General features: G+C 44.1%; 1 protein-coding gene and 1 long non-coding RNA gene across 5 annotated transcripts; both read left to right on the top strand.

Annotated features, from left to right (window-relative positions):
* Positions 1 to 14,897: 14,897 nt before the first annotated feature.
* UBE2D1 (ubiquitin conjugating enzyme E2 D1) lies at positions 14,898 to 57,822 on the top strand. Of its 4 annotated transcripts, none has more exons than XM_075935025.1 (9): positions 14,898 to 15,089; positions 20,439 to 20,524; positions 28,184 to 28,247; positions 28,344 to 28,375; positions 31,745 to 31,862; positions 32,860 to 32,937; positions 33,268 to 33,373; positions 37,891 to 37,984; positions 56,924 to 57,822. In XM_075935025.1, the coding sequence occupies exons 5-9, from the start codon at positions 31,812 to 31,814 to the stop codon at positions 56,967 to 56,969; spliced, it is 375 nt and encodes a 124-aa protein (XP_075791140.1). In that variant the 5' UTR covers positions 14,898 to 15,089; positions 20,439 to 20,524; positions 28,184 to 28,247; positions 28,344 to 28,375; positions 31,745 to 31,811; the 3' UTR covers positions 56,970 to 57,822. The 4 variants fall into 4 exon arrangements, 3 of the variants coding, with proteins under 3 accessions (XP_075791140.1, XP_075791139.1, XP_075791141.1); XM_075935026.1 differs by lacking the exon at positions 14,898 to 15,089 and adding an exon at positions 19,316 to 19,606; XR_012905609.1 differs by lacking the exons at positions 20,439 to 20,524; positions 31,745 to 31,862 and adding an exon at positions 39,289 to 39,397 and having other exon boundaries at positions 14,901 to 15,089.
* LOC106732622 (uncharacterized) lies at positions 39,404 to 46,692 on the top strand. Its single transcript, XR_012905610.1, has 2 exons — positions 39,404 to 45,481; positions 45,752 to 46,692. It is a non-coding gene; the product is annotated as an uncharacterized LOC106732622 (long non-coding RNA).
* Positions 57,823 to 58,182: the final 360 nt, after the last annotated feature.

Raw genomic sequence — 58,182 nt, 5'->3', positions numbered from 1 at the left:
CAAAAGACCTCTTTTGTGCAAGAGGACCAGTGTAGACAACACGGTATTGTTTTGCACAAAAAAGCCCCGATCGCGAAAATGGCGATCGGGGCTTTCTTGTGCAAAACCGCATCTAGATTGGCACGGACGCTTTTCCGCAAAAAGTGCTTTTGCGGAAAAGCGTCCGTGCCAATCTAGACGCTCTTTTCCACAAATGCTTTTAATAGAAAAACTTTTCTGTTCATTTGCGGAAAATCATGCCAGTCTAGACGTAGCCCCTGAGTTTAGAGATTCATTAAAGATTTTTGCTAATGGATCTGCAATTTCATGTGCCAGTTCCTTTAATATTATTGGATGAAGATTATTTGGGCCCCTCGATATACTCCCATTAAGCTGTTCGAATTTGGCTTTTATCTCGGATATGCTAATATCTACCTCCATATCCTTAGTCCCATTTGTTATGTTGCCATTATCCCTAAGCTTCTCATTAGCCTCATTAAAGACTGAAGCAAAGTATTTGTTTAAATATTGGGCCATGCCTAGATTATCCTTAACTTCCACTCCATCCTCAGTGATTAGCAGTCTCACTTCTTCATTTTTTGTTTTTTTCCTATTTATATGTCTATTAAACCTTTTTACTATTTGTTTTAACTCCCTTTGCAAGGTCCAACTCTACATGACTTTTAGCGTTTCTCACTTTGTCCCTACATGCTCTAACCTCAATAAGGTAGCTTTCTTTGCTGGTCCCTCCCATCTTCCACTCCTTATATGCTTTCTTCTTTTTCTTAATCACCTCTCTGACATGCTTGCTCATCCAGCTTGGTCTAAAACATCTGCCTATAATTTTTTCCCCTTTCTTGGGATACAGGCTTCTGATAGCTTCTGCAACTTTAACTTAAAATAATCCCAGGCCTCCTCCACCTTTAGATCCATAAATTCTTTAGTGCAATCCACTTCCCTAGGTAATTTCCTTAATTTATTAAAGTTAGCCCTTTTGTAATCAAAAACCCAGTCTCAGATTTATTTTTGTTTATCCTTCCATTTAGTTTGAAAGAGAATCCATCTTACTCTTACTGAAAAAATGAGGAAGAACGACTCTTGCGCAAACCAAGCTCCACAGCTCCTTTTTGCGCAAAAGCCTCTTGTGCAAAAAGGCCCCTAATTAATTACGCAAATGAAGCATGGCAATATGCTAATACATGCTTCATTTGCATATACTTTTGCGCAAGAAGCAAGCAAGCAGTATAGACGTAGCCTAGGTATGTGGGTTACATACTTCCCCTAGCTGAGGAAGCGCATCCAGAGCTTCACGGTAAGTCTACACTGCAGAACTATTTTAGGTTATCGGAAGTATCCTGATATAGCTAATCACATCTATTGAAGCAGCCCATTGTTTCGAAATAAAATTTGAAACAACGGGCAGCTTTTTCTGACGTCCTGGTAACCCTCATTCCAAGAGGATGAAGGGGCATTTTGGAATAGTGAGTTGTTTTGAATTATGAAATAAGCTACGCAATTTGTGCAGTGCAAATTGTTTAGCTTATTTTAAGCTAAAAGTGCAATGTAGATACACCCTCAGAGACCAAGTTGAGATCCCTGATGAGCCCTGTCTTGTTACCATCACCCGGCAGATTTGAATCTCAGACCTAAGAGCTTAGTGTAACAGCCTCTACCACTTAAGCTAAAAGCCAACTGGCTCTAAGCTTAGGTTACAGAACTCCCTTGTTCTTATCTCTTGCTGTAAATCAGGGCTACTCAACTTTGGAAGCCCTAGGGGCCACAGTGATACTCATAGCACATGGTGAGGGCCGCAACTTAAGTGTGGTTACATATACATGTATATGTATATGCAAATAGCTTCTTTCACACTGATGGGTATGAATACAAAGATTAAGGCAAGACTACACAACCCGCAGGCCCTATTTAAGTCAGTTCAGCTGATATTAATAAAAAATGCAATATTTACCCCATTTCCACCCATATGACAGAACTTTTAATGAGCAATGAGAGTCCAGGAATTTAACTACTAAAACGCATATCAACAGAAGACCATTATATTGACTACTTTTTTGTTTTGGCTCTCACCTGCGGGCTACGTGTTGAGCCCCACATAAACCCAAACTGCACCACAGGCTGCAAACAAACGGGCTGCAGGCCACATGCAGCCCACAGGCCACGTGTTGAGTAGCCCTGCTGTAAATGGTCTAAGTGCCACTACATGGGACAATGAAACACACTAGGGCTATGTCTACACTCGCAGCTTCTTGTGCCAGAAATGTGCAAATGAGGCTAAGCGTGGAATATCGCCGAGCCTTATTTGCATGCCTACTGAGCCGCCATTTTTGCAGAAGAGGCTCTTGCGCCAGAAAGAGCTGTCTGCACTGACCCTTCTTGCGCAACAAAAACCCTCTTGAGCAATGCCGTTCTTCCTGAAAAATTATCAGCGTAGCAGCATTGTGCAAGAAGGTTTTTGTTGCACAAGAAGGGGCAGTATAGACAGATCCTTCTGGCGCAAGAGCCTCTTCTGCAAAAATGGCAGCTTATTACGTATGCAAATGAGGCTCGGTGATATTCCACGCTTAGTCTCATTTGCATATTTCTGGCGCAAGAAGCCATGAGTGTAGACATAGCCTAGGTGTGTGGATTACACAAACATAAGTCCTGTTTCTTTTCCTTTTTCCCTTGGTAGTTCCCCTGTTTTTCCCACTCATTTCCTGTTTGTCCCTAATATATAGAGCGGTATTTTCAGGTATACCTTAACCCCGTGGTCACCAACCAGTAGATCGCGATCTACCGGTAGATCTCGGGCTCTAAGAGTAGCTCTTGAGCCCTCTCTGAACTGCGCACCTGCGCAGTACATTTACATTAGATTTCCTCATGTAATGTAGGCGGGGCTTCAAGGAAGGGGCGGGGCAGTAGATCTTCGCCTGTTCTGAGACTTAAAAAGTGATCTTGGGTGTAAAAAGGTTGGAGACCACTGCCTTAACCAATCATTTTACTGAAATTTAACTAACCAAGCCTAGCATATTATAACATGATCATTTAACCAATTATATCCCACCACCTTAATTAGTTTACACCTGGCAAAATTAATTATACAGGAGACAGAGACAATTGAAGATACACTAGTGAGAGTACTGTGTGTGTGAGTACTTACCATGCAGCAAGCTATCAACCTTAGTTTCAGTGACTGGTTGGAATATTTTGAATGTATCTCCTAGCTTCAGAACAAGGCCTCAGACAGAGCTTGTTCTTATATAGGTCTTCACAGGCATCTCTATGTCCTAACACAGATTACCAAGCAAACTGACTTTCCAGAATCTTCTCCAAACTGTGGCAAACTGTTTATGTATCTTCTGATATATAAACTTGTAGAGAAATGAGGCTTACTATCTCTACGATTCCCAGATGTCAACATCAGCAAGTATTTGAGTGGTATAGTTGTAATAATGATTTTAAGGCTATATACCCAGAGATCTTCAAGTGAACAGTATTCTAAAAGTTACTATGCAATTGTCTTGTGTGATTAATGTTCATGTATACAATCTGAGTAGATTTACAAAAAGTTCATTACATGCTATGGCTCAGCTACTACTTGGAATAAATGTGATCAGTATATTAAATTGTTGTATTTGTGATATAACCTTACTTTTCCCATTACTTAGTGATTCTGAGAGATTTATAGAATGTAAAATGCATGTGACCTGAACTGTCATTGAGGTACAAGTGACCATTCACAGAAGCATCTACAGTATTATTCTTTTATTCAGCCTTGTCTGAAGAGCATATGACATGCAGAAAACTTCCCCTAGGAAGGGATTACTTAGGGTATGTCTACACTGGGAAATGTTGGTGACAAAAGTATTGTCAACATGCAAAACTCACCAGAAAGAAAGTCAACAAATCACATTTACACTGTCAGGAAGCTTGAAATCTTACATGGAGCACCTGGACAGAAGTTAAGATTGTTTTAATTTATTTAAATTAATTAAATATATAACTTTCCATCTGAAATTTCTAGTCTTATAATGTTTGATTCTGGAATAATTATAAACATCTGTGTAATTTTTGTTATCTTAAATTACTGATACCAACCAAACTGATGCAACCCATAACTGCATCTCAATGCTTTTGATGTTGTTGTTGTTTGTCTCATAATGCTAAGAAAATCCTTCTAGCAAGAAAGTGCTTCTTCCTGTGATTCCTTTACTACAGTCACATGAAATGTCCAGTTGTGGGTAGGTCTGAGTTCATTAAACATTTTTCCAATTTTTGTGTTCAAGAGAGTGAAATTCATTTGAAAAAAGGTGAACTTCTGCCTTGCTTGCACTAGATCTGAACAATCTCACCCAAGAACAAGGGGAATAAATCAAGCAATTGCTGCCTTTGTCTGAGGCTGCAAGCATTATAGAATAAATTTGACTGCATATAACCCAAAACTGTTCTACTGACTTTCTTTACCCTGATGACAGAAGGTGACAATTGAAGGTTTCCAGTACTGCATATGGATAGGCTTCTATGTATGTATCCTCAGCAGAGAACAGAGCTAGACTATGACTATCGCTTCAGGCTCCTCCTGCCAAAGATAGGTTCTCATGAGGTTTATGAGTAAACCAATGTGCATGCACTTTGAGTGAAACCAGTGAGTGACTAGCTAGGTCTTGAATTGCCACTGGTGATGGAGAGCAGATATATGCTGTGCAAACTTATTGGATGATGGACAAATATAGAAAAAGAAATGTCTATGTTTTTGTTGCAATTGATGTGAGTATAGAGCCTTCTTGGGCAGAGCCTCATAAGATTTTGCAGTATAGGAATATAGAGTCTAATGTAAATGGAGCATACTTTAAAATATAATCTTACTGGGCAAATAAAGTGTGGTCCCAAATAATAAAGACTGCAGTGTCTTGTGAGAAATCTGCTTGACAAATTATGACAAATGATGCCAGATGATAATTATATACTAATTCTTGTGAATATGTGTATATCTAACTCTTATGATCATACATACAATTAAAATAATCACAGGCACAAAATCTGGAATATTCTATTAAAATAAATGTATATCTGGACGAGCACTCTTTGGCTACGTCTAGACTGCAAGCCTCTTTTGAAAGATACTTTCAAAAAAGAGAGTCTAGACTACAACCAGAGTCTAGACTACAAAAAGCAAGCCACTTTTTCGAAAGAGAGCACCCAGGCAGTCTGGTTGTTCTTTTTCGAAAAAGCACAGTTTGCATTACATAGCGCCTTTTTTCAAAAGAGTGCTTTCAAAAAAAAGTGTTATTCCTCATAAAACGAGGTTTTCCACGGTCGAAAAAACTGCCACGTTCTTTCGATTTACTTTCGAAAGAACGCGTCAGCAGTTTAGACGCAGGGGAAGTTTTTTTCGAAAAAACTGCCACGTTCTTTCGATTTACTTTCGAAAGAACGCGGCAGCAGTTTAGACGCAGGGGAAGTTTTTTTTGAAAAAAGGCAACTTTTTTTGAAAAAACCCTGTAGTCTAGACACACCCTTTTAGTATTTGTTGTTAACCTTTTAGGAAGATCAAAGTTGAGTGTAAACAGTGTCAGGAATCATTAGCACATTGCAAATCATGTGAGACCTGACTTTCTCAAGGACAGTGCAGATGGTCTAATATTGGTGTAAAAACACTTGTAACTACTTCCCAGGATGATTTATACTTTGAACTTTACTAAAATAACTTGTTTCCAAAACTAGTTTGTGTAACTTGGCCAAGTTTTTAAGGTGACATTCAAAGGAAGATAATATTGTCTGAGCTCAATTTTATTTCCTTATTATGCATACAAATCTGTTAAAATTTAAAGTATTATTTTCTGCGGGGGGGGAGGGGGAGAGGGTACATTAGAATTTAAGATCTAGCCTACCGTGTTTCTCCTGGGATAATCTATTCATAGAATCATAGAATCATAGAATAATAGGACTGGAAGGGACCTCGAGAGGTCATCGAGTCCAGCCCCCCGCCCTCAAGGCAGGACCAAGCTCCACCTACACCATCCCTGACAGATGTCTATCTAACCTGTTCTTAAATATCTCCAGAGAGGGAGATTCCACCACCTCCCTTGGCAATTTATTCCAATATTTGACCACCCTGACAGTTAGGAATTTTTTCCTAATGTCCAATCTAAACCTCCCCTGCTGCACTTTAAGCCCATTACTCCTTGTCCTGTCCTCAGAAACCAAGAGGAACACCTTTTCTCCTTCCTCCTTGTGACATCCTTTTAGATATTTGAAAACCGCTATCATGTCCCCCCTTAATCTTCTTTTTTCCAAACTAAACAAGCCCAGTTCATGAAACCTGGCTTCATAGGTCATGTTCTCTAAACCTTTAATCATTCTTGTCGCTCTTCTCTGTACCCTTTCCAATTTCTCCACATCTTTCTTGAAATGTGGCACCCAGAACTGGACACAGTACAGGCAGTCCCCGGGTTACATACAAGATAGGGACTGTAGGTTTGTTCTTAAGTTGAATCTGTATGTAAGTCGGAACTGGCGTCCAGATTCAGACACTGCTGAAACTGACCGCCAGTTCTGACTTACATACAGAATCAACTTAAGAACCCCAGGCGTCCCCAAGTCAGCTGCTGCTGAAACTGATCAGCAGCTGATTCCAGAAAACCCGGGACAGAGCAACTCTGCCTGGGGCTTCCTGTAGTCAGCGCTGGTCAGTTTCAGCAAAAGCTGACTTGGGGACGCCTGGGGCAGAGCAGCTGGGGTGCTACTGGACCAACCCAGCAGCACCCCATCTGCTCTGCCCCAGACGTCCTGATTCAGCCGCTGCTGAAACTGACCAGCAGCGGCTGAATCAGGACCTGGGGCAGAGCAGCTGGGGTGCTGCCGGGTTGGTCCAGTAGTGCCCACGGGCGCTGCAGGACAAATCGGCAGCGCCCCAGCTGCTCTGCCCCAGAGTCCAAAACAAAAGCCTGGTCTGCTGGGGGGGGGGGGGAAGCACACTAGCTGCGCCCCCCCCCCCCAGCAGACCAGGGACACGGGTAGCAGAGCCGCAGCGGCAGCGGGGTGCCGTGCCTCTGAGGCTTTGCTCTGGCAAAGCCTCAGAGGCGAGGGACCCTGCCACGGCTGCGGCTTCAGTCTGGGTGCCTGTGGTCTGCTGGGGACGGTCCCCAGCAGACCACAGGCACCCGGACTGAAGCCGCAGCCGCGCGGGGTCCCGCGCCTCTGAGGCTTTGCCAGAGCAAAGCCTCAGAGGCGCGGGGAACCGCCGCTGCTGCCGCTCCAGTCTGGGTGCCTGTGGTCTGCTGGGGACGGTCCCCAGCAGACCACAGGCACCCTGACTGAAGCCGCAGCCGCGGGGGGGTCCCGCGCCTCTGAGGCTTTGCCAGAGCAAAGCCTCAGAGGCGCGGGGAACCGCCGCTGCTGCCACTTCAGTCAAAGCCTCAGAGGCGCGGGACCCCCCCGCGGCTGCGGCTTCAGTCCGGGTGCCTGTGGTCTGCTGGGGACCGTCCCCAGCAGACCACAGGCACCCAGACTGGAGCGGCAGCAGCGGCGGTTCCCCGCGCCTCTGAGGCTTTGCTCTGGCAAAGCCTCAGAGGCGCGGGACCCCCCCGCGGCTGCGGCTTCAGTCAGGGTGCCTGTGGTCTGCTGGGGACCGTCCCCAGCAGACCACAGGCACCGGATCTCAAGGGGCAGCAGCAGCGGTTCCCGCGCTTCTGAGGCTTTGCTCTGGCAAAGCCTCAGAAGCGCGGGAACCCGCCCGGTGCCCCTGGTCTGCTGGAGACGGTCTCCAGCAGACCAGGGGCACTGGAGCAGCTTACGAACGGGGCTTTCTCGCCCCGACTTCCGGGGCGAGAAAGCTCCGTTCGTAAGTGCGGATCCGACGTAAGTCGGATCCGCGTAAGTCGGGGACTGCCTGTACTCCAGCTGAGGCCTAACTAGTGCAGAGTAGAGCGGCAGAATGACTTCACGAGTTTTGCTTACAACACACCTGTTGATACAACCTAGAATCATATTTGCTTTTTTTGCAACAGCATCACACTGTTGACTCGTATTCAACTTGTGGTCCACTATGACCCCTAGGTCTCTTTCCGCCATGCTCCTTCCTAGACAGTCGCTTCCCATCTTGTATGTATGGAACTGATTGTTCCTTCCTAAGTGGAGCACTTTGCATTTCTCTTTATTAAACCTCATCCTGTTTACCTCTGACCATTTCTCTAACTTGTTAAGGTCATTTTGAATTATGTCCCTATCCTCCAAAGAAGTTGCAACCCCACTCAATTTGGTATCATCTGCAAACTTAATAAGTGTATTCTCTATCCCAATATCTACATCATTGATGAAGATATTGAACAGTACGGGTCCCAAAACAGACCCTTGCGGAACTCCACTTGTTATCCCTTTCCAGCAGGATTTAGCACCATTAACAACAACTCTCTGACTACGGTTATCCAGCCAATTATGCACCCACCTTATCGTGGCCCTATCTAAGTTATATTTGCCTAGTTTATCAATAAGAATATCATGCGAGACCATATCAAATGCCTTACTAAAGTCTAGGTATATGACATCCACCGCTTCTCCCTTATCCACAAGGCTCGTTATCCTATCAAAGAAAGCTATCACATTAGTTTGGCATGACTTGTTCTTCACAAACCCATGCTGGCTATTCCCTATCACTTTATTACCTTCCAAGTGTTTGCATATGATTTCCTTAATTACCCGCTCCATTATCTTCCCTGGGACAGACGTTAAACTGACCGGTCTGTAGTTTCCTGGGTTGTTCTTATTCCCCTTTTTATAGATGGGCACAATATTTGCCCTTTTCCAGTCTTCTGGAATCTCCCGTCTGCCATGATTTTTCAAAAATCATAGCTAAAGGCTCAGATACCTCCTCTATCAGCTCCTTGAGTATCCTGGGATGCATTTCATCAGGACCTGGTGACTTGCTGACATCTAACTTTCCTAAGTGATTTTTAACTTGTTCTTTGTGTATCCTATCTTCTAAACTTACCCTCTCTCTGCTTGTATTCACTACGTTAGGCACACCTCCAGACTTCTCGGTGAAGACCGAAACAAAGAAGTCATTGAGCATCTCTGCCATTTCTAAGTTTCCTGTTACTGCTTCTCCCTCCTCACTAAGCAGTGGGCCTACCCTGTCCTTGGTCTTCCTCTTGCTTTTAATGTATTTATAAAAGGTCTTCTTGTTTCCCTTTATGCCTGTAGCTAGTTTGATCTCATTTTGTGCCTTTGCCTTTCTAATCTCGCCCCTGCATTCCCGTGTTGCTTGCCTATATTCATCCTTTGTTAGTTGTCCTAGTTTCCATTTTTTATATGACTCCTTTTTTATTTTGAGATCATGCAAGATCTCCTTGTTAAGCCAAGCTGGTCTTTTGCCATATTTTCTATCTTTCCTGCACAGTGGAATTGTTTGCTTTTGGGCCCTTAACAACGTCCCTTTGAAATACTTCCAACTCTCCTCAGTTGTTTTCCCTTCAGTCTTGCTTCCCATGGGACCTTACCTACAAGTTCTCTGAGCTTATCAAAATCTGCCTTCCTGAAATCCATTACCACAATTGGGCTAGGTCTAGACTGCAACATTTTTGCAGAAAATCTACTCAAAATGCTCTTTGCATTTTGCATAGCTTTTTCTGCTTTTTTTTTCTGAAGAGGCTTTTCTGCCATTTGGCCCCGTTTAGACAGGGCCAAATGGTGAAAAAGCCTCTTATTTCAGTGGAGCCCTTATGACTCGTGAAATGAGTTATACAGGGCTCCCCAAAAGAGCGTGTTTGGTCTTCCACAAAGAAAAGAGGAAGAGCAAACGTGTTGCTTGGATATGGTGGATTTTTGTGGCCCCGTAGTCTCTAAGTAGCCCTGCAGAATACAAAGGATTTTTACCTCACAGTCACATGAATTAAAAGTATGGCTAGGTGAGAGAGGTTTAACTGAAGTATTTAAAACACTTTGATTTTGTTAATATTTACTTATTTAATTCCGATAACAGTCAAAAGATGGGAGAAAAGATTTCCTTGTGAAATGCATGCCTCTGTGTGTTTTCATAGATTTCAAGGCCAGAAGAGACCATTATGATCATCTATGTCATATAACACAGGACATAGAACTTCCCTAAAGTAATTTTGGGGCATATCTCTTTGAAAAATATCCAGTCTTGATTTAATAATTGTCAGTGACACAGTAGCCACCACAATCTTTGGTAAATTTTTCCAATGGTTAATTACTAGACGGTTTTCTTAAATTCAGGGTCGGACGGCGGCATGGGCGAGCTGGGCAGCTGCCCAGGATGCCAACCGATGAGGGGCGCCTCATGGCAGCTGTAAGTAGCGCGCGGCATCCCTTACAGCTGCCATCAGGAGCCACGCGCCCGGCTCCCGTAGCGCCGGCCTGCCCGCATCCCTGTGGCGCTGGCCAGCAGCGCCCTTCCCTCCACGCTGCGGGGCCCTGCACGGCCCGGCGCGCACGCCAGCAGCGCTGGCCAGGCCAGGCTGGGCAGCGCATGCGCCGTGCGCCCTGGGGGCGGGCCCCGGGCTGCGCACCAGCAGCTGTGACCGGCCCGCGCATGCACCGAATGTCCCATGGGTGGGCCCGCTCATGCACCCTGTGCCTGGGGGCAGCGCCGCGCTCCCGGGCCTAGGGTGCCAAAAGGGCTCGGGCCGGTCCTGCTTAAATTATATATTCATATGTGTATAGGTGCTACTGGAATATAAATAATAATTATACCCTTAAACACCAAAACATCCTAATCCTATAACTGTTTCTGAAAGAATAGCAGTATGCTTGCATTGCTACTTTGGTAGGTTCATATTGTGGCAGTGTTAAAATCAATGCAGCTTGGTCGTTGCATGGCTATAGTCTTGTTTAGTTATGTCTACAAAAAGGACACTTCTGAAATATTGCCACTGGAACATCTGGGAGGTCCATTTGGAATTTTTGAGTAAAGTTCCATAATTAAGAAGACAGGGAAAAAATGCAACTTAAGTACCCAATATGTTTGGTGGGAGCATGATAAGGTTTAAGGCAGTGGTCACCAACCTTTCTACACCCAAGATAACTTTTTAAATGTCAGGACAAGCCAAGATCTACCCCGTCCCTTCCCCAAACCCCTCCCCTTTCCTTGAGGCCCAGCCCTCTCTGTTCCCCTTCTCTCCATCACTTGCTATCCATGACCCTTTTACACTCCCAGGTTACGGCTACACTGTCGCTTTTTTTCGGCAGTAAAAAAAAGAAAGAAGAAATTTTTCCAACATTTGACCTATCTAGACTGGGCCAAATGTCGGAAAACCCCCTTCTTTTGGAAACCCCCTCATTCTTTGTGGAACGAGGAATACAGGGGCTGCCAAAAGAGCGTGTTTTCCGGAAAAACTCCTGCAGTCTAGCCATACCCTCACTGTGTTGAGACAGGAAGTGCAGGTTCTAGGGTGTGCATGAGGGATTTAGGTATGGGAAAGAGTGAGAGGTGCAAGCTTTGGGACGGAATTTGGATGCAGGAGGATGTGGAGAAGGGGATGTTGGCTCAGAAAGGGGGCTCCAGGCTGGGGAGTGCTGGCTCAGGTGGAGAGTTGGGGTGCTGAGCAAGCCACAAGCTTGTGGATGTGAGGGTGCAGGAGTTAGGGTTGAGGACTCAGGGCAGAGAGGCTAGGAGTATGATGGGCTCAGGACACAGATTTGCAGTGTGTGTATGGTGCAAGAGTGTTGTGGCAGAAGATTGAGGATGTGGAGGTGCAGGAGTTTGGGAATGTGAGGCGCTCAGGACAGGAGGTTCCAGTGTATGATAGGCTCAGATTTGGAGTCGGGTGGGGGGTACAGGAGTGTTATGATGCTGTGGCCAAATGAGGACTTGGCCCCAACTGGGGGCTTGTTGGCCAGGCTTCATTTTTAAATAAAATATTATGTCAAACACAAAAGGTTTCAGCATTGTCTTTATTTATGAGAAGGGTGGGTAACCTGTTTTGAGTCAGGGGTCACTGGCCCACAGAAAAGTCAGTCAGGACCATACAATGAGATACAAAAACACAACCCCTCCAAACCCCTCAAACCTCACTAATGTGGCCCCAACTGTATTTGTGGGTACCGGGACAGCGTTCTGGGGCAGGGTGCTTGTGGGTGCTGGGACAGGGTGCCAGGGCAGGATGTTAATGGGTGCTGGGGCAGGGGACAGGGTTCCAGTGGGTTCTGGGGCAGGATGCCAATGGGTGCTGGGGTAGAGGACAGGGTGCTTGTGGGTGCTGGGACAGGGTTCTGGGGAAGGGTACCAATGGGTACTGGTGCAGGGGACAGGGTGCTTGTGGGTGCTGGGGCAGGGTATTCGTGCGGGTCTGGGTGAGAAGGAGGGGACAGGGACCGATACCTGAGGATCCTGCAGCTGCATGCCAAGGCCCAGAAAGTGCGCAGGTTGTTCCCCCATCTCCCAAACAGCGGTGCGGTACCTGACACGCTGGTCCATTGCACACCTGATGACTTTCTTCATGGGGAGAGGGGGAGTCCCAGACTGCGCCAGCCCCAACTCCTTGGGCAGCACACACCTTGCTCCCCTGCTCTGCACAGCAGCGCACACCGCCTGAGCAGCCGGAGCCAGCGCAGTCCTGGATTCCCACCCCCTCCCCCATGCGCAGGAAGGCACCAGGGGAACAAAGTCCCCAGCGCACGATGGACTTGTATTTTAGGTACCACGTCGGCTGTTGGGGCAGTGGGGAGAGCAGCACTTCCAGGACCTGGTGCGCAACTGAAGAACTGCCCCCCAACCCCGCAGGAAGCCCGCGCTACCTCCATGGTCCCTGGAAGTAGCATCAGTGTGGCCTGCATCTTGGGGGTAGGGTGATAGCGAGGGGGGACCCCAAAGCCTCGCGATCAACAGGTCAAGCCTCCGGGATCAACCAGTTGATTGCGATTGACGGGTTGGTGACCATGGGTTTAAGGTTATATGCCCTTTGCATCCTTTCACATATCTATTTATGGTGGAGAAATGATCATGGAGTAGAGGTATCTCTACTTTTGAATTTACCCCTTGCTTTAATCCCAGGCAGAGGTAGTTAAGATGATGCATTTCTATGCCCTGCTCCGTTATGAAGGAGATGGTGGGCTGGGGCACTTGACTACTAGACTAGATCCTGGGGCTCTCCTGTAGGCTGCCACACTAAGCAGCAGTCAGCTAGGCAGATTAAAGGGACTGGCTTATGTCTCCTCCGACCCCCGCAATACCCCTGCACATACATACCTCACCTGTCCTGAGCCCCTTCTTACACCCACAACCCTGACTCCTTCACCCACCACAACCACAACCCCCTGCTCTGAGCCCTTCCTCAACCACCCCCAACCTTGTAAACCAGAGGTTGGCAACCTCCTCCTTAGCCAAATATTGCTCAGTAGGGAGCCACATAAGGCTCTTTTGCTGCTGGAGCTCAGCCCCTCCTCCTCACAGCAGAGAGTTCACGCTGGCAACTCCAACCTCATGTTCCCCCCTCCCCACCGCAAGACTGAATCTCCAGTGCCATCTTCCTGCAGGAGGAGGGGGAAAGAAAGCCCGAAGCCTCCCTGCCAGATCAAGCTCGTGGGGAAGAAGCAGAGCCAGAAGCAGCTGCGTGCATTGCGCTTTCCTTTCCCTGGCTGCGGGAACATCAGAGCATGGACATGCTTCCTGGAGGCTTTCCCCGCTGCTCCCATTGGCTGGAATCTGGCCAATGGAAGCAGCAGGAGGCTTTGTCTGAGTCTCCTATATCAGAAACTCTGCCCTGAGCTCTCTGCACTCCACCTCTACACTTACATTTCATTCAGATACCATTGTATCGCAACCTCCTAGCTTGATCACACCCCTCCCCAAGGGAATGCCACATGACAGTACCTGTAAGAAATATTAAGTTACTTTCATTAACCTCTGATCTCAGGCTGAAGGGCAGGGCTACTCAACATGTGGCCTGCAGTGCGGTTTGGGTTTACACAGGGCTCATCACGCAGCCCATGGGTGGGATCCTTTGAACATGGCATCCACTGGGAACATGCTCCACAATGGCAAGTCAATAAATGGTCTTCTGTTGATATGCATTTTAGTAGTTAAATTCCTAGACTGTCATTGCTCATTAAGGGTATGTCTACATTGCAAGCTTATTTCAGAAAAAAGCTATTATAGAAAATATCTTCCAGAATAGCTTATTTTGAAATAAAGTGTCCATACTACAGGGAAGCCTCCAAATTAGGCCAAGGCAGGCAGGCTCCCCTAATGTGGATGCGCTGTCTCAGTTTAGAGCCCCAGAAGGCACTGGGGAGGAAAAACTTAGAATGGCCCTGGTGAGGAGTTATTTCGACATAGCAGCACTGAAGCATCCACATAAACCCTCTTCTGAAAGAGCTTTTTTGGAAGATGCCTTATTCCTCATGGAATGAGGTTTGCCAACGTCAGAAAAAGCCTTCCTTTATTTTGATTTTCTTTCAAAATAACCCAGTTGATGTGTGGATGTTAGTATTGTTTTTCTGGAATAACAGCTGTTATTCCAGAATAACAGTGCAGTGTAGATGTACCCTAAAAGTGCTGTCATATGGGTGGAAATCGAGTAAATATTGCATTTTATTAATATCAGCAGAACTGACTTAAATGGGCCTGTGTGTTCTGTAATCTTGCCTTAGTCTTTGTATTGATGCCTGTCAGTGTGAAAGAAACTATTTGCATATATTTGAATATGCATGCAACCACACTGAAGTTGTGGCCCTCAGCATGTAGCTTGAGGGGCTTCCAACGTTGTCCCTGTGGCCTCCAAAGTTGAGTAGCCCTGCTGTAGCGTCTTGCAGCAGCCAGCAATTGCCACTTCTGCCTTCGGGCAGTCAGCTGGCTCCCTAGGCCTGCTGGCTCCGCGGCCTGACTGCAGGGGGCGCTGCGCCTCCTCCCGCCCGGGACTGCATTTCCCAGCATGCAGCGGGCTCCGGGCTCTGTCTATAAGTAAAAGCGGAAACAAAAGAGCCAGCGAGTGAGAGCCAAGCGGATCCGGCCTCGGCCCCTGACGCCCTGCGAGAGCCCGGCCCCCGCCCGGAGCGACTGCGCGCACCCAGCCGGGGAGCAGCCGCCCGCCGCCGCCTCGCAGAGCCCCGAGCCGGAGCGTGTCTCCGCCATGGCGCTGAAGCGGATACAGAAAGTAAGAGCGGCCGCGCCGGGCCCTGCCGGGGGAGCCGGGCCTGGGGTCCCCGGGGGGAGCGCGGCCGGGGGAGGCCGCTGAGGAAGGAGCTGTGCGGCCGGGGGGCTCGGGAGCGGCCGGGGGAGAGGAGACGTGCAGGCAGAGGGGCGCTGGGGGAAGGGAGGCCCCACTAGAAGGGAAGCTGATGGCAGGGGAGAGGGGGATTGCAGGGGAAGAGAGGCTCAATGGGCAGCGAGAACTTTGTGGTGCCGGTGTCGGAGGGTAGAGCAGTGGGTGTGAAATCTTGGCTGTGTTTCTCCTCCTCGGAGTAATGAGGTTCTCGTGTCTTTGCTCATACCAATGGGGATATTGATGGTTTGTTGCTTCTGGGAGACTGTTCTTTGTTCCTCTTACCCCGTGGAAAAGGAGTGCCAGTCTGTGGGTTGGAGGAGGATTGCCTGTAGAACCCTGTCGGAATGGTGCTGTGCAGCTGCATAACAGTCTGGATAAAGTATAACCTTGTGCATACACTAACCTTCACAAGGCCCAAGTGAGGTGGGCAGAGTTGCAGTTACCTTACAGTGGGAGAAACTGAGGCACCAAGAGGAGGCTTGCCTATACTAGGGATGTTAAAAAGAAGGTAATTGGATAAACATTTAACAGCTGAAAATCTCAGCAGTTACTGCAGTTGCAAGTAACCGTGTATGGGGCATGCACTGGCTCTTGCCTGCCACTCAGCTCCTTGGGGAGCCAGCTACCACCTTGTATTGCTGCCTCTGATACTGACATCTGCCTTCAGTACTACACAGTATTCCTCTTGTATTGGCTAGCGACTAGAAAGTATAACCATGTAAACAGTTAACCAATAAGCCTGGACTCATTGGTTAATATTCACGGTTACATGTGGGTTCCCATCCCACTCCTGGGGAGTCAGGTGGTTCCTTGGGAGGTGGTGTGCACTGGGAGTAGGCTTTTAAGAGGCAGCAGCTGGCTCTCTGGGGTTGTATCTAGACTAAATAGCTCCGTTGATGAAGCCATGTGAAGTAGTTTACTCGATATAGTCAATGAAGCAGGGATTTAAATAATCCCCGCGTCATTAAAATAAAAATGGCCACCACGCTGTGCTGACAATCAGCTGATCCGGCACAACATGGCAGTCTAGACATGGCGCGGTGGACAAGGGAAGCCTTTGTTGATTGCTCTGGTATGCCTCGTTTCACTTTATCACCGCGCGGTGGCCATTTTTATTTTAATGAAATGGGGATTGTTTAAATCCCTGCTTCATTGACTATTGAGTAAACTACTTTACATGGCTTTGTCGATGGAGCTATGTAGTCTAGACACACCCTGGGAGTGGGGCTGTGGATGGGATCCAGCAGCTGCCTCTGCACTGCTGCCTCTTAAAAGCCGACTCGCAAGAAAGCAGTTGGCTCCCCAGGAGCAGGATGGGAACCTGCATGTAACAGCGACAGAGTCCTGTAGCGCTTTAAAGACTAATAGATGTATTGGAGCATAAGCTTTTGTGGGCAAAGACCCACTTTGTTATGTAACAGTGAATGTTAACCAATGAGCCCAGGTTTATCAGTTAACCATTTACACGGTTATATTTTCACATCCTAGGCTATATAAGGGAAATACTGTGTGATACTGACAGCAAGTGTCAACAATAGAAATAAAACTAGACTGATGCTGAATGTAGTTGAGTTGATATGTAATCAAAGAAAAACTGTGTTCAATGCCACTTCCAAAACTGCATTAATTCTGGTCTGGCCAGTTATTGGTAGGTTCCATAGCAGATCAGTGGAGGAGCTGAGATTAGAATTTGAGAGTTCATGTTTCTCAACACTTAACCGCCAGAAGATCATGTTGCTTCTCAACGGGATCAGTGTTTTGTGTTAATGTCAGAGAGACTTTGGTTTAATTCATCTTGTTCCCCTGATTGCTAACAATTGCTCTCCTAAATCTGTTTGCTTTTCTATCGCATTGGGTCTGCTCAGTAAAGCAGATTGTATTTTACTTTAGTTGATCATTTCCTCCCTAATGTTGCATACTTTGTCCAAGGGCTGGTAGTCGAAGTAAGGGCCTATCTTATGTAGCTTGTGTCCAGGTTACAGTTATGACAGTAGCACAGTTTACCGTGCATTGCTTTGTTGTGTAGCATTGTAGTGTAGATGCTTCTTAGAGCAATGGAAGGGTTTTTTTCCATCAATGTAAGATCTCCAACTCTCTTGAGTGACAGAATTTTTCACACCTGTGAGCACTACAGTTATATTGACCTAACTTTTAAGCATAGACCAGAACTTTGATTGTCTTGCCCCCAAAGATTTTACAGTCTTTTTTGATTATGCTCCTTTGTACAGTGCCTTTCACAATGGGGTCCTGGTCCATGACTGAGACTCCTAGGCAATTTGATAATACAAATTATAATAATGAATAATACACCATTTACATGCCACCTTAGGTCTGAAACTGTTGCAATGGAAATGCATCTGCTACTAACACAGATGTTCCTAATTATCAGCTAGGGTGGGGATATGAGAGTTTAACTGATAAGCATCAGTGTGTCAATTCCTGTTAACAGTTGAATTCTGGGAGGGATCTGCAAGGCCAGCGGCCCATAGCCTGGGAGTCTTCCCTCCCTATCCTTACATTCCTAGATAACCCATTTAACCGTGTAATCAATAGACTTCTGATTGGTTACATGTTTACTAATTTTATACATTTTTACATCTCAAATTCAGGGTATCTTGTTGTGATCTTCCTGCAGAGCATGTTTCTCTCTGGCAACTTTATCACTTGAAAGGTACAACCTGGACATCTGATAGGAATTCTGTACCTAGAAAAGATGGGTTAAGGCATGATTTTTATGTCAGCAAAATAAGCAAAAATGTATGGTATTTTTGGTTTGTTTAAGGGGAAGGAGTTGCAGGAGGAAAACCCTTTCAGTTTTCCTAGCTTTAGGCCCTGACAATCAAGGAAATGGGATGTGTGTAGATATCTGAATCTTTAATTTGTCATTAATATCAGAGATTGATCAAACTTACTGTTGACATATCTGTCATCTTGAGCGTAAGACTGTACTTCTATGAGTAGGACTCCATGTTTGTCCCGAGGTTGTGGAAGACATGCATGAATTCTGCAGCGGTCAGTGTAACGGACAGCCACTGCTGCTGGAGCGGGTTGGCGTCCAGCAGCTGGAGTTACCTCAGGGAGTGCCAGAGCATTGATTTTGGGGGTGCCTAAAGTAGCTGCTGGTCCCCTGGAACTTCCTCCATGACAGTGGCCAGAGCAGCTCTGGGCCATCTGGAGTATCCTCCACAACTGGTGGTACAAGCATCCCACTCCACAACAGTACTCCCCACAAAGGTTTGAGTGGTATTTATGGTATAAGTCATGGCCTATAACTTTTTTCTTGTCCACAACCTGTCTGATTTTTACTAAAAATATCTGTGATTAAATTGTAGCCTTTGTTATGAGCCACTAGGGTCAAAGGTAAAGTATGAAGTACAAGTATCAGACTTAATGGTGATGCAGAAACATTAGACATTTGTTATTTAGAATTGTAATGTTTTGAGAACCTACTAACTAATACTGGTCTTATGTCAGATAATGTCCTGTCCTATCCTATCCTATCCACAGTTAGAAACATGATCAGCCCATCTATTTGACCCTTGAACATATCACTAAATGAGTTTGTAAATGGCATCTGTAAATGTCAAGGATTAAATGACGGAACTTCTTAAAACAAAAAACTACCAAAACACCTTTCTTTTCAAATAGTACTTGCCCTATCAGAATCCTTGCAACAAAAGATAGATGTCCATTATGAAAACTAAGAAACATGGGAGACCAAGGAATATTTATATGGATAGCTTATGTAAAGTTCTAAAACTAATATGTACTTCATCTTGTTGTTGATGCCATGTAATGAGTGTGTTTTTATCTAACACACACTTTTGCTCTTTTTACACAAATTGCTTGATTTCTACATTACAGTTGATAGTGGAAATGGAGGTTGGTTATTCAGCAATAACCAGTTCACATGTAGTTAGTGAAAATATTACTTCAATTGTACCAATTGCTGAACAAATTGCTGAAGAAATTAAAGCAGAGATTGGGATCTGGGAGATAGAAGTTCTGTTTTGTTTGGAGATCTAAATCTATTCTGCCACATACTGTTTTTTGTGATGTTGAGAAAGTAACTTAATTCTATCAGTCCCTGTCTGTAAAATGACAACAGTTCCTGCCTATCTCACATAGGTTTCAAGTTGGTTTCAAGATTCACTTGAATGTTGGCTTAGAGCTTTGAGGTCCTTGGACAAAAGGCATATTTCAGGTTTTTTTGGTATTGCTATAGTACCTTGTTTTTACCAGTTGCTATCTTAATTACAAATTGGGACTGCTTTGATGACAAATAGCCAGGGTGCAAGTGGGAATGTCAGAATTGTTATCTTGGATCATTTAGTTCAGCATCCTGTCTCCAACAGTGGCCAGAACCAGATGCATCAGAAGAAGGTGCAGGAACGAGCAGTGGGCAGGTCAGGAATAATTTGACCCCTACACTCTCCTCTCCTTGTTTAGATCTCATCCTGATATCTCATATATGGAGACTGACTTAAACCCTGAAGGATGAATCTTAATAACCCTCCCCAAATCATCATCAATCATGGTAACTCTGGTTAGTCTAATTGTCCAAATAAATTTCCATTCCCTTTTTGAATCTTGCTGAATTTTTGGCTTGACTTTCTGTGGCAATGTTGTTCTAAATGCATTACCATTAGTCTAAATATTTCCTTGTGTTGGTTTTGAATTTGCCATGTTTTGATTTGTCAATATCCACTTGTTCTGTTATAAACCAAGAAGAACAGACACCGAGGCAATTTACTATGTCATTCTTTCTTATATATTTTTACCACATCTCCTTTCTAAGATAGTCACAATCTTCACCCATCTTTTTTCCCCCATACATGAGTTTTGCCAGGCCTTTTCTGAACCCTTTCTAATTCTACACTATTGCTTTGTGATAGGTAGAACAGTGCTGCATGTAGTAATCCAAATGTGAGGGCAGCACCATAGATTTTTATAAAAAGACGTTACATTTTCTGTATTGTTCTGCATCATATTTCTCATGTATTCATCTTTTTTTCAAATCTTCCTTGTTTTGGAGTGAACTAGTGTATAGTCAGAATATTTTGAGAAGCATCAGTTATATGCTTGAATGACTTGTGAATAAATGTTCACTCTAAGAAAACTTGTGCTGTCTATCTTATTAGTAATTTCTAAAGCAGGGAGATAGGAAGCAGTTGGTTTAGATTGTACAAGACTATTTTAACTACCCAATTGTTTGTTTTTAATCTGAAATAACTGAAGAAATGGTAAAGGAGGAATGTGACCAGGTGGACTAGGCTCAGAGGCTCGCTGCTGGAGACCACAAAGTCCTGCCATGCTCGACCCAGGTAAGGAGCAGGGGAGAGGTCATCTGAGCAGGCTAGAGTGGCTGCAGGGGAAGAAACCAATTAGGGCCTTCTCCTATAAAAAGATGTAGTTCAGTTCCTTGCTGGAGTTAGAGGCGCTCCTGGCTAACAAAGGGAACTGTAACACAATGAATAGCTCAGTGTTAATAAAGACTAGGGGAGCAAGGAAATGTGTCAGGCTGGCTACTGGGCCTGCACTTAGAGCCCTGAGTTAAGGGTAGGAATTGGTGAAGGCTGGGGCCATAGAGAAGAGGCTCAGGAAACTGAAGGTAGGTTCCCCCCGCCCCTCCCAAAGGGATGTTGACATGTGACTGCTATTAAGATTCCTGGGCTGGGGCCCAGAGTAATGGGTAGGCCCTGTCCCTCTCTCTTTCTCCCAAAAGGCCACTGGGGGTGGGGGAAAGCCTAAAACTGGACATCAGTTCAGTCCCCTTCTGGGGGTTTACTGTCAGGTGGCCTAGCTGAAGACTGGGGTCAAACCAAACTAAGAGGGCAAAACCATTGCCTTCTTGGAGAAAGTCCTGGAGGTAGTATCCGATGGCAGGGCTGTGACTGGTTTAAAGGTTGCAGACACACCCAGCGAGAGGAGATTCTCATAAAGAAGAGTGAAAACCACATCACAAATAGATACAGAAGGGCAGCTGAAGTTGATAGGTCTAAATTAAACACTTTTCTTCTATCTTGTGAAGTGAAGATGGTGGCTTTCTCAGATCTTCTCCCTCCCCTCCTTTTCTGCTAACACCTCACCCCTGGACATTTTTTTTCAAGGGTGTGTATTTTGTCATCAGCCAACTTAATGAATGGCACTACAATAACAAACTAGCATGGCGTGGATGAGAGAGATGGGTCATTAAGGAAAATCAGTTAAAATGAAATACACTGACACATTATCTCCTTAAATGATGTTCAGTTTTCCAACATGATTATGAAAGCTAAAAAAGACTAACTCTATATGGTCTCTTAGAAAATTTAGTTTTCAGTTGGTATGTTTAGTCCACCTGAGAATATAACACAGAACTCAGTGACTTTTCAGGTTTACTGTAGATATTGGTTCTTATATTGTGGGGCCTCAAGTCTATATTCAAGTTAAGTATATAGAAGACACTGAACAGAGAGAAGTCAGTGAGGTCTTTATAGCTTCAGCAAGCACCTGAAGGAATTCTTGGAAGAATAAAGGGCTGGTAAACAACTCATGGAAGTCACTTTTAAAATTCATGTCAATCTAGACATATTGTCTCTGGCAAAGCTTGAGTATTCTTATGAGAGCTAGAAATTATCTGTCTTAAAAATAGCTATAGAACTTGGTAATTCATTGAACTGAAGTGTCTGCTTAGAATAATAGTTCTACGAATATACATGTTAAAAGGTGGCAGTACCTACTAAGGAAATAGAGCTGTAATACACATTGAACATTTTCTTATTTTGGTAGTATTGGTTGGTAGGATCTTATTAGTATCAGCATCATATTTTCTGCTGTATCATAACTTTTTCTCAGCAATCTATCCTGTAGGTGTGGTTTCCTGGCCAGGCGCTTTTCAGAGATGGACAGCACACAGGCTTCTAGAGCAAACTAATACCTGAAAAGAGGTATTCTACTCTATGGGGGAGGTATAGACTAAACTTCACCAGGTGCTCCCAACTCTGTGACAAACCTATATTGAGTCCTTCAGATTTCTCTCTCTACGCTCCAGTGTATATTTTCATCTGCCTTACAATAATGGCCCTCCCCTTTGACTGCCTCTGGTCAGCCATCTTCTTTGTCATTGGACACAAGGGAGTTGATAGATTTGTGTAATCAAAATAATAAATTTTGACTACACAATGATTGATCCACAATGAAAGCTCCTTGAGGCAGGAACGATAACACAAATAAGAGATATGTGCAGGACAAAGTACATAGCATTAAGTAAATAAAATATATACAAAAATTCACTTCTGACACTCTAAATTCTAATCTCTAATTACTGTGCATTATGAAAGCAATATGCTACGCTGTAGACTAGACTTGAGAGGTCTGCAGATTAGTCTTTGAAAATTGGTGCGAGAACAACTGTTTGGTGCTAAATATGAATGTATAGGTTCTAAGCTCTTACTGTATCAATTAGGTAGTTCAGTGAATTTGTTCATATGGCTCTTTTGTGGAAAGCTGTTGTCTCATGGTTGATGCTCATAATCCTTCATTTTCATCTGTTTGTGGACTTTGGTTTTCATATGTATTATAGGGTTAATATTGAGAAGACTCTTTAAGCGACTATTTTCCCAGGACCTTACCTCTAGTGATCAAGGAGAAATGGAGTTTCTGATACTTTGTTCGTAGCTTAAATGTAACTATTTGGAAATACTAAAACAAAAAAAATCTTTTCAGCTATTCTTGTTATGAGTGTGGAGGAACCTGGATGTTTTTTATTGCAGTAGAGTTATTCTTGAAAGTTTAAGTGAACACAGAACAGTAAGGCTTGTCCATTGTGTCAAGAGGAAGAGAGGAGGGAAGGTATTCAGTGGGATTTCTCATCTATTAGTACAAAAATTCTAAAAACTAATGTTAATATTGGCTGATGCCATGGATTTTAGGCTTTTGTTAGTCTCGATTTAGCAAAGAAGACTGGACTGTGTAAATGGAACTCTTGTTTGAATCCAGAACATCTAAGTTTGATTTCATGTTCGAGGATCTGAGCTGAAGGGTTTTATAGCGTGTGCTCACATTATCAGAACAATAACAGATATTTAAAATATTTTAGAAAATGAGCTATTCATCCTAAATATTTCAGCAGTCTTACTTTAGCGAACCAGTGGCTAATGTTAAATATGTTGACTGAGCATATTTGACTGTTGACTGATTCTTAGGTTGGAAATGACACCTTTATTTGAAGGGACTATTGTGGTTAATTTCTTCCCGTGAATGTCAGTTAAATGTAGACAAGAAATGCAACACTTCATACAACCCTTGTCATATGCTCAATTTACATTAGGTAATGCTCCATCAGCTGTAATACATGAATCCAGTGCTCGTTCCCTTCGTTATGCTATATTTCTAATAGATGAATTACTATTATCTCACTTACAACCAACTTTATTTCCATCCCAAAAATGTTTGCGCTCTTACGTGCTTGGCAACTATTGAGTTTGTTCTTAACGTTTTCATTTGTATTCAGTTTATATGCACTGAACATCAATACACTAGATGCTGACAGCCACATTCAGTGTCTAGTGTATTCAACAGCAAGAGGTTACCCAGGCTGTATATACTTATCCAAAGAGAGTTGCTTTTTTACATATATAATTTATTTTAAAAGAATTGTATGATTGGAAGGGAAGGGCTGCTTGTTCCCATAGAACAAAATACTCCGACCCTACCACAAAGGATGTTAAAATACGTTTATTTGTGTAAGCTCCTGTTCCCCCTTTTTCTCCCCATGCTTGGAGAGACAGGGGAAAGAGGAAAAAATAGTGAATAAGATTGTTCATGTAACTTGAACAATTTTTTTTTCTTTTCCCCCTTACTCTTCCCCCTCCCCTCTTCACTTATTTATTCTTGGATCTGGACTTGTAATACTCCAGTCATCTAAAGAAGTGGGTTTTGCCCATGAAAGCTCATGATACCATCTCCATACTTTGTTAGTCTGAGGAATGATGAAGTCATCCAATAGAGTGTAAATAACCAATTGAAAGCATAAACCACGGGAAATGCATCCTTTCCTATGGTGTGTCAGATGCTTTCATAAGGCAGTCAGTCAAATTTTCCAGCATGGAAATTTCTACTACTAACGACTTTGTATTCCTTCCCTTGTTCATTCCCTTGCTTTTCTACCTTTGGGAAAACCTACAAGCACTCCTCTGATACCCTTTTACATCCATCGCTAGCATTGCTCTTGCTGTTCTATCGCCGACGGAAGTGATATATCTGGTACAGGAGCCTATTCTCCAGTTTTGCACAGAGTTTTAACTTCTACACCTGATCTAGGCTTAATTTCCTCTAACAACTGGAATGATGCTGTAATGCCTCTGTAGGCACAATCCTGAAGACCAGGAAAGTAAACTGGAGTTCTATAGCAGAATAGGAAAAACCAGCTAATTCTCCATATCATTGAAGTGACTCATGGCATGTTGAGTTCCTTCATTATAGATCCTCTGTGATCCTCACTAGGGATGTTAGCGAGTAGTCGACTACCCAATAAGCATAAGCTTATCAGGTAATTGACTGGAGTATCGACTACTCTTTCCCCCCACCCCCACTCCCTTTCCCCTCGCTTGCTGCCTCTGAACAGGAGCAGGTGCTGGGGAGAGCTGACTTAAAAGCTAGTTCCTCTAGCACTATCTCTGCAGTGCCCCCTCAGAAAAACCCACACCCTCAGCCACTGGTCGCTGCCTGCAGGCAGCACCACCTCCTCCTTTGTCTAGATTCCCAAGCAAAAGGTGTCACCTGGTCACACGCAGGAGCGGCTCGAGGCCGGCTGCAGCAGCTGGCGCCCTAGGCGGGGCAGCACAATCGGCGCCCTTGCCTGCACAGCCGTCAATGGCCGTGATGTCATCACTGGGCGCCCGAGCCAGCGGCGCCCGGGGCAGCTGTCTAGCTCGCCTTAGCTCACGGGCTGCCCCTGGTCACACACCGCTCCCAGGCTGGGGTTACAGTGATCATTGCATAAGTGATGGGCTGTGTACTCTGTGAGTTATACCTGCAATTCCCATCCCCGTCTACATGGTAGAGCAATGCCCAGGGAAACTGAGGCACTCATGGGGGTTACTACAAGACAGTAGAAATCACATGCAACATAACAAAGTGCATACAATAGTATCAAGTAGTCACTAAGCTACCAAATAAGCATATGCTTATTGGGCAGTCGACTGCTCAGCTAGTCATTTACATCCCTAGAGCTACCCCAGGGCCTGGTTATTTAAAAGGGCCCAAGGCTCAGTGGCAGGAGCTAGAGTCCCAGACCTTTAAATCACCACTGGAGCCTCAGGTGGTGCAGGCTAGGCAGTGCTGAAGGGCTGGCTGGAGGAGACAATTCTGTCGGCAGCCATGCCCATGGGGATCTCTTCCTTATGTTGAGGAATCTTTAATGCATTTCCTGGAGATAGAGGGCAGATGGGGATATGCATAGAAAGAGTAGCTAAATTTTGTTGCGATGTATTTGCTCTTCTGTTTTCTGTCAAGTAGGATGTTTCCAAAAGGGCATTTATATCAGACTTAAGATGTTTGCTAGATGTAACACACTGACAAAATAGAACTTGGTGAAAAGCTCAGTAGCATAGCCCAGTGATCAGATCTCTTCAAATATAACCCAGTCCAGTGGTTTTCAACCTTTTTTTTCTTGTGATCCAGTTGAAGAAGACTGTTCATGTTCACAACCCAACATAATGATATCTTTTGACTGGAGTGTGGGCTCCGAGGCTCTAGATTGGGGGGAGTGTCAGGGCTGGGGTAGGAGGTTGGTGCTTGTGGTTGGGCACAGGCTTACTTCCAGCGGTTCCTGGTCAGCAGTGCAGTAGGGTTGCTCAGGCAGGCTTTCTGCCTCTCCTGGCACCACCAACCATGCTGTGCCACAAGCAGCCAGCAGCAGGTCATGCTCCTAGGTGGAGACACACAAACAGCTTTGCATACTGCTCTTGCCCACAGGCACAGATCTCCCCCAGCTCCCACTGCCTGGGAATTGGTCAATGGGAGTGTGGAGCCAGTGCTCAAGGTGGGAGCAGCACATGGAGCCTCATGAACTCTCCCAGCTTGGAGCCAGGATGCATTGTGATTTGCAGTGCCAGGACAGGCAGGAAGCCTGCTTGCACCTGTAGCACCCTCACTACAGCAGAGTGACCCAGTGCCTGATGTTGTGCAACCCAACACTTGGAAAATCACTGACCTAGTCTGACAGCAGTTTATGCATTGTGATCTTCATGAACACCAAATCCAGTTAATCTTTAAAAATAAATTATACATATTGACTGCTCCTGTTTTTCTATCTTCTGAAACTAGTTGTCTTGTATGTGCCTATTTCCTAGAACAGGTAGGTATTTTTAACTGGCTTTAATAAGCAGGACCTAGAGAAAAGTCTTCTGTAATGACTGAGTTGTTGACAAATTGCCTTGATGCATACATTTAAGTGACTCAGATGATGTGGAAAACAGATTAGGGTTTGAACTAGAAACTAATCTTCAAAATAGTTGAGTGTTTGCTGGCAATTTTAGTGGGAAGAGTCAATAGCAAACCCTCAAACACAGGTTCTACTTAGGGAGTAGTACTGGAAGTATTTTCAGACCTCCTTTCTATTTTTATACTCAAATGTGTATATTTAAAAGTCAGTTAACCACCTGAATGACCGGTATCCTAACATGGCCTATTACTATTCAGATAGGATATTCTCTCCAGTTTTCTTTAAAACTAATATGGGAATCTTTCTTTATATTTACTGGAATTGCATGGAAGCCCAAAACTGGGGCAGGTTTATAAAGACAACAGTTAAATACAGTCTGAGGACCAAATAATTTTTTTAAAGCTCCCAATTATATGTGGACTTAAACATTAGTCTTAACCCTACTATATATTGGAGAGTGTTTGTGTGAATGTCTCTGTGTTTGTTCAAGAACTAGTGCTTACCGTTTAGGAGGAGGACCGCCAAATTCAGTATGTGGCTTCCTCTTATCATGACTCAAAGCAACATGAAGGCTTGGTTGTGCCAGAATAACGGGGATGTGCCTGGAACTGGATTGCTTCTCATAAAATCATGCAGAAAAGAGCATCAGCAAGCAGGGGAAAGGATCTGGGTAGGGGTGTACCCACCTCATCTGGGATTGCCCCAGCCCTGAGCCTCCCATCTCCTGGGTGCTCTTTTGGAAGAGTGGGGAGGGAAGCCTGAAGCTCCCATCACCCCCTGATTTGTACAGGGGCATTGCTGGCTCTTTCTCTTGGTCGGGAAGTGAAGGGAAAGTGCATAGCTTGCTGCATTTCTTTGCTCACTTTGCTCTTGCTCTCTGACAGGAAAAGGAAGGGGTAGGGCAAGTAGCCCTGGTACAAATTTCAGCAAGGGAGGAGGGCTTTGGCCCCGTCCTTCCTTCCCACCCCCTACGCACACAGTTCCCTGGCCAAAGCCCTTCCTTAGCCCCCAACTCTGACTTGTGCATTCTCTAGCCCCTTGCCCTGAGTCCTTCCAATTATGATAGGTCTTAATACTACACTTGTAGAGCACCTTTTGAGGGGGAAATTGACACTTTACAAGCTAGTTTAAATCAATTAATGTAAATCAATAACGTCAAGATTGGGCTGTGCAAAACATTTCACAGTTAAAGGAATACTCAGTTAAGCATTTAAAATTTGTCCTTAATACTTTAAATAATTGAACTTAACACTTAATATTCTTATTTTTCATTTTCTACAGTGAAATGACAAGTGCAATTGATTTGTGATTTAGCAGATCTGTTTTACATGTCAGTAATACAGTTCTTGAGTTGCAAATACTGAAAGGAATATTTATTCATTTGGGAAAACTTTGCATTTTCACTGGCACTTTCATTTCTATTGGGGGGGGGAAGGGGTTTAAAGTCCTCTTTATATGCAATTGTGGTTAAAACTGAATTTGGCTTGATTTTTAGTTATCTTATTCTTCCTTGTAAATATATTTTTAATTTACAATATTTTCATGTTTCTCATAGGAGCTAAGTGATCTGCAACGTGATCCACCTGCCCATTGTTCTGCAGGGCCTGTTGGAGATGACTGTAAGCTCTTGATAATTTACTACAAAGATCCTAGCAATTTTTGTCTGAAGGAGGGATAAAAATTGTCTAAAATACTTAATGTGTTTTGTCTTTCAGTGTTCCACTGGCAAGCAACTATTATGGGACCTGTAAGTATGTAATTCATATAACTGAAATAATCCCCAATCCCTTAGGGTGTGTCTACACAGCAAAGTTATTTTGGAATAACGGCTGTTATTATGAAATAACTTTGTGAGCATTTACACAGCAATTCCATTATTTCGAAATTATTTTGAAATAAGATGGCTTATTCTGGCTTCTGTAAACCTCATTCTACGAAGAATAATGCTTATTCCAAAATAGCTATTTTGAAATGAGTGTGTAGATGCTCCACTGTTGCTATTTCAAAATAGCTCCTCACCAGGGCCATTCTAAGTTATTCCTCCTGGGGCTCTAAATCGAGGTAGCACATCTACACTAGGGAAGCCTGCCTCGGACTAATTTTGAGGCTTCCCTGTAGTGTAGATGTGCTATTTCAAAATAAGCTATTTCAGAATAACTATTCCAGAATAGCTTATTCTGAAATAACTGCAGTGTAGACGTAGTGTTAGAAAGAAGGCCTGAGGTATTGACTTCTCTGACTATGGAAAGGATTCGTGTTCACACCAGCATTTGACCACCTACAAGCACTGTAGTCTTGGATTAAACTATCATATTTTCAAGTTAAATATTTTTGGGAAACTCTGCTATTCTAGTAGTTTAATACTTAGCCTCTTCTACATACTCCACCTACTTTGTTACACTTCACTTTCACTTTCAGTGAAACTTAAGAAATTCCTCCTTGTGCCCTTGAAACTATAAAAAATTTTTAAGATAAACAACTTCAGTCTACATTGAGCCTTCGAAAATGAAAAGCCTGTTCTTTCACCCCAGGGATGATCACTTGTACTGTAATGTTAGGTTTATCAGTCCAAATGGAAAATTTAGGGTAATTTAAAAATCACATGTAGTAGCTCTAAATACAATTGTCATGGCACAGGATGAGTGGGGGCCTTTAAAGGGTGAAAGTTCCTCCCACTTCTGTGTTGTGGCTCTACCAAAAACAGAGCAATTTTTGTACTCGTGATCTAGCAATCATGGAAACAATAGGCTACTAGATATAAAAGATCTGCTTTCCTCAGTTTGAAGAAGGTCAGAGAGCTGGTAGGATTTGCCATGAGACTCTCTCCCAAATAGGTGATTAGAGAAGGACAAAAGGACTGTTCTTGCTAAAAGAGAAGTGCTTCGGAATGGAAAGAAACCTGTAAATGAATCCTGAAGAGGTTCTTGAACAAAGGACTATTTGAGAAAAATGAACCTGTGAAGGAAGAGATGTTTACTCAGACCCTGAGAAGGGGATCATAGCCCAGATGTCTTTCCTTTCGAACTTTTTGTTACCGTCAAGCTGAGGCCCTAGCCAAATCTGATGACAGGAGGGTGATCAGCAGCATTACATGGTGAAAAGGGGAGTTATGACTGATTTGGGACAACTTGTTTTAACATATTTCAACACAACTCCAGCCTCTCAAGAAAAGGATTAGGCCTTAACCTACCAATGGAACATTAAATCCCGTTGTCTGTGTTCTTTGGAAGTTTCATCTGACTTGCCACTGATCCATGAGCTCTCTGGCTAGGACATAATTTATCAATAATGGATTCATATTCACAGCAGCTGAAGTTATCCTTCTGTTTCAATGACTTGCTTCCTTTCTTCTACCCCCTTTGCATTACTGAAAGACAAATGACAGATCCAAAAAGGACATAGCATTAAGACAATGCTGAATGTTTCAATTAACAATGCTGTGAGGCTTGCTCAGCACAAAAAAGGGGGAAGTGAAGGAAATATTTTAAAAGAAAGATACAGAATTTGTCCCAATAGTGAATGACTGTGATGACCTGAATAACGCACAAATCCTAATCTCACCTCATGCCCTGTGCAGTTCACCTTTCATATCCTGTAGCAGAAACATTATTTTCTTTCCAAACATCGAACTTGCACAAGAATAAAGATGTGCTTCTCTAGTGGTCAGTGGAAACAGATCCCTTCACAGTCCATATCTGGCATTAGGAAAGGCTGTGATATTGGTGTAGTGCACTTGATATTGGGGGGAGACAAAAAACAACATACTCTTTAAAATACTCCTGGTGAGCTGTAGAAAGCACAAGATTAAAATTAACTTTCAGAATTCATTTCCCATGTCTGCGGGTTAAGATGACTTGTATGCTATTTTGGGGCCAACCAAGGATAAATATTTCACACTGATTATGTTTCAAATGACTGGAGCTCTGGAGAGAGAAAATATCTCTAGATGCCAACTTTCAGACACTAGCAAACTTTTACATGTACAATTAAAATAAATAGTTCTTAATCCAACTATTAAAGCTTATATGTAGTGTTATAAATCAGGGTATTTAAGTTGTAAATTTGGAAGAATTAAAAAAAATGTTGACAATCATTATTGTAAGCACCTTTTTATTTTTTATCAATGTAACCTTTTGCTTTCCTGAAAAATTGGATGGGGTTGAACAATAATTATTTATTGACAATAGACCTTGAGATTTTAAAAAGGTAAAGCTTTCTAACCATTAAAACACACATTGTTGACATCACATGTCAAAATATCCAAAATGAACTTAGTTTGATTTAAGGTATTTAAGTGCCATTTTTCTTACCTTGCCTATCTGCATGTTTTGATTAATATTGATAGAAATAGTTATTCGGTGTATGTGTGGTGAAGTTAACTTTCACCAATAAAAATGTAATTCTTCCAATTTTAGTTATCAATACTAATGGACTAGAGAGAGAATTGTCCTCATTTGCAATCTTTATATGCAAACTATGCCAAATAAAGTACAAGCTTGTTTTTCCTCCTCTTCAGTATTAAATTTGTTTATCCTTAAAGCTTTTTAAGATCATTGACAGGTCCATTTAGTATGCATTCAAACTCTCATTTTATTCCTAGCATTGTGGCAAACACTTTTGGTTTAGTATAATACAGACTTCTTAGCATTACTGTTTTAAACTTGTCTCTGACTTACAACAGTTTCTTCATTTGGAAATATCTCTGCATGGAAGAGTCACATGGTTTTCCCTATGACACTTTTTCCTAAAAAAGTAGAAATTATATTTTCCCCCCTCTGCCTAAATAAAGAGCAACAGACCATCTTAGATCTACGCAGGGAACATGAGAAGCCAGTGTACTTGCACTACTTTGTGGCAGGCATCAGATTCCCAGCAATTATATTAAACATACCAACTAAATTGGAAACAATTATTTTTTTCTTTCCTTAGTCAGAAGTCACAGGGATGCTTCAGCTTTGAGGCCCTCAGCCGTCTAATCTTGGGTTTTTTCCTTTGTAATTATGAAAATCAAGGGTTTCCTCGACAGACCACTGCAACAGACAGATATTTCTCTTAACTGTGTGCAACCTGGACTTAAACCTGTGCACATGTTGTCTAACAAAATGCATGTTCACAGATTTATACAGGTCACAAAGATGTTGTGTGTTTAAAAACTTCCTGAGATCATCATGATCAGCTGAATAATGTTGGAAAATCCTACTCTTTGCACCTGCAAAGAGAGCACACTTCTTAAGGTAAGTATATTTGTGGCTTAAAGCTGGAGGAAGGCCTTGAATGTAGCAGAGCAATTGTGGTTCTGGTGCACACAGGGTATGCTGTGGAAGTTCTGCTAAAGAGGGCCTGCTTAGAGGTTCTGTGCTGTCATGGAGCTGAGTTCCAGGTGCACTTTGCTGCCTGAACATGCAGGTGAAGCTAGCTTGGAACTGGTGCATGACCAAGTAAGCAGATTCACCAGCATGGGTGTCCAGTATGTTAGGCGGGGGAAGGCTTTGCCTTCACAAACCGCCAGGCATAGCCCTGCCCACACTCCATCCCCAGAATGCCTGCTGGGACCATGCTGCACGCCTTCTGCCCTCCTCGAGGCTGGGCTGAGACGTGTAGTGTGCCCTTCTCCCTTCCCCGGTGCTCTGGGGCTGGAGATGCTGAGCCGATGCACTTCCTCCCCCAGGACTGGAGAGGTGAGGCTGGGCTGGGCTAGGCCAGGTCACATGGCATGGTGCATCGCCCTCTGGGGCTGGAGCCATACTGCACACCCTGCGTGCCCCTCCTCCCCGAGACTGGGGTGAGCGTGCACCCACCCGCACCCTTCTCCTCCCTGTGGTTGGGAGGGGGAGTGTGTGCGTGGCTCGCTGTCCCGCCTCCCCATGGGGGGGGGGGTAGGGGCAGAGGTGGGGGGAGGGGGCTTGCCTCCCCCAGCCCTGCCTTCACCAACTGCCCATGTTAACAAGCCGAACATTCTTTCTTTTCATCTCTTTGCTCCCCGGAAGTGATGCCCAGCAGGGTATGGGTTTCTGCAGTAGTGATCAGAGATGGCTCTGCTTTTGCTCCACAGCCTTGGGGGAGGATTCCATCCCTCATTGTCAGCCACATGCCTTCCTAGCACTTAGCCTGCATACTTGAGCTTTGTGCTGGAAAATAAATTTTAGTCCAAAGTTGCTGTAGTTTTGGGAAGGCTCTTCAAATTCAGAAGGGACCCTAGTAGTATAAATCATGTTTTTTTGTCTTTTACAGCCTGATAGTGCATATCAAGGGGGAGTGTTTTTTCTCACTGTTCATTTTCCAACAGATTATCCTTTCAAACCACCAAAGGTAAATACTTAATTTTCCTAAAAGTGTTATGAAAGTCCTAGGCTGTTTCTGTGTCTTCCCTGTTTAAAACTCAGTTTTTGGAGATAAAAGGAGAAAAGTCAGTAAAAAAGACCTATTCATATTGAATTAATATAGCTGTCCAAATGTTAAAATTGGTTTATAAGGTCAGATATATGTACAATAGGCTATTCGTGGCAATAAAAGTCCACACTGTGCTGTTTCTGTGGGTGGCAGCTCTAGAAAGCAATGACTGGATATTAAAAGGGCAGTGTTTACTTTGCCAGTTGTAATAAACAGAACTTGAAACTAACATCTGTTTGTTAATCACAGATCGCTTTCACAACAAAAATATACCATCCAAACATAAACAGTAATGGGAGTATTTGCCTTGATATCCTGAGGTCACAGTGGTCACCAGCTTTGACTGTATCAAAAGGTAATGGCCTATATGTACTCTTGATTTTATTCATCTGTAATAGTAATGATGATGAGCATTTTAATGATGCTATTGCAGTGTTAGGTCAGCCTTACCATGCATTCCTACACTGATTGTAACTGAAAAACCGTCAGTGGTAGAGTAAGTATTTTTATTCTGCTCACTATTTAAATGGGAAATTGCACAAGATTGCTGACTGTTTTCAGATCATCCAACCATTTTTTTACACTTCAATTGTCATGCTAGTGAGTCATATGTATGATAAACAACTATTCATTTTGTGCCACAGTTAGATAAAGGCATTGTATTTAGTATTTTAACATTAAAGAAGTATCCTGGGCACTGGCTCTGAGTGGTCAGGCACTCTACATCTCTGACTGGCTCAGCTAAGGAGGATAAATTAACGCAGATCTGTGTGAATAGTTAATTTTGAGAAGTAGCCGAGCGCTATTTAGTTGAGGAACACCGGAATCTTAAAGCGTTATGAGGGCTCAGGCAGGAGCCCAGAATACAAAAGGTTTCTGAAAGGGCAGAGTTGGAGACTATTCCCAGTAATATCTCTTTGTGGAGCCATCCCCAGAACACACACAGTGCCAGAAGAGAGAGTACAAAGCTTCTTAGGGAGGAAGGCCTGGGGATATCCTGAGTCAGCAATGGAGAGAGGGCTGGGGCTTGTGACAGAAGCTTGTTTATATACCATATGTGGCAGTTGATTAAATAAACCCAGCCTCTTGAATGGGTACTGTTCACTGATCACTAGCTTTATTGAAAGCCCATTAGAGAAAGCTAAGGCAAGAACATAACTGAGCTTCCGGGGCAGGTATCTGGTACATTCCAGGAGGTTCTGTAGTGTGTGTGTATATACATGTATATAGAGGCAAAAGAGAATCTAATGTCTGGTTTATAAACCCACAAAAACAAGGGTATTCAAACATACATGGAAAATCCTGTAAACCCATTTCTTGGGGGATAAATCTAGCTTTTACTTAGGCTTTTTTTTGGGGGAGGAGAAGTTCTGACTAAATCATATTCATGAATGAAATTGCATAGTCTGTTGGTCCTCAAATCTTCAGTATATTAGAATGCGTAGATAATTGAGCAGTTTTAGAGGTAGCATTCAGATTTTCTCAAATTTTGAATCCTGTTGGCTCTTGGAACAGTAGGGTTGAAGTTAGTTTTGCCTATGTATCAGTTTTTCCTATTACTAGGATTGTGAGAGTTCTACTTAAGGTATATCTATCTTAAAAGCAGTTCTGGTGCCAACACTTGAATTTACTATTCATTAAACTTATCACCTCTTTCCCTGATGCTATCTATGTAGTACAGGTTGAACTTCACTGGTCCAGCACCTTTGGGACCTGCCTGGTCCCGAACAAAGGGATTTGCCAGACCAGGAAAGGTCCCTTCCCTATGGCCTGTGCTGCCACCAGGCTGGGCTCCAGCCTGCCCCCACTGCTGCCCCAGCCCCCCCATGGCTCTCTAGATGCTGCTGGCCCTGCTACTGCTGGAACTGGAGTGCCACAGCCAGAGCTGTGCAACCAGGGCAAAGCTCCCTACCTGGGGCTGGAGCGGGGTCCGGGCCAGAGCTTCCTGGCTGCTGCTGGGGTCAGAGCTCCATGACTGCTGGGATAGGGAGTTCCGCTGGGCCAAAGCTCCCTGTTGTGCTGCCTATCTCCCACATGCCCACACATGGCTCCAAGCGGAGTCACTGGTTTGCCCCTATGATGCTCCTGCCCCACCACCACCAGACTTTCCTCTTCCTGGGCTCTGTGGCCCAGGAACATCCGTGGTCCATGCCATACCATGGATGTTGCTGGACCAGGGAGTCCCAGTTAAGGGAGGTACAACCTGTAATCTAAAATACAGTCCAACTCTTAATGATGGAACTGCTCTAAAAATGTATAGGATTAAACAATGTAATGTTTCCTCATGTACTTAGCCAGACGCTAAACAATGTTTCCTTTTAGAATAGCATCATGACATTTTAAGTTAGAACAAGATAAAATTGTTAGTGTTCATCTGACCTTAATTGCTCCATTCAGGTGCAGTTATTATAGCTTCTTGTATAACATAGTTGCTGCCCACACACATACATTCTGTGCAAGACAGACTCAGTAGCTACATGAAGTCTAAATTTATTTTGATTGTGGGGGTAGCTGCATAAGGAACATCTTGTGTGTTCTTGATCTGCAGGTTTCTGTATAAATTGGCCACTTGTCCTGTCACTAAGCTCCAGTTGTCCTGTTCCCTATTAATGTCAGTTGATATATTGGGGGAGAAAAGGGAGGCAGGAAAGGTGTCAGTCTTTTGCATCTTATCATTGCCTTAGATTTTAAGGCTACATTCCATGTTTTTCTTAATGCTCTTTTATCATTAGTGGTGAGTGGGTCTGCCACCTGATTCACACTTTAGGTGGAATGCTTTTAAAGCCCTAATTTAATTCATGTTCATTAGGAATGTTAGCATATAGCCATTTCAATGATTAACCAATAAGCCTGGGCTTATTGATTAATCCAGATGACTATACCAACCCCCTTCTCTTGCTGCCTCGGATAAAGAGACAGCTAGGAGAGGGGAGGATGGAGTCAGGTCCCCACACCTGCTGGTTCCTGCAGAGCTGCCTGTTGCCCCCTCCCCTGCTGCTTCCTACAGAGGCAGCATCAGGGGGAGCAGGCAGGAGCTCGTGCTTAGGGGAAGCCGGCTTAAAAGCTATCTTCCCCATGAGCACTGGATCCTGCGGAACCACCTGTCTTCACACCCCCACTCTGCTGCCTCTGATAGAGAGGTTGCAGCAGGGGAGAGGAGAGGCGGGATGCTGGAGTAGACGGGTGGCAGGTGGAAGCCAGTCTTTGCAAGGAGCTGATTTTTTTTTTTCTCTTAACTGGCTCCCCTCGCAAACTGGCTCCACCTGCCACCCTGCACTGCTGCCTCTTATATAGAAGCAGCAGCACAGGGTAGCAGAGAACACCCCAGGGGTGGGGCCAGGATCGGGGAGCACATCGGCTGCTGGTTCTGCCACCAGAGAGTATTTTAGTAACTATAACCGCTAAAAATTGTTGTGGCTACATGATTACTAAAATACATAATATCTTAACATCCCTAATGTGCATATAGGGTACATATCTCAAACTGGCCCCTCACCTCAATGGTTATTGGAAGTTTATTTTTTCTACTTGCACATACATTGGTTCTTGCTGAGCAGGATTATAGGACTTCAATGTGGTGTCTGATACAGTGGTTTCTGATCAATGTGACCAATCAAATTGTCAAATATTAGTGGCTTAAAAAAAACAAAAATTGCCAGAAATTTCAGCACAAAATTAATGAAACTGCCACAGCCCAAAATAATATTATTACTAAATGGACGTGAAATTTTTGTAATGTAGTGGGGGTGGGGGAAGGCATAAAACAAAATGATTAAACAGCAAATTGTCCATTTACTCTGAGGACAGTAGGTGAGTTAAGAGTACCCAGACTCGTGGAGTTATGCAGATGATTAAGTATTATCTAATCCACCCTTTTGTCACTTTTTCCAACTATACTTCAAACACTGGAAATAATTACATTATCTGAAGATAATAGACAGAAATATGGCGCAAAGTCTGAAATGTATAAGCTTATTATCTTTTGTTTTTTCTGAGAAAAAAGTTCAACAGATTTTGCTAGATACAAGATTGTTTTCATAAAGCAAATTTAACTAAATCTTAGTCTGTGCTAGAAATGCCATCAGTTGACCTGTCCATAACATTTTTTTTGCTATGAATTATCTAAATATTGGCACAATATATGCATAAGTGTTTCTACATTTTTTACTATAAATATATGCCCCTCTCTCAAAATATGAGGGCCATAATTTTGGGGGGAATTAAATCTGCCTGAGAGTGCCAAGAAATTAATACTGACATCTTTGGTGGCAACATTTGTAATATTTAGCATTCAAATTCTACCACCTACTATATGCAAATTCGGTGAAAATATTCATACACAGTCTACTAAAGAAAATAAGTTGGCTACAAAATAGGAAAAATACACTAAAATCTGGTGTTGCGTGATAGTGTGACAACATAAAATAAATGCATTTGTAATTAGCACATTCTGATCCTGTGATCTAGCACTTAAACGATCTGTCAAATTCAAGTCTTTCAATGTAATTGTGTAGGTTTTATGACAATATGTAGTTTTCATTAACATGTACGTCAAAATTGTCAGTTTCACTTCTAAGGCATGAACACTGCAGTGAGCTCCTCACGAGGATGAGAGTCTGAATTGTGTTGCAGTTTTTGTTGATCAGGATCTTGGTGTATAAACTCCCTGGGTCAGGGACCATATCCTCATCTGTGTCTGCACAGCATTGAGCAGAATGAAGCCATGATCCTAACTGAGGTTTCTGGGCATACTTGCAGTATAAAGACTTAATATTATGTGCATTTTTGTTCCTCCACATTTATTGTATGTAGTAAGGTACTATAGAAAATAAGGCAAAAAAGTAAACCCTTCCTTGATCTGTTGTTTTTTAGTTTTATTGTCCATATGCTCCTTACTTTGTGATCCTAATCCTGATGATCCTTTAGTACCAGATATTGCACAAATCTACAAGTCAGACAAGGAAAAGTAAGTATAACTCTTTGTTACTTAAAGACTTACTTTTAATCCACAACATCTAAAACATTCCTTATCTTTTTTTTTTTCCAAACATGCTCGCAAAGTTTAGGTATACTAAAGATATACATCTTTAAGCCTTTTTTTAAGCAATATAAATAAGAACCCATGTAATACTTCTATAACTTCTACTAAACTACTTTGAGACTGTAGGGTTACACAAAATTAACATTGACATTTCCTAATATTTGCATGCACAAATCTATACATACAATTTTAATTCCCTTTTGTACATTTATATTAGTTTTAAGTGACTAAGGATAAATATCTGAATGTATTAATTGAGATAGTATGTGGTCCTGTTATTAAAGACTTACTGGATTTATGCTTCTAAAAGGTTAAAAGTAGCGTGGTTGTTTAATTGCAGTTAACTCACTCAGTTAATTCAAAAAGTAATTGATTAATTACACTGTTAAACAATAGAATACCAATTGAAATCTAATATTTGTGCATGTTTTCTACATTTTCAAATATATTGATTTCATTTACAACACAGAATGCAAAGTGTGGTGCTCACTTTATATTATTGTTTATTAAATATTTACACTGTCAGAATGACAAAACAGTATTTTTCAGTTCACCTCGTACTGTAGTGCAGTCTCTATCATGAAAGTGCAACTTCCAAATGTAGACTTTTTGTTGTTGCACAACTCAAGCAAAACAATGTAAACTTTAGAGCCTACAAGTCCACTCAATGTGTGTTCTTGTTCATTCAGTGGCTAAGAGAAACAAACAAAAAAAACCCCAAATAGTCTATAAGGTGCTACTAGACTAACAAAACATGTAGATGGTATCATGAGGTTTTGCCCCCAAAAGCTCTTCTGAAGTGGGTTTTGCCCGCAAACGCTCATGATACCATCTACATGTTTTGTTAGTCTTTAAGGTGCCACTAAAAAAAAAAAACAAAAAAAAACCAAAAAATAGTCTAAAGTTTTTCCAGTTAGACTAACTTGGTTACCCCTCTGAAGTGAGAGAAACAAGTTTGTGTACATTTATGGAAGAATCTTCCTGCTGCTTATTTATAATTAAAGCCCTGCATGGTTACAAAATTTGTATCAGCATTAGGGATGTGAAAGTGGAACCAGTTACATGCATGGTTACACATAGGCTCCCAGTACATGCGGGCACCAGCTTTAGGGGGCCACTTGCCCCCTGCATGTAACCACATAACCGCTAAAATGTTCAGTGGTTACATAATTACGTAATGGCATTTTAACATCCCTAATCTGTATCCACATTCACATCCATGGATGCAGATACCTGCAGATATGAAGTGGATATCCACGGATGCAAGGCTGTATTTACAATGTCACCTGACAGTGAGAAAAGGCATTCGCATGGCACTTTTGTAGCTGGCATTATAAGGTAAGTATGTGCCAGGTTTGCTTAACATTCATATGCCTCTTTATATTTCAACCACTATTCCACAGGATGTTTCCATGCTGATGACATTTGTTAAAACCAATGCATTAATGTAATTTGTGACTGAACTCTTTGGGGGGAGAATTGCATGCTGCTTTTTCGAGTGCTTGCTTCCAAGGGCATGAGTTCCAGAAGCTTTTTATCCTCAGCAGTATCTGGTGAGTCAGCCAGGGAGCCCCCCAGAGAGGTGCGGCTATACTGGCCCATATATACTCCTACTGGCCCTCCACCCCCTCAGTTCCTTCTTACCATCCATGACTGTTGCTGGAACGATTTGCTTGCTCCTTTGCAAGTGTGCCCTTATCCTTTCTTATCTTATCCCTTGTACATAGTTCTGTAAATAGTTGTAGTTAGGATAGTCATTAGTTACTTTACATTAGAATTGTTTTGCACCCCTTTTTCCGCCTGTGAAGGGGAATACTGGGGCCTCACAGCTTTAAGCCCTGTGCACAGTGCCAAAAGCCCATGCCCTGCAGAGACTCTCACAAAGAGTATCTTAAGTACCCAGGAAAGGGTCATTTGACCAACTCATGCAAGATCTTCAGGTCGTTCAAACCCAGAACTAAGCATGAGCGTGACTCTAGGCTGAAATTGTTGCTGATGAAGTCAGCACTTCAACCTGTGGCATCAGGACCCACACCGTTGGTGAGAAGCGCACCAGTATCAGTGTGCGAAGCAGGTGCCAAGCCGAGGCACACGGCATAGTCAGACCACTCGTCAGCACTGGTCCCAGTCCCTGGCACTGAGGACATCCATGACAGTGCGGAGAGGGAGATCTCCGTTGAGACAGGAGCACAGGGTGCAACCACAGGTGGGACAACGGAATGCACCATTTTTGCCTGAGCGTGATATTGCTCCCGTGCTGTGTAGGCTCAGGTTGAGCTCCACGTGGGCAAGCAGTCCGGAGGTCTAGGACCTGTTGGTGGGAGTGGTCCTGGACCCATGAACCCCAGGCATGTTTGCTGCAGCCCAGGAGCTGATCGTGCTCATGTCTTCACCAGACCCAGCAGTGTGTGAGGCAGACTCTGATGCACAACCACACCAAGAGCAGCTGTCATGTTGTAACCTCCAGCACTAAGAGGTTCACTGTTGGCTCTGGCCACTGGGGCCATGATGACCCGGGGCTCAGATCTGGCACTGGGCTCCATGACAGTACTACCTGATGCGGGTGTTGAGTGAGTGCGGCACAGAATGGAGGCCATCTGGCACCTTTGGCACTGTGCCCTCACCGGCACCGTGCCATACTAGCATATCTGCACCTAGGGTGCTGCACCAGGGGAAACCTGCGGCGATGGTGCACCATAGCCGGCACCACCATGGTTGGCGTTGGAGTACTTGTCGGAATCAGAGTCCATGGTGTCGAGGGCTTCCTTGCACCGGTCTGAATCCCAGTAGTCCCATTCTCTGCACCGGTCCCACTCATGGCAATGATCCCAATCGGATCACCGTTCTAGGCATGCTAGGCCCCTACCATCCCAAACATGGCTGCCTCAATGGCAACCAGTGACCTTTTTGGACCCCTTGGGCACATCACCAGGTCTGAGGCAGGGTGTACTAAGGTTGGCCTCAGCATCAGGGGACCCCGCCGGTTACACTTCTTACCTGGGCATCAGCTTCAGAGTCCTGGGTTAGCCCATCAGGATTGATGGGTACTCCAGTGCCCACCCAGCAGCCAGTCCCAGCCACAGTTGCCTCAACAGGTGAGGGCCCCCTGAGGAATTGGAATTGCCCAGGGACTCATCTTCTTCCCCTGATGGGGCACTAGCTGACCTGTCTCTGGTCATGATGGCTATAGACATGTACACCCATGAGAAGCTTTTTAGGAGGTTGGCCCTAACCCTGCGAGTGCAGGTGGAGGAGGTGGCAAAGGAGTCTGACACGATGGTGGATATGCTGATGGTGAATGCCTCACTTGGGCTAGGTCTACACTCGCGGCTTCTTGCGTGAGTAATATGCAAATGAGGCTAAGCATGGAATATCGCCAAGCCTCATTTGCATTCCTAATGAGCCACCATTTTTTTCAGAAGAGGTTCTTGCGCAAGAAGGAGCGTCTACACTGCCCCAATAGTTATACCTATTACTTTTCAGGAAGATCAGCATTGCTCAAGAGGGTTTTTCTTGCACAAGAAGGGGCAGTGTAGATGCTCCTGCTTGCGCAAGAGCCTCGTCTGGACAAAAAAAATGGTGGCTCATTAGGTATGCAAATGAGGCTCAGCAATATTCCACACTTAGCCTCATTTGCATATTACTTACGCAAGAAGCCACGAGTGTAGACATAGCCCTAGGATGGCCCTGCCTCTCAATAAAACGGTGTCCAAAATTACAAAACGTCTGGCAGGCACCAGTGTCCATTCCACCGACACAGAAGTGGGTAGAGAGGTGGTACTTCATTCCACAGTTAGGGCATGAACACTTGTTTGCCCACCCACCCCTCAGCTCTGTTTTGGTGCAAGCCACATGCCAGAGGGAGAGGCAGGGCCAGCCTGGGCCCATCCCCAAGAGTAAGGAACCAAGAAAGCTGGACCTTCTGGGGAGGAAGGCCTATGCCCATCCAGGCTTGCAGCTGAGGATTGTGAACAAACATAGGGGATGCTCAGCAGATATGCCTATAACTCCTGAGTGGTTGAGAAGTTTAAGGACCAACTTCTCAGGGAATCCCAACAGGCGTTCAAGGCTCTAATGGAAGAAGGCGGAGTCGTGTCTTGCACTGCCTTCCAGGCCACATTGGACACTGTTGACTCAGCGGCGAGGTCAGTGAACATGGGCATAGTGATGTGCCGAAACTCATGGCTGCAGGTAGTGGGTATCCTGCCCGAAGTTCAATCAACCCTGCAGGATCTGCCCTTTGAAGGGTCAGGGCTCTTTTCAGAGCAAACTGACAGCAAACTACACAGCTTGAAGGATTCACAGGCATCCTTGAAATCCTTTGGGCATTCACACCCCGGCCCCACAACGTCGCTTTCTTAACCCTAGGCCATGGAGACCATTCGAGCAGGGCCCCAGGCCGGAGGGTAATAGGAGGTGGAAGAGGGGCAACAATGACCGCGCCAGCCGTAGACATTCTCAGTCAGCTTCCAATCAAGTTCAGGGGCCCTCCAATAAGACCCAGGGCCCAAGATCTGGGTTTTGAAATTTCACCTGAAGGCAGACTACCAGACCCACTCCTAGATTGCCCCTTCATGAACAGATTGTTCCCCTTCCACTGTTCTTGGCATTTCATTACCCCAGACTGCTGGGTCCTCAAGATAGTGGCGGTGGGATACTCTATATTCCATTCCTGTCTTCTCCACCCTTTCACCCCCCTTCCCTATCCCTGTTCAGGGACCCTTCTTACAAACACCTCCTATGTCAGGAAGTCTATTTGCTTCTGCTGCTGCCAATGTGAGAAGTGGTTTGGGGAAAGGGGTCCCAGTACTTGCTCATCTTCAAGTCCAAAGGGGGTCTCTGCCCCATCCTAGACCTCAGATGCCTCAATACCTTTATAAAGAAATCAAGATTCAGGATGGTGACCCTAACCTCCATCATTCCCTTCCTTGATCTAGGGGACTGGTATGCTGCCCCCCATATGAAGGATGTGTACTTCCACATTTCCATTATCCCTTCCTACAGAAGGTTCCTCCGTTTTACAGTGGGCACGGAGCACTACCAGTTCATGGTCCTCCTGGGGGCAGTGGACAGGCTGAACAGAATATTTACCAAATGCATGGCAGTAGTGGCTGCCTTCCTAAGGAGGAGGGGAATGCAAGTCTTCCTTACCTGGATGACTGGCTCATCAGGGGACGCTCCAGGAGCCAGGTGTTGACTCACATAGGCTTGGTCCAAGAAACCTTTTCCCACCTAGGGCTCATGCTAGATGAGGAAAAGTCAATCCTAGACACCATGCAGGTAATAGTTTGCAGGAGCAAGACTGGGCGCCATGACAGATAAGGCATCTCTGCTGAGTGCCAGGCTCACGGCAGTGAGGGACATCATTCTGAGGCTTCAGGCCACACCTCTGACCGCAGCAAGAAACTGCATGAGACTTCTGGGTCATATGGCGGCCTGCACGTACATAGTGCAACACTCCAGGCTGTGCCAGCATCCATTACAGACCTGGCTACTGAGAGCCTACAGGCCAGTCCATACTCAGATGAACATGGTGGTGACCATCCCACCGAAGGTCCTGTCTACTCTGGACTGGTGGCTGCAGGAAAGGGAGGTGTGCAGAGGAGTCCCCTTTGCCCAGCGGCAGCACTTGATGCTGTTGGTGATGGATGCCTCTGATATGGGATGTGAAACCCACCTGGCCGACCTACGGACGCAAGGTATGTGGTCCCAAGCAGAGCAGTCACTGCATATGAATGTCAGGGAGCCGAGGGCAGTTCATCGGGCATGTTAGGCATTCCTGCCTCAGCCCTGATGGACAACACAACAGCTATGTTTTATATCAATCGACAAGGTGGTGCTTGATTCTCTCCCCTGTCAGGGAGTCCTAGCCCTCTGGGATCTCTGTATTGCGCAAGGGATCCACCTTCAGGCCTCCTCTACTGGGGACTCTCAACATCCTGGCGGAGAGACTCAGCACATTTTCTGCTTACAGCTGGTCCCCCAGTGCGACCTAAATTTTGTGCTCAGGGGGCTCATGTGCCCCCCATTTGGGCCCATAGCCATGTGTTCACTCTCCCATCTTTCATGGAAAGTGGCTTTCCTTGTGGCGATCACATCAGCCAGAAGGGTCTCTGAGCTCAGGGAGGATGTGACCTGCCATCTTTTTTGCAGGTTGTCTGTGATTCTGGTGGCTCCAGCAGGGTCGAGACAGCACTGATATACCACTCTGGTGTTGCTGTTGGTAGAGGACCCCCATCTCCCTGCTGCTCCTGCCAGACCTGCAGATGCAGGAGCTGGATCAGGGTCACCTGTGCCATTCAAACCTGCAATCCTTCCACCTCATAGCCTGAAAAATCTGTGGTTTAGATGTGGAGAATTTCTGTGTTCGGACCCGGTTAGGTGGGTACTGATGGAAAGTAGGAAGTCCTCCACTAGGGCACCTTACAGGGCTAAATGGAAGCGGTTCTCGGCCTGGGCAGCCCAGTAGGGAGTGGACCTCCTTTGGGCTACTATCCCTCAGATTCTGGATTGCTTTCTCGAGCGTAGGCTGCAGTGGTTGTCCATCTCTTCAGTGAGGGTACGCTTGACCGCCATTGCTGATTTTCACCCTGGAGATGGTCTGTGTTTGCCAATTCGGTAGTTAAGCATTTCCTGAAGGGTCATGACAGGCTCTATCCCCAGATTAGACAGCCAGTCCCCTAGTGAGACCTACATTTCGTGCTCCAGGGGCTCTCACCCCTGTTTGGGCCCATAGCCATGTGTTCCCTCTCCCATCTTTCATGGAAAGTGGCTTTCCTTGTGGCAATCACATCAGCCAGAAGCGTTTCTGAGCTGACGTCCCTTACATCGGAGCCCTCGTACACCGTGTTCTACAAGGTGGTGATGCTCCCGCACCTGGCCTTCCTGCCCAAGGTGGTATCTCCATGCCATATGTCTCAGGACATTTTCTTATTGGTCTTCTACCCCAAGCCCCGTGGACCAGAAGGAACAGGCTCTACAAAAACTCCCTGGGTCAGGGACCATATCCTCATATGTGTCTGCACAGCATTGAGAGTAAAGAGAGCGCTTGCATTTTATTTTGTTGGAACAAAACTGTTTCGTAGGTCCACGCAGCTTTTCATCACCATAGCAGATAGGCTGAAGGGCCTCCTGGTGTCAGCCCAGTGCCTGTCCTCATGGATCACAGCATATATTAAGATGTGCTATGACCAAGCGGGGAAACCAGCCCTTCTTCTTAGGGCCCATTCTACCAGGGCCCAGGCCTGCTCTAGCACAAGTTCCGATACTATACATCTGTAGTTATCGGTCCATACTTTCACAAACCACTATGACCACTCAGCAGGCTAGAGAGGATGCAGCCGTTGAGAGAGTGGTGTTGCAGTCTATTTCCTACTAAGTTCTGACCCCCTCCTCCATGGGTACAGCTTGGGAATCACCTAGGTGGAATGCACATAAGTACTCAAAGAAGAAAAAAGTTACTTACCTTGTAACTGTTGTTCTTTGAGATGGGTTGCTTATGTCCATTCCAAATCCCATCCACTTTCCCTTAATCAGAAAGTCCAGTTAGAAGGAACTGGGCGGGGGGACCAGCAAGGGTATATATGGGCCAGTATAGCCGTGCCACTCCAGGGGGCTCCCTGGCTGGCCCAACGGATACTGCTAAGGGTAAAAAGCTTCTAGAACTCATGCACATGGTGTGCACACATGTAGGTGGAATGGACATAAGCAACACATCTCGAACAGTTATGAGGTTAATTGTTTTTCCTGCTCCATGATTTTGCCCACATTCTGCCATATATTTTTGTGGTATGGTAGTTTCAGATGACAACTCAGAACATGTTAAATCAAATAACACTTTCACTGCAGATTTGACAAAGCACAAAAAAAGTGTTCAATATCAGATTTAAATATAGCAACAGTACTCCACTCAAGGTTTAAGAATGTCAAGTGCCTTCCAAAATCTAAAAAGGAGAAGCAAAGCATATGTTCAGAACTTTTAAAAGAGCAAAACTGGTGCAAAGCTACAGAATCCAAATCACCAAAAAAGAAAAATAGCCTTCTTTTGACGGCATATAACTCAGATGTTGATGAACATGTAGTGAGTCACACTGCTCTTGATTGTTATCAGCATGGATGTATGTTGTCTGAAATGGTGGTTGAAGCATGAAGGGACATGAATTTGTAGCATAACTGACCAATGTTCTCTCAATGTTTTCCATCCATGTGCAGATTGAATTTTGGTACATACACCAATATCAAGACAATGTGCGGATGTGTACTATTATACAAATAAAAAACCACACATACATATTTTAAGTGTAAATGTAGTTTAAAAGATATAGAAGTAGTATAACATGATAATTAACAAGGTGCACTGCTTAAGATGTTTAATATAAAATCAAAGAAAATTAAACACTGCCTGTAGAGTACATGTATTTTATCATCCTTTCTAACAACTCAAGCTAATAAGCATGCCAAGATGTTGTGCATTGAGAACAGCTATATAAATAAAACCAAGTCATGGCCATTAAGCGAAAGCAAGAAAAACATGCCCCAGTGGCCCAATTTAACAACCTATCCTACCATAAACCACTAACTCTCCAAGGAAAGCTGCCCTTTTAAAAAAAAAAAAAAAAAAAAAAAAAAAGAAACATTTGCCGAGACTCTACTATGTTATGGACTTTCCAGTTCACAGAACTATTCCCCTTGCATACATATCTGCACATATAACTAAGTTTTAATAAGCTATGAGTCAGCTATAGAAATAGTCATGCTCTTATTGCAAATATTAATAAAATAGTTTCTGTTACTGTAAAGTAAAAGGAATTCACTCAGGCTTATGCTATTTCTTTGGGATGCCAACTCTTTTTCTCACGCAAAATGGTAAAGAAAAGGAATAAGCAAAATGGTTCCTGGCTTCACACAGTGTCACCAATTCAAAAATGTAATAGATTCATTGAACTTTTACAAATCCCTTAAGTACAGAAAGCATATTAACACATGGCTTTGGAGTTTTCACACACATTCGGAGTCTTTATCATATAAATTACTTACCACTAAAACACTAGAGCTTGCTACTTTGAGTCAATGGGAATACTCTACAGAGCCAGAACCATATCAAATGGCAAAGATCTAGCTTATATGGTCAGGGCTGGCTTTAGGAAAAATGGTGCCCTGGGAAAACTTGTCTGATGTGTGGCACCTCGCACCCCCCCCACACTTCCATTGGCTCCCCCACCCTTGGACCCCTATCCAGTGCCCCCTTGTCATTAACTCCTGCATCCTAACGCCTACATTGTGCCCTTAGTTGCACCATTTTGTCACCATCACCCCCAACCTCTGCACTTCCCTCCCCCCTGCACCCTCAGCTCCAGCCCTGCATTGCCACTGTGTCTACCACATTGTCTCCCTGCCTCAGGAGAAGGCTGAGAGTAGGGTGTCTGGCCAGAGGGAGGGAGCAAGAGCAAACTGGGTTTGCAGGGGTGGAAACCACTTTCCTGACTTCCATGGGCGGTGAGCTATATGGGCTCGTGGTGCCCATGCTCCAGCAATATCCAGAGCTGGGGGCCCTGCTCCAGCAATATTTGGAGCTGGGTCTCTCTGGCCCTGCTTGGAGCGGGCCCTGGCCCCCCCATGCATCCTCCCACCCCGGCCCCAGAGAGTCTCTCCCCGGACCGTCCCTGCCGTGCACAACTTTCACCCACCTCCCTCTTGCCGGCTGCTGCTGCCGCCACGTACAGCATGTTCATACAGGCGGGCGGGGAGACGCCGGGCGTGACATGACAGCCTGCGACTTTACTGCTCAGCGGCACATTGTGCTGCGCAGCTGAGTTGCCGGTTCGGAGTTCGGGGACTTCTGGGGAGGAGCGCAGACTCTGGTACCGCAAAGTGAAAGGCAGAAGGTAGGGGAGGGGGAGTGGAAGGGAGAAAACTAGGCGAAGGGCTGGGAAAGGAAGGGGCATGTACGGAGGGGGAGGGGGAAGAAAGGGGAAGGCACCAAAGGGACAGGGTAGAGGGGAGAGAGAAATGCTGGGGGCCAAGTGCAGACAATGCAGAAAAGGGCAGGAGGGGAGGTTTCAGTGGGAAGGGGACAGGATGATGAGAGGGGAGAGAATAAGGGCATTGGAGACCAGAGGGGACGGTGCTGGGAGAAGGGGTGGGTATGAGGAAGGCAGGAATGGAGCAAGTCATGTGTGAGGGCACAGAGGAGAATGGGGGCAGAAGGTGGTGAGGGGGTGGGCATCAAGGAAAAGGAGGGAAGGGGTAGGCACCAGGAGGGGGCAGGGGTAAGGGAAGGTGCAGGTGCTAGAGGATTCTAAGGGTGAAGCAGAAGGGCAGACACCTGCAGGGGAGGGACCAGCACCAGAGGAGAGAGGCAGTCTAAGTTTGTAGAGGGAGGTGTTAGGAGAGGGGATGAGGAGGGGTAGCTCACATGATCAGTGGGGCTACTGGAGGAGTGGGCACAAGTGGGAGAGAAGGCCTGGTGGAGGGAGGCAGGTTGCAGGAGAGCTGAGGGCAGTGAGAAGGGCAGGAGTCAGGACAGCAGAGCAGGGTGAGGAGTTGGGGGGCAGCAGGCACTAGGGGAGCTGATGGAACAAGGGGAGGAGACATGGCAGCAGAGAGAAAAGGTAAAGGTTTAAAAATATTTATTAACTAGGATGTCACAGTGGCACATCCAAACAAGCCACATGAACTCAGTACTGGTGCACAACACAAAATTCATTCTGCTCACGGGAGGAAACTCTTAGGCTATGTCTACACTGGCTGTTTCTTGTGCGAGAACATCTTGCGCAAGGCTTCTTGTGCAAGAAGTCTTGCGCAAGAACATGTCCACACTACCATGTGCGAGCTGTGCTTTTGCACAAGAGCATCCATGGCAGTGTGGACGCTCTCTTGCCCAAGAAAGCTCCGACGGCCATTTTAGCCATCGGGGTTTCTTGCGCAAGAAATCCCTGCCAAGCATCCACACTGCCTATTGCGCAAGAGAGCTTGCACCTGTTAGAAAAGAGCGTAGCTCTTACGCAAGACGTCCTCTCTTACCATGCTGTACTGTACATTTCCTTGTGCAAGAGCAGGTGGGCAGTGTGGATGCTCTGTGGGTTTGTGCGGAAGAACGGCTGTACTTGTGCAAGAAGCTGCGAGTGTAGACATAGCCTTAGAGGGAACACTTCCCCCAGCCTCTCTGCCCCCGAGTTAGTCACACACATTGGGTTAATGCAATTGCAGGATAGTTGCATGAGGGGGGTTTGGTGGGGGCCAAACTAATCCCTGTTGGTAGGAGGATGGTGGGAAAAGCCCTTCTAGAGGGGTGATATGACACCTTTTACTTCTGGCCATGTGTCCATCTTGCCCCGAGCTTGTTACCTTCAGAAGCGTGGCTAACGGGGCAGGAGGAGCAGGCGGTGTGGCTAAAGGGGGCCAAGGGGCGTGGCTAATGGGGCACCACCAAAAATTATACAAGCCTGCCACCTGTGCTGACTTCATGCCCTGTGCCGGTCCCAGGCACTGCCTCCGCTGCTCCCATTGGCCAGATTCCATTGGAGCAACCCGCTTGGGGGGGGCCCAAGCCTTACTGAGAGATCTGGCTCGTGGGGAAAAAGGCTGCAACATCTATGTGGGCTCCCTGCTGTGGAGGGAAGGAGGGGAGCTTAGCTCGAGCCATGGCAGTGCATTCGCACCCTTCACACACACAGCCGCTTTTCCGGAAAAACTTGCCAGCTGTCTACACTGGCTACTTGAATTTACACAAAAGCACTGACTTCCTACTGTAAGAAATCAGTGCTTCTTGAGGAAATACTGTTCTGCTCCCGTTCAGGCAAAAGTCCCTTTTGCGCAAAGTTTTTGCGCAAAAGGGCCAGTGTAGACAGCTCAGATTTGTTTTCTGCAAAAAAGCCCCGATTGCCATTTTCTCGTGCTTTTGTGGAAAAGCGTCCGTGCTAATCTAGACGCTCTGTTCCGAAAATGCTTTTAACGAAAAACTTTTCCGTTAAAAGCATTTCCGGAAAATCATGCCAATCTAGACGTAGCCACACTGTGGTACAGGCTTTCAGGAAGAGAAAAGCCAGCCAGCAGGAAAAAGGAGCTGAAGGGGAGGGGTAGGATTCAGAACCCTTGCAGCACTCACCTGGCTGCAGTGCCCTTGGCTTAGGCCTGGATCGCCTAGCCCTAAGGCTGGTCCTATACATGGTTTCCAATCTCTCGTTCCCAAATTTGTTTGGAGACTTATGGAAATCACGTTTGGAATCCAAGTGATTTCCATTAAGAGGTATTTCTCTTGGCCACTGGAAACTCCAAGCTAGAGTTGAGACATGACAGGATAGAAAATACAAGAGTGACATTGCAAATCAAACTTTAAATGTGTAATACATGTTCCCAGACCAAGCTAAATCCAAACATTCCACCCACAATCCCTGTTTCCCACAGTACCTCACCTTGCATGTCCTCTCTGCAGTGTCCAGGAGGCTTCTAATTAGTGGAGCCAGGTCTGCATGGCTCTGCTACTTAAGTGGGTGGCCTTTCATTCCTCAGGCAGCCACCCAGCCATGCACATTAGAGGGAACTATGTATTTGGCATGTAAATATTTTCAATGCTGGTTACAACAATGCCATGCAAATGCCTGTTCTCAATTTCAGATTCTACTGTAAACTAGAAGCAGGCAGCTTTACCCCCTGCAAATGTAAACTAGTTGCTTGAGCAATTTGCTGAACAAGAAATAGGACTGAGTGGACTTGTCAGCTATAAAGTCTTAAATTTTAGGGGTTTGGATGCTGTTATTTATGTGCATAAATCTACATGTCAGTTCAACTTTCATGATGGAGATTGCACTACAATGTTTGTATTAGGTGAGTTGAAAAATATTATTTTTACAGTACAAATATTTAATCAAAAATAAATATGAAGTGAGCAAGCTACACTTTTGTATTCTGTTAATTTGAAATCAATATTTGAAAAATGTAGAAAACACTCTAGTTTAAAATATACTGAATGTGGATATTAAATTTTGATGTTTGATTTCCCAAATGTAGCTTCTGTCAAAAATCCAGAAAACATTGAGAAGTTTTTTCTATAGCCATAACAAACAGAAACATCCTACAGCAAAAATGGACCTTTCTTCACCATGACCTCAGTTTAAAACTGATGGTAGAGCTTCTGGTATCAAGATGGCGATATAGGAACTAATAGCTACGATAGTGCATGCTTCTGGTGCAGAAGAGATTTAAATGGAAAGGATGGAATTTCTGAAGAGATCATAGTGACTGGATTCTTGCTCTTTGGTCTTAGTCTTGTTCTAAAAGCACATCTGGAATTCCCAAAGCTGAATTTTGATGTCTTCAGACAGCACCCTGTCATACACTTCACTGCCACGAGGTAGCTTGTAGCACTCTTATCCAAGTACTGTACATTGTATGGCTGTAGCGCTGGAACGTCTGGTACCAGTGTTCTAGGTGGTTAGGTCTCCAATGCTTTGGCACATAGAGGCAGCTTACCTCCAGAACAGTGCTGTGTAGAGTATTTCAAAACTCTAGAGTAGTGGTTTTCAATGGGTTTTTCCCCCCCTCGTTATCCAATTGAAGAAGATTGATGCCCGTGACGTAACATAATTTGATGAGTATAGGCTCTGGGGTGAGGCAGAGAGCTTTAGGGTATAGAAAGGGACTCTGGCTTTGGGATCAGGTCTGGGGCAATCGGGGCTTACCTTGAGCGGCACCCAGTCAGCAGCACAGCATGACAGGGTTCCTACCTCTCCTGGCACTGCAGACCATGCTGTCTCCAGAAGCAGCCAGCAGCAGGTCCTCAGCCAATGGTAGTGCAAGGGCAGGGGCAGTGTGTGGAGCCCTGTGCATGCTCTCTTCCCTCACCCAACCTAGGAGCCCCAGCCTACTGCTGGCCATTTCTAGGGCACAGCAATCTGCGGTGCCAGGACAGACAGGCAGCCTGCTGTAGCACCCTCACTGGTCACCTAAGAGGACTATGTAGCACTTTAAAGACTAACAAGATGGTGGTTTATTAGGTGATGAGCTTTCCTGGGCCAGACCCACTTCCTCAGATCAAATAGTGGAAGAAAATTGGCATGACCATATATACCAAAGGATACAATCAAAAAAATTAATACATATGATAAGGACAAATCAAATTTCAGAACAGAAGCGGAATGGGGGGGGGAGGTAAATGTCTGTGAGCTAATGATATTAGAAGTGATAATTGGGGAAGCTATCTTTGTAATGGGTAAGATAATTAATGTCTTTGTTTAGACGGAGGCATAAAGTGTCAAATTTAAGCATGAATGACAGTTCAGAGGATTCTCTTTCAAGTCTGGTGTGAAAAGGTCTTTGAAGCAGGATGCAGGTAATCAGTCATTGAGACAATGCCCTTTCTGGTTGAAATGGCAAGAATCTGTTTTTTCTTTGTGATCCTGTCTAATATCTGTTTTGTGGGCATTGATTCTTTGGCGAAGTGTCTGAGACGTTTGTCCAATGTACATAGCAGAGAACACTTTAGGCACATGATTGCATAAATTATATTTCTGGATGAGCAGGAATATGTGTTCTTGATCTTATAACTCAATTGGTTAGGTCCAATAGTGGTATCAGCAGAGTGAATATGTGGACAAAGCTGGCAACGGGGTTTGTTGCAAGGGAAAGTTCCAGGGTTTGTATTAGTGTAGTATATTATATCCTGTGGTTGTTGGTAAGAATCATCTTGAGGTTAGGTGGTTGTCTATAGGAGACTATGGGTCTGTCTCCCAGAGCCTCTCGGAGTTTAGTATCCTGTTCCAGTATAGGTTGTAGTTTATTGACAATGTTTTGGACAGGTTTAAGTTGGGGGCTGTAGGTGATGACAAGTGGTGTTCTATTGTTGGTTTTCTTGGGTCTGTCTTGAAGTGTCTCTGAACTGTCATTCATAGAATCATAGAATAATAGGACTGGAAGGGACCTCGAGAGGTCATCGAGTCCAGCCCCCCGCCCTCAAGGCAGGATCAAGCTCCGTCTACACCATCCCTGACAGATGTCTATCTAACCTGTTCTTAAATATCTCCAGAGAGGGAGATTCCACCACCTCCCTTGGCAATTTATTCCAATATTTGACCACCCTGACAGTTAGGAATTTTTTCCTAATGTCCAATCTAAACCTCCCCTGCTGCACTTTAAGCCCATTACTCCTTGTCCTGTCCTCAGAAACCAAGAGGAACAAATTTTCTCCTTCCTCCTTGTGACACCCTTTTAGATATTTGAAAACCGCTATCATGTCCCCCCTTAATCTTCTTTTTTCCAAACTAAAGAAGCCCAGTTCATGAAGCCTGGCTTCATAGGTCATGTTCTCTAAACCTTTAATCATTCTTGTCGCTCTTCTCTGTACCCTTTCCAATTTCTCCACATCTTTCTTGAAATGTGGTGCCCAGAACTGGACACAGTACTCCAGCTGAGGCCTAACTAGTGCAGAGTAGAGCGGCAGAATGACTTCACGAGTTTTGCTTACAACACACATTCATGCTTAAATTTGACACTTTACGCCTTGGTCTAAACAGACATTAATTATTTTACCCATTACAAAGATAGCTTCCCCAGTTATCACCTCTAATATAATTAGCTCAGAGACATTTACTCCTCTCCCCCCCCATTCCCCTTCTGTTCTGAAATTTGATTTGTCCTTTTCATATGTATTAATTTTTTTGATTGTATCCTTTGGTATATATATGGTTGTGACAATTTTCTTCCACTATTTGATCTGAGGAAGTGGTCCTGGCCCAGGAAAGCTCATCACCTAATAAACCATCTTGTTAGTCTTTAAAGTGCTACATAGTCCTGTTTTTTGTTTCAGCTACACCAGACTAACACGGGTACATTTCTATCACTGGTTACCTAATCACCCTGCAACAATGAGACCCAGTGCTGTCGTGACCCAAGTGTGAAAAATCACTGCCCTAGAGAGTGGATCTCAGGAAACTGATACCTTTGCATGCTGAGGGAGGAAAGGGGCACTTCACAGGTGTGTGTCTAGAGGCTCTGGGCCCTCAGCATATTGTAGACCAGGCTTTAGAATTTCCGGAATGTGCCCTGAAGAAAATTTGGATTGCCAGTATCTTTGAATCTCTGGAGTTTTCCCCTGGTGTTTGACATTAGTGCTGTGAGAAAAGCTAGAAGAGCTACTATCACCACTCTTGGCAGAGCCATTGCTCTTACTGTGTTCCAAGTGGTGGTAGTTCAGAGGGAGGGGCATCTAGCTCAAAGCACTTGTACTTTAGACAGTCTCCTCAGTGAGTAAAGCTGTTCATTTCCAATGGAACAGGAATACCTGCATATTCCTTCTCACTCCTGTTTCTAAACATTTTACTTGTTTAGAAGGCATATGGCTCAATTGGTATTTATAATCACAATCTGAGGATTCTACAGTCATTTGAAATGGTGGAATGCTTGACTACTTTCATGAACAATTGGCGGGATAACAGAGTAACTTGGAGGTACACCAGTTTTCCACACCAGTGTGCTCAAAGTAGGTGGTGGATTGAGCTTTATTTCTAGAAATTGTTTGGGACGTACGGTTTCTTGATCTGGATAGTCCAAGAGAAATCCAGATGTGGTTGGTTTGCTAAAACAGACACATTGAAACTCCATTGCAACATATGCCCTAAATTGTTTTCTGCAACAGTATTTTAGTACCTGTAATATCTGAATCACATAGAGCATCTTAGTGGACCTGAAAACACAATAAATAATATCAGTGAAGACAGACTCAGTCTCATTCTTAGTGATCATCTTACATCCTTCCAAATTCTATAAATTCCTGGGACAAGTAGATGGTAGGCACCATTAGGTGGTTGGTGAATGTGTTTTGGGATGCTTGTTTCTTACCTATGATTGTTGCTGAAATCCTAGGCCTATTCAAATCATTGGGAGCATTGCCTTTGACTTCAATGAAGCAGTATTTCATTCCTAGGCTATGTCTACACTACAGGGTTTTTGCGCAAAAACCCGCGGAGCGTCCACACCTCAAGCACATTTTTGCACAAGAAAATTTACAGTAAAACGGCAGAACAGAGGGCTTTTTGCAGTGTAGGTATATCTTTTTCTATGAGGAATAACTCCTTTTTGCGCAAGAGTTCTTGTGCAAAAAGATGTGTGTGGACACTCAACAGGGGTTTCTTGCGCAAAAGGAGCCTATCAGAAAAAGCACAGGTGCTCTGATTGCCAGTCTGTGAATGGCATCAGAACTTTCTTGCGCAAGAGTGTCCATGCAGTGTGCTTTTGCGGTGTTCTTTTGAGGCGTGAATGTGCTTTTGCGCAAGAAGTTTTGGCGAAAAGCTTCTTGCACAAAAACCCTGCACTATAGACAAAGCCTTAAAGTTTATTCTAATTGTTGGTAACCTCGGAGTCTGTTCTTTATTATCTTAATCAGCTACAATCATTGTTCCAGGATCTGAGTCCTTATGGAATATCTAGAAGAGATCTCAAACTGCTTTTAACATGTGAAAAAGCTGGTGTGTGCTTGGTGCAATAATTTAACAAAATACCCATTAAAATACTAGCACTAAGAATAAAGGTACTTACCGGATATGTTTAATAGACTGTCATCTATGTATTACAGATAGAATCAGGTTAGTTTTTTTAATACTCATCTATTCAGGTTCTTCCTCATGAGGCACAGATAATTGAGGATTGTTTGCAATTTGAATACTGAATTGTGTGTGTCAATTTGTGTTGGGGGGGGTGTCTCTCTGCTTATGTTAGATGGAGATATGGTCTTGTTAAAGGATATTCCTCTGCTGAAATAGTCTTTGTCCATGGAGTGGATTTTTTTGCAGACTTTTGAGAGGTTTTTCTTGCCAGTTACGATTAGTGTCATCAAATCGTCGGACCCATTTTGCAAGCACCAACCACAATAGTTGAACTTGTATGTATGTCTGCCTTTTAATACAAAACCCATAGTTTTTTAAGGTGAAAAAAACCATGGCTCACCCTTTGCTTGTTTGTTCAATATTTCTTCCTCCTGTTTTTTTGGGGGGAGGGTGTGAGGGGTGAAATGTCTTCACCTTTCTTAAAATGGTGTGGAAATTCCCATACAGTTTCTTGGAGAATATCTTAGTTTATGAAGAATCTTTCTTTGAGCTCTTAAATCCTCACTTCAATCAGTATGAGATGGTATCTCCCCATAGATGTGGGATGTGACAGTTATGGGATGACTAAACTTTGGTTATTCTATACACTGACTTCTACTAATATTATCTCTGAGTCCAAGGATTTATATCCCATTAGGACGTGTTTTGCAGATTACGGAGACTGCTACAGTTAGTGCACAAATTACATATATTGGCATCTTAAAAGGAAGTAATTAGAATTATATAGATTTGCAAAAGTTCTTTCTTCCACTTGCTTTTATTTGAAGAAGGAACTTAACAGGTGGGTGCGCAAGAGGCTTTTGAGCCTACAGTAAGGGGTTTAATATACCATGTTCTGCTTCCAGGAGTGAAGAGTTGGCTGTCCCAAAACTCCTAACTTTGGGAATTCTGGTCAGTCTCATGAAGGAAGGAAAAGACTCAAAAGTTGAAATCCAGTCAAATTATACTTTCATAGAAGCATTACTTCCCTTTTGAGTGTCAAAATTCAGCTGTTTATGTAGACTATGGCATTTGTGACACTGACAACCAGAAGGAGAATTAAAAATTTCCTAGGTTTTGATCTTATGCAATGAGAACTTTTATACATATGAAGTATGTATTTTGTTTCCTGAAAAAAATTACTATGTGAAACAGTTCTTTGATTTCACAAGATTATAATCAATTCCAAAAGATGGGGAGCTAGTAACATAACATATATGAGTACTTATATAGGTGTTGTGGAAAATAAACCTGTCTTTATTGAAACATCTTTTTTCTGCTCATACAGATACAACAGACATGCAAGAGAATGGACTCAGAAATATGCAATGTAAACTTGTGAAGACTTTTTCATATATACCACAGAGTACTGTAAATTCTAGGTTTTTTCAAAATTAGAAGTAAATGAAGCACAGTTTACTGTTTCATTGTACCATGAAGCCCTTTTAATTTTTACCCATGTAAGTGTGTTTCTGGAGCAAGAAAAAACAAACTTCCAAAAATAATCTTAAAGCTGTGATGAGAGTATTTATCCTTTTTGTATGCTTTGCAAAAGACATTTATTATGGTTTTTAAGACTCTTGGACTTCTGCATCTTCAGCCTACAAGATCCATAATGCAGTTGTAAAGCAACCAAATCATTTTTTGCTGAAAAACTAGATGTTTTACTTGAGAAATACTGTATGTGTCTTTAAAATACATTGTCAATTTCATAGGTCTGTTCAAAATTTAATTGTTATATAATTTGTATTTTTTTACTGTATAGACTAAATATATTTTATTTACCATGGAAATCAATTCATTTAGACTGTTTTTTTTTCTCAAGCACAGTATTGATATGATACAACTGCTGATAATGAAATTAATGCGGTGTTGTTCCCTATGGGCTCTTATACAGAGTGATTGCAGATTTCTTAAAACCTAAAATGATCTTTGCACTGTAATTCTTAGTATGCTGATTATGGAGGAAACACTTGGTTTTTTTATTCTGTTGCATACTTGACTTAATTTTATTGCATTGTGAACTAATTGCACTGCTATGTAGAAAGACATGTAACTGTTTTGTTTGTTGCTATTTACGACTGATTTCCCTCTCCCCTCCCCAATATTGGCTACATAATATTCTCAGACCTTTTACAAATCTTACAGTAGCTTTTTCCATATAAATAAAATGCATTTTCTACTATTTGTCTTGGCTGTTATTTAAATCTTGCATATCTTTGAAAGTGCTTCTCTAAAATTAAAAGATCAAATATTAAGTTACGCATGTGAATTATAGACAAAAGGCCATGCATCTAATATTAATTCTGAGACTTGTTAGCTGCAGCCCAGTTTATGTAATCTTCTCTTTAAAGTGTGTGGGATTCAACTTTGCTGAAATCCTACACTAAACACAGACAAGCAATTCTCTTTTGACAAAAAAATCTCAGATGTTTGGACATTAGACACTTCATATAAATTCATATAAATGAATGCTTTCAATATCAGAATGTCACAGTGAGGAATCTTCCCTCATTTACGTCTAACAATATTTAGGACTAGTATTTT

The sequence above is a fragment of the Pelodiscus sinensis genome, chromosome 8, assembly GCF_049634645.1.
Source record: "Pelodiscus sinensis isolate JC-2024 chromosome 8, ASM4963464v1, whole genome shotgun sequence".
In the NCBI taxonomy this organism is placed as follows: domain Eukaryota; kingdom Metazoa; phylum Chordata; order Testudines; family Trionychidae; genus Pelodiscus; species Pelodiscus sinensis.
The sequence above is the reverse complement of the archived record's forward strand: the minus strand, read 5'-3'. Positions and strand labels throughout refer to the sequence as shown.

Coding starts and splice junctions, on each gene's coding strand:
- UBE2D1 (XM_075935024.1), top strand. CDS start 15,066: ATGGCGCTGAAGCGGATACAGAAA. Junction 28,248..28,343: donor AGGGCCTGTTGGAGATGACT/GTAAGCTCTTGA, acceptor TTTGTCTTTCAG/TGTTCCACTGGCAAGCAACT. Junction 32,938..33,267: donor ATCCTTTCAAACCACCAAAG/GTAAATACTTAA, acceptor TGTTAATCACAG/ATCGCTTTCACAACAAAAAT.